The 72,089-nt window shown below is 36.8% G+C and overlaps 3 protein-coding genes across 3 annotated transcripts; 2 read left to right on the top strand and 1 right to left on the bottom strand.

Annotated features, from left to right (window-relative positions):
- Positions 1–26,092: 26,092 nt before the first annotated feature.
- On the top strand, positions 26,093–31,845 carry LOC105036656 (uncharacterized). The gene is made up of 2 exons (XM_073242398.1): positions 26,093–26,527; positions 30,257–31,845. Exons 1-2 carry the CDS (start codon positions 26,256–26,258, stop codon positions 31,659–31,661), a joined length of 1,677 nt encoding a protein of 558 aa, XP_073098499.1. The 5' UTR covers positions 26,093–26,255; the 3' UTR covers positions 31,662–31,845.
- A 9,811-nt stretch (positions 31,846–41,656) lies between these two features.
- LOC105036822 (uncharacterized) lies at positions 41,657–45,275 on the top strand. Its single transcript, XM_073242697.1, has 2 exons — positions 41,657–41,914; positions 45,028–45,275. Exons 1-2 carry the CDS (start codon positions 41,762–41,764, stop codon positions 45,094–45,096), a joined length of 222 nt encoding a protein of 73 aa, XP_073098798.1. The 5' UTR covers positions 41,657–41,761; the 3' UTR covers positions 45,097–45,275.
- Positions 45,276–47,632: 2,357 nt separating this feature from the next.
- On the bottom strand, positions 47,633–67,807 carry LOC105049640 (zinc finger CCCH domain-containing protein ZFN-like). The gene is given in 9 exon segments (XM_010929358.4): positions 47,633–48,198; positions 48,602–48,948; positions 54,253–54,579; positions 56,480–56,773; positions 56,891–57,010; positions 59,587–59,649; positions 66,313–66,470; positions 67,457–67,675; positions 67,678–67,807. Coding segments are annotated over 8 exon segments (1,635 nt in total). The 5' UTR covers positions 67,793–67,807; the 3' UTR covers positions 47,633–48,198; positions 48,602–48,609.
- Between the last annotated feature and the right edge of the window lie 4,282 nt (positions 67,808–72,089).

Below are 72,089 nucleotides of genomic sequence, written 5' to 3'. Positions count from 1 at the left end.
TTATTTCATCAAATAATTTTTAGTAATTGATTTAGCCTCAAGTAACTTTTCAGTTGAATTTGATCTTCTCTGCAAGTCCTGGTAGGTCCAACCATTAACATGATCATACTTAGGAATCTAATTACTAAATGATCAGGTCCGACTTTGGCCGACTAACTTGACCACTTGCTGAAAAGACTCGACTGAGTCATCATATTATGAATAATAATTTCAATAGTAGATAAGCATCAGGCCTTTGGGCCTTCAATGATCATCATGCTAATGGATCCATTATCATCCAACTTAATGGGAGGCTATGATTTAGTTATCACCATAACTATCTCATTTTAGAGATCTAAAGATTTAGAGGATTTAATTTATGAACTAAGAGAAGAGAAGAGATCAACTAATAAACCAGTAAACCAGTAAATCAAGATAAATTTTTAATCAAGAAAATCAAGAAACTCTTTCTTGATTTAATCTAAATCATAAAATAAGTATCCAGCCATTGGAGCCCATTGAATCAAATTCAATTAGGTTCAAATCAAGTGTAGAAATTGGCTAATGCTTATCATGTAAGCAAACTAACTATAAGAGGAATTGGGTTCATTCAGGTGCTAGCAAAGTTAACATGAACCCAATAGAATTTTTCTAAATCCATATAAATTGATACTTCATAAGTCTAATTTAATCAATCCATATCTTCTCCCTTTAAAATGTGACCTCATAAGTTCAATTCTGTTTGATAGTGAGACATACCATGATCTCTATCATAAGTATTACTGAAACTCTTTTCTGTGGGTCAGAATAGTTTTACTCTAACTCGACAAGAATCATTAATCCAAAATGATCCTATTGAGCTTTCATAATCTATTAGTAACATCTAGCAATATATAGTGGCAACCCAATAAAATCGAAGAAGAACCTCTAAGTATAGTTAATGTGTGATATAGTCTCTCTATCGTGAGTCCTGACTAAATGACAGGTCATAGATAAATCGTCAAACCTCATCATCTGTCATATGATAGATCTGATCAGCTCAAATCTAATAGTGATTCCAAATAAATTTTTTTTTTCATCAATCACACTACTATGGCCATAGACTTATGAACTTAGCTTCTCAAATCTTATAAGACTTTTTCTCTCTATCAAGATCGATAGATCCCATCTAGATGTATACTCTGCTCCTACAGTTCAACAAACTACAGCCAACATCCACTATAAAGATTCATAAATGAGTCAATACTTATAGTCAAACTATAATAGCCTTACTACGAATAGTTGTGACACCATAGGTCGAAGGACCAATCATATAACTACAGTATCGAGATAATTACTGATGATTGAATAGAAATTCATGTGATCTCTCATGTGGTCACGCTCAGTACTAGTTATTCTCTAATAATTATCCGTACTTACCGCTCAATGTCTCTACACTATAGACTAGAGACTCTACTTCAAAGGAAGTGAACAGTGTATCGATCTATCCAGATTGATCACCATCTCCATGACTATCCTATGATCGGGAGTAATTTAAAAATCGATTACACATACCTCTAATTCTCAATAGTTGAGAATATGTATCATAACATCAATTTTAAGGATGATTCAAAGACATATAATACTTGAATGAAAAAAATTATCTTTTATTGATTATATCAATAGTTTAAGTATAAATTTATGTCATAGAGTAAAAATATGTCAGTCAATAATTGACTTCTAGGACATACATCTAACACCCCTGCCCTCGGCATCGCGGCTCCCTGCACGTCGTGCCCCCTTTGGGCAACCCCTCTAGTGCTGCGACACTGCCCCCCTTGCTTTCTCTGTGGTCTCCCCCCTAACCACCATAGGCACCGCGGCTCCTCTGTGCACCGCCCCCCCGGGCATCGGGCTCCTCTACGTGTCACGTCCCCTATCATAGCTCCTCGATGCATCGCCCCACCCTTGTGTAGCCCGTGACTTCTCCATGGCCCCCCACCCCCCTCCATAGGCACTGCATCTCCTCTACACACCATGCCCTCCACCCCAAACCATGCCGGGCACCCCCGCGGCTTCCCTACCACACCCCCCTTGGGTGCTGGTGGCTTCTGTGCCCCTCCCTCCCCGCACAATCCACCCCACCCCTCCTCTATCACCGATTGCTTCTGCACCCCACCATGGTTCCCACCCCACCCCCCCTCTGTCACCGATTGCTTCTGCACCTCACCATGGTTCCCACCCCAACCCCCCTCTGGCATCTGCAGCTTTTATGCCACCCCACCGCCCCCCTACCCCCCCCCCCCCGACACCCCTTCAGTGCCCGAGGCTTCTGTGCCACCCCCCCTCCACCACCCCAGCCCCCCCTTTAAGGGCACCTATAGATCTTCCACCCTCAGTCTCTCCGCCCCACCCCGCATGCTCGTAATTTTCCCACCACACATGCCCCTTGCCACCCCCCATCCCCAGTGCTGGTGGCTTCTGTGCCCACCCCTCTGTAGTCCACAGCTTCTCCATGCCGCCGTCACCCCACCCCCGATGCCCATGCTCCTCCGCCTCCCTAACCCCCTGGGATCCAGGAAGAAATGAAGATTTTTTTTAAAAAATAATTTAATAGTGGTATGAAATAATCCTGACCTTTGATTTATTTACCACAGCCATGCACATTGGTACTCCGCTAAGCTAAAATCTGAGTGGTCTATATTTAATCCAATGGTCAGAAATGGATAAAAAGTAAAAGAATTAAAAAGTCCTTAGGAGCACCATAGCGAAACCCTAATAAAAACTATTTTAAATTTTAAAATTTAAAACATGAAAGTTGTTGGTAGCTTTTTATTGGTGGTTATTTTGGATGGTTGTCAAATAGTTCTATGTAGAAGTTCATAACCATTGGTCTGGTTTTGCCAAAAGATCTTGTTTGAGCACATCAATTTTACTTCGATCGAGAATCCCATAGTAATAGACCAACTTTGTTGTCCTGGCATGTATTGCAAAAAAAAGAAATCAGTATAATGACTTACTTTTACTCATCAATTAACTTTTACCTCTCATATCATTGAGTTTTTTAAGCTATTGAGAAGACATAGTAGGGCATCGATGATGTTAACCAATCTATTTAAGACATAAGTAGATTGGCAAACAGATGATTAGACTTTGCTCTTCTATCACTCTACTTTTCCTTTCTTGGCCCTCTCCTAAACTCATTATTCTTTGTTCCTTTTTAATAAATTGGCAGAAACACTTTCCTTCTTTTCTCTTAAATCAAAAAGTTTGCCTCCTTGCACGCTAATTCCCTTTGCTCACCTTTTATACATTCTTTTCTTGTAACTTCTTTTGATGTAGATACTTCTCCACCAATAAATTTAGATGGCTTTCACCTCCCCTTCAATCAAGAGAGTGAGAGAGAGCAATTCTTAGAGAACATGAAGCTACTGAAACTATGGCCAATCTTGAAGTTCTTTGTAGCAAAGCCCAACCCTTTCACAAAGCCATGGATCCTAAATTGCTCAAAGCAAATCAAGGGACAAAAGAAATCTAGATGAATTAATAAAACAATATTTACCTTCTGTAGCTTCAAGGGAGGAGATCGCCATAACAGTATGGGAGGATGCTAAAATACTCCTCAGAGTGACATTGTGGGGAATACAGCCCTCCATATAGAGGCTAGCTAAGGACATTTAGAGTTTGTGAAGGAGATATATGTCACAGAGAGAGATCTATTTTAGAAGCATCAAACATGAAGCTCGACACTCCACTGCATCATGCTACAAGAACTAGGCATGACAAGATTACGTCACTAATCATCCGGTTTGTAAGGGAGGACTGGATTGAAGCAAGGAGAGTGCTGACAACAAGAAACATGGACAAGGCCAATGCTTTGCATGAGGCCACCAAACATAACCATGCAAGCATAGCCACCACAGTAATTGAGGAGGATGCCAAACTGGCATCCATGCTAAATGATGCCAAACTGGCATCCATGCTAGCATGTCTCCACTCTTTTTAGTCATCATGATAATATCTCTCAACGTAGCTAAAGCCTTGCTGCAATCTTCCTCCTAGGAGAGAGCTTCTCTAGCATCTTATGTAGGCCCTAATCAGAAAATGGTGTTGCATGCAATAGTCCTCCTGGTCCAAGTAATTGGAGCTCAAACTTATATATCAATCTTACTTTTTTTCTCCAACAATAGGTGACTAGATCACAACCATTTTACATGAAGTACGGAACCACCTTTTCATCTATGAATTGATCCAAATACAAGGAGAAATTGTAGAGACACCCTTTGAACTATGATCCATTTACACTTGAATCCTAAAAGAAAAAGTTTCAAATGGAACCCAAAAGTTTAAAAGTTGCAAAGATATCCAGCCACCTATCTCTGACCTAATAGCATTAATAGAAAAGAGAAAATGATTAAATATCTTAGTTCGTAGTTTTTTTTTTTGCAACTTTTTTTTTCTTTGTTCCATTGAATCCTTCTGGGCCTTCTAAGATTTTTTTTTTTTGGCAACATCTTTTTTTCTTTTCTTTCAAATCCTTCCAAGCCTTCTCGAACCCGTTCGGAGCCCTCACATATGCCACCTCCACTGCTACCTCCTGTGGATCTCCACCATCGCCTTCCCCCTCATAGACACCCATGTCCTCCCCGCTCTCCTCACTGCCACCTCCCACTGGTCTCCATTGTCGCCTTCCCAAGCCCTCATAGACGCCCACCTCTACTGTCATCTCCTACCGATCTCGACAGCTACCTTCTCTTTTGAGAATAATCACCTCCTCCCCACTCTCCTCACTGCCACCTCCTATTGATCTCTATCATAGCCTTCTCGAGCCCTTGCGGATGCCCACCTCCATGCCACCTTCCACCAGTCTCCGCTGTCACCTTACCTCTTGCGGACACCCACCTCCTCCCCACTCTCCTAGCTGCCACCTCCCACCTGTATCTGTTGTTACCTTTCATACCCCTTGCGGACACCCATTCCCCCCCCACTCTCCTCACTGTCACCTCCTACCAATCTCTACTGTCGCCTTCCTTCCAATCGTCACTGGTGTTGGCCTTCCCTCTCCAATCTCCCTCAGGTGCTTTTCTTCTCATAGATCTCCAAAAAAGAGAGATGCTAACCTCCTCCCTTCTCTCCTCGCCACCACCTCGCATCGGTCATTGTCATTGCCTTCCTCCCCATCATCATCGGCATCAACCTTCTCCCTCCAATCTCCCTCAATGCTTTCCTTCCCACAAATCTCTGAAAAAGTGAAAGAAATGAGAAGAAAAAATGGAAAAAGGAAAAATTTTGATCAATCTATATAGGAAAAAAGAAAATTTTGATCAATCAAATTTTTTCTTTTCCTTTTTCTATCCTTCCTTTATTTTTGTTGATTTTTTCTATGAGTTTTTAAGGTTTTTCCTCTATTTTTTTCATTCTTAGGAGTCTTAATTGGGCCACATGTCGAGCTCTAGTCACTCCAAAGTCAAGAATTTCTGGACAGGGTATTTATAATAATTCATAAAATTTAACCTCTTAGGTAATCCTCATATTATAATGTTGTTTAATAGAGATAGTCGGCTGAACCTCTTTACAATTTTTAAAATTTTGGGATCCATTTGAATTTTTTTTTCTTTTAGGGTCCAAATATAAATGGGTTAAAGAAGCAAGATAGGCTGAAACAAATAATAAAGCAAAATAAGACCCTTCATGAGCATAGGGGCCATCCACTATATGTTGGAAATGATCTCACATGAGTGCAGAATATGGATCTCCCGTCCAAGATGGCTAATCTATGTGATGATGTCGATACCACAATAGAAAGAAAGAAGAGATATAAAAAAGATACAATCAAATATATGGATCCGTCCAAAGCTTACCTCCATGGGGCATATAAGCTTCATTATGAAAGAAAGAACAAATACAGGATGTCTTCTCAACTCTCATACATCAATCTCTCTCTCTCAACAAGAAGCACTAAATATGGAGAAAATTCAGTGCAGGGGTAAAATGATAATTTTAATATTTTTTTAAAATTATGATTTTACGGTGGAAAGATATTAATTAATCTAATTAATTAACATGAATTTATCCTACACTAGGATCTAAATATGATATATAGCATGCATTCATTTAAATTTGAAATTCAAATTCGAACAGTAAACACTTTACTGTAATGTGTTCAGAACACAATACCTTTGTGCGGATAGTAGATCACCGCAATATGATTACCGTCGGGAGAGTCTGATCATCACGATATAGCCACACAGTGTGTCTGGCCTCTGCGGATCATCCATATGAAGCTCTCGGTCTGATCGACTCCTCACGAGTGCTAGCTCGTCCTTTTGACGGTGGATGCTGATCGAACTCCTTCGATCGATGTCTGTCGATTCTTTGGATACTCTGGATCATCAACAGACGTGCTTGAGAAGATGTTGAAGACCTCTCTGAGATTTTGTGGGCTCACGACACTCGTAGCTCACTTTCTCACTTCCTGAACCCCAGGTTAAAACTCTAGAAAACTCACCAGAAACCTTGCACCCACTTTTTTTTCTTTTCTTTCTTTTTCTCTTGGAAGGATATGGACTTCCTTCTCACGCACAAGACTTCTCACATCCCAAAATTTTTTTCCAAAAATCTTCTCTTGCATGCCCCACTCTTCTCCTCCTTTGATAACAACATCAAACGTCTTATCCAAAAGAAAGGATAAAGATGAGTAATTGCTCATTTGAATTCAAATCAAATTTGAATTCAAATGGACACCAACTCATTTCTTATCCACTAAAGGTGTGAGACGTGGCTTAAATTATGCATGGAGTATTTTTATGAGAAACTTTTTTCTCATGTAATAAATAGGACGTAAAAAAAGGGATAAGGTGCAAAGATTGATTGCCCATTCAAATTCAAACTTTATTTTGAATTTGAATGGCCAACCAATCATCCTTATCCATCCATTTGGCACATTAAAGTGGGGCATGGAGAGGGCTTGGCATGAGAAAAAAATTCATGAGAAGTTTTTTTTCAAGAATCCAAATGGGTGCAATGGAAGTGAGGTGGCGCATGGAGATTGGGTCAAGGTGGTTTAATTATTTAAACCAACCTAATTGAACCAAATAAGTTAGGTCCAATTAGACTAATTTAAATCTAACTTAATTAGGCTCAATAAAATCTTAAATAAATCAAAAATTGACTAAGTCCAACCCCTGATCAAATCAGGGACCAAACCATCTCGACGATTAGGTCAACTCTTAACCTAATCGGGTCAAACCCAACTGAATCCAATTCAATTGGACTTGATCCAATAATAATTACTCAATCAAATTGAGTTAATTAGTGATCAAATCACTAATTAAACCTCTCATAAATACTGAGTCCAAATTCGATGGGTAATCAGGCATCAGAATTCATCGATATGTAAACCTGATCGAAAAATCCCAACTAGTGAGACTCTTGACCCCGGTACCCATAATGTGTGAAACTCGTGATCAGAGAATCTTGATTCTCGATCACTGAGTTCCAAACATGTAGGATTCTACATCAGCCATCAGATCAGATAAGAACCTCAAATATGTGTGACTCCGCAGGTTCGAACCTAAGCCGATAGCACAGGAACCAATTCCTGTACTAATCGAAATGACCATCTAGCAATGGTACCCGACGATTGGATAGGTCGAATGATCGCAATCACAACACTCAAAACCTACGTGAATATGGTTACTGTATAATTCATCCTTTTGACCTCTGTGTTTAGGATGACTCAGGGTTAAACTGTCAACCCTGATCAGATCATCTGAATCGTGCTCAACTCAAACAGTCCTGTGACTCCTCACAAGGACTACCCTGGCCAAGGTTTTGCTAAATTGAAACACGACTGTACACAGCTCCTAAACTGGAGTGGTCAATCCCATCTTGACACACGCACCGACAAGTCAAGTACTTGACTACACCCAGCAGCCTTCCATCACTGAATTAAAAATTCAGGTAGTCCAGTGCCTAAGTGCTGTGAGTTGCTTGCAAGTCACCGTGGCGGTCTCAGGTCGGAAGGATATTTATACCCATATTTCATCAGAGCAAATCTTGACAGCAGAAATAGCTCCGGAGTCGGTCACGTTCAGTGCAGATGTACCCTTACATCTCATCTGTATGCCATACCAATGTCTCCACACTCATTGGTTAAGAGGACAACCAACCTATATGGCACACAACGACCTATGCTTGATAAACGTTGTTGTCCTTGGTAACAATGTATCATTTGGTCGCGAACAGATTTAAGGACTAAACGATAAATCCTCCTTTGTCGAGTCTAAATAGTCCTAAGGACTTCACCACAACATAGGAGTTCATTAGAAGATGAAACATTTTATGATGAAAAATGCCAAAATAATTTTTATTAATTCATAATTCATGTACAAATACAAAAAATGAGCACAACCGTTAACAGACTGACGATTGGCTTTGGGACACTATTCTCAATAATCTTCCACTTGGTCTAAAGCCAATTGACGCAGTATCTAATACCCATCTTTGACTTGTAGTCGTCGAACTCCTTCACCGCAATGGTTTTAGTGAATGGGTCGGCCAGGTTCTCCTTTTCATCTATCTATGTGTTGCTTGAAACTCTTCTAGCAGATAGCCCCACCATTAAGGATAAAAATAAATTCCGACACACTTTTGCTGTCATCATGATCAGACTGAAAATTAGAGTCTGTAAACCCTATAAGTCTCAAGTCCGATTCACCATAAACAAGCCACTGATCCTTAGTATTTCTTAAATACTTCAGGATAGTTTTAACAACCTTCCAGTGATTCTCCTCTGGATCAGACTGGTATGTACTCACTACCCCTAGTGAGTATGCCACATCTGGTCGTGTACATGTCATGGCGTACATGATAGATCCCACTATCGAAGCATATGGAATCCTACCCATACACTCTCTTTCTTGAGGTGTTGTCAAACAATCCCTCTTCGAGAGAGAAATTCCATGGCCTATCGGAAGATAGCCTTTCTTGAAATTCTCCATGCTGAACCTCTTCAGCATAGTATCAATGTACGTGGACTGAGATAAACCAAGCAATATTTTAGATTTATCCCTATAGATCCTCATCCCTAGGATGTAGGAAGCTTCTCCCAGATCCTTCATGGAGAACTGTGACGACAGCTAAATCTTTATTCCCTGTAATGCAGGGACATCATTCCCGATTAAGAGAATGTCATCCACATACAATACAAGAAATACTACTACTGGACTATTAGCCCACTTATAAATGCATGGCTCTTCTCCATTCTTAACGAAGCCATACGTCTTGATCGTCTTATCAAAACGTATGTTCCAACTCCGTGATGCCTGCTTAAGTCCATAAATGGACCTCTGTAGCCTGCACACCTTAAACTCATCTGTGGATGTAAATCCTTCAGGTTGTATGATATACACCTCTTCATCCAGCTCTCCATTTAGAAAAGCTGTCTTCACATCCATCTGCTAGATTTTATAGTCCAGATGGGCAGCTATCGCAAGCATAATCTGAATGGATTTGAGCATTGCCACAGAAGAAAACATCTCATCATAGTCTATACCATAACGTTGACAATATCTCTTGGCAACCAAACAAGCTTTATAGGTTTTCACCTTTCCGTCTGCGCCTCTCTTCCTCTTGAAGACCCACTTACACCCTATGAGTTTTACTCCTTCGGGTGGGTCAACCAATGTCCATACATCGTTGACCTTCATGGACTCCATTTCGGATTTCATGGCCTCCAGCCATTTCTCAGAGTCGGATCTCTGCATTGCATCCATGTAGGTGATCGGATCCTCATCATTTTCATCAAGTTCGATAGGATCACCGTCCCAAACCAAGAAATCATAGTATCTGTCCGGTTGTCGTGGTACTCTACCAGATCGCCTTAAGGGTGCTTGAACAATGAGCTCCAGATCTGATCTAACCAAATCCGGTTCAGGTTCAGCAACTTGTGTCGATTTTTCCACCTACCGAACTTCGTCAAGTTCGACCTTAGAGGCAACAGTCTCTTCACCAACAAACTCCTTTTCCAAAAAGATTGCCTTAAGGCTGACAAAAACTTTTTGCTCATCAGCTAGGTAGAAGTAATACCCTTTGGTCTCTTTAGGGTACCCTATAAAATTACACTTGTCAGACCTAGATCCAAGCTTGTCCGTAATTAAACGTTTAACATAAGTCGGACACCCCCAAACCCTAAGGTGCGAGAGTACTGGCTTACATCCTATCCATATCTCATATGGTGTTTTGGTTACAAACTTACTCGGAACCCTATTTAGAAGGTAACAAGCCGATTCGAGCGCATATCCCTAGAGAGAGATTGACAGACCAGCAAACCCCATCATGGATCGAATCATGTCCAACAAGGTCCGATTCCTCCTTTCAGATACACCATTATGTTGTGGTGTTCCAGGAGGAGTCCACTGAGAGAGAATCCCATTCTCTCCAAGATATGTCAGAAAATCATTGAAAAGATATTTGCCTCCTCGATCAGATCGAAGAGTTTTAATACACTTTCCAGTTTATTTTTCTACCTCATTTCGGAATAGTTTAAACATTTCAAACGACTCCAATTTATGCTTTATTAAATAGACATACCCATACCTCGATAGGTCGACTGTGAAGGTTATGAAGTAGAAATATCCACCTCTAGCACTTGAGCTCATGGATCCACATACATCAGAATGTACCAAACCCAAGAGTTCACTGGCTCGCTCACCTTTTTCAGTAAAAGATGATTTGGTCATTTTACCAAGAAGACAGGACTCACAGGTTGGAAGTAATTCACAATCACCTACTTCAAGAATTCCTTCTTGAGCCAACCTATTTATCCAGTTCTTATTGATATGACCTAGCCTACAATGCCAAAGATAGACTTCTGACATATTATCTATTCTAGGGTGTTTACCGGAGGTTTGAACCACATTAACAGGTTATGATAGAAAGTAAATTTCATTATTAAGTTGTCCAACAAACATTGTAACACCATTCAAAATGATATTGCAAATATTTCTTTTTATTAAAAATTAATAACCGTTCATGACCAAAAGGCCTACAGAAATAATATTTAATAAAAAACTTGGACAATAGTGACATTCACTCAGAATTACGTTTCGAGAATTGATTACAAGATTCATGATTCCTAATGCTAGAACTGGAATTTTGCTTCCATCTCCAATGTTCAGGAATCTCTCACCTTCATCAAATCTCCTACTGACCTGCATACCTTGCATCGAATTGCAAATATGATAAGGGCTTCCGGTATCCAATACCCAGGCAGTAGTATCACAAATAAAAAAGTTGCAAGGTGTTATCATATAAGTACCTTGCTTCTTCTTCGGCCTGTTCGGGTCCAGGGAAGCAATGTATAGAAGACAGTTCCTCTTCCAGTGCCCCTGCTTTTTGCAAAAGAAGCACTCCGCCTGGCTCTGGTCAGGCTTGCGCTTCTTGGTCTGACCCTGTACAGATGTCCCAGCATGCAGCTGCACCTTCTTATTCTTCTTCTTCTTGTTCTTTTTCTTTCCTTTCTTTAAGGGTCGACGATCAGAAGAAGACCCTCCCACAACATTCACCGACTCCTTATGGAGCTGGTGATCCTTCTCAAAATTCTGCAGCAACCCCAACAAATCGTGGTAGTTCACTGTAAGCTTTGTCATCCGAAAATGAGTAAGGAAGGGGAGGAAGGACTTGGGCAATGAATTAAGGATCGCATCCTTACCGAGCTGCTCGTACAGGGGAAAGCCCAGTTTAGTTAGGCGCTCAATCATTTCGATCATGTATAGTACATGATCAGTGATTGAGGCTCCATCCCTCATCCGAGCATTAAAAATGGCACAACTAGTTTTGTGCCTTTCAACGTCGTCAGGTGTACCAAAGGAGTCATTCAACATTTGAAGCATCTCCTGTGATTGGGCATTCTCGAACCTGCGGCTGAACTCATTATTCATTGCCGCCAGCATAATGCATCGAACGGTGGTGCGGTCGTTGAGCCACTTCTGATAAGTATCTCGAACCGTTCCTTTAACATTCGGGGCTGGCTCCTTAGGTGCCGAATCCATTACTACATAAAAGATCCACTCATGCTCAAGGATGATTTTTAATTTTTGATACCAGCTATCGAAATTAGGTCCCATGAGCTTGTCATTATCTAATAATGACCGGAGGGACAGGGTAGTGGCCATAGCTGCATAAAGAAAAACCAGACCTCTATTAGTACATAAATTATAAATACTAAAGATTTGGACTTTAGTCTAAAGTTTTTTCTAGTATTTTTATGAACTGGTAGCCTCAACCTCCAATTCGAAGAATTAGTTTAATTCTTTAATGGGTATTAGAATCCACACAGACTACACACGAGCCCAACTTTGGTTGGTCAACCTATGTGCATCTATGGGTAGGTTCATAACCAGTTGTTTCTCTAAACAACTTCTAGTAATTGATTTTGCCCCAGAACCTAATCAGTAGGCTTTGGCCTCCATTGAAAAGATTTGGTTAGGTCCAACTATTAACATGATTTGATTTGGTGAATCAGACCAATAAATGATCAGGCCCGACTTTGGCCGGCCAACCTGACCACCATCAGAAAGACTCAATCCAAATTATCATATTATGAATGATAATTCCGTTAGTCAATAAGCACCAGGCCTTTGGGCCTCCAATGATTATTAAACTAATGGACTCATTATCACTCACTTAATGAGAGGCTATGACTTAGTTATCAATATAACTTAATCATTTTTAGGGACCTAATCATTTTTGAGAATTTTATTAAAGGATAGATGAGAAAAAAATATCCAGTCAATTTCAATCCTCCCACTGACTTCACCAAGTCAGATTAAAAAAGATTTAATTAAAGCAGGCATTAGGAGCACCTAAATCAGTCAAACTGATTTACCTAATGACATGGGTGAGCCCTAATCACCAAGTGATCTAATCAAAACCTAATTCACCAGATTGGCCAGGTAAGTGAGATCAGTGGTGGGGATAAGCCATTAACTCGTCAGAGATCGAATCACTGCGAGTAGCTCCCGCTTAAAAACCACTGGTCAAAATATCAAACTTACTTTAGACACCAACCGGTTCATTAGTTTTAATTTGATCAACTTATTAAATAGGGTTCCACCGCATAGCCATGAAGTAAGTCCATCTTGGTCTAGTTAAAAACATGGATCCATTCAACTACAACTATTGGAGTTGAGTCTAGCGTATCCTTGACCTAATCTAATTCAACTTTTGATTAGATTTGATCAATTACTCTAATTTAGTCCATTTCTTTAAGCTAACCTTAGGTCTAACCCAATTATGGACCTAATCCATCTAACCCATTAACCCACAAGTTTATGCAATTGTCTTTGGTCTTAATTCACAATTCTAGACCTACTAGACAACACTTAATTCTTTTAATTAAGTATTTGGGCTGATGGATCAGGGTTTGGCATTTCAAAAATAATTTTTAAATTTGAAAGATTTTATTTTCTGTTCACCAAATATGTTGACTCATTTCACAAATAGATCAACACATTTCATAAATAGCAATCCTATTGCTAATTACATAACAGAAAATAACTCCATCAAAATAAATCATGAATATTCTTTTAGATCTAATCTAACACATTCATGATAAATTTCACAATTGAACCTTTACAATTAATTCCTTTCACTGCTTCATCTGCATGGGATATAATTGCAGCGGCACCCCTACCGCCATAAGAGACCCGATCGAATGGGAGGAAAGGGCCTTTAAACCCTACTTTTCTCCTATGATCGGACGGCCATGGCAACCAACCCAATTCGATTACTTGCTACTTGGATCAAGTATATCAAAATATACCAATTTTAAAATTTAAATTTTAAATTTTAAATTTTGAATTTTAAATTTCAAACAAATTTCAAATTTCAAATTTTTGAATTTCAAATTTTGAATTTTAAATTTTGAATTTCAAATTTAAAATTTCACCCAAATTTTAAATTTTAAATTTCAAATTTTGAATTTCAAATTTTTGAATTTTGAATTTCAAATTTCAAAATTCAAAATTTAAATTTTAAATTTTAAATTTTAAATTTAAACTTTTAGATTATAACTTAATCTATGCATGCAAATATATATATCATATCTAAGAACCTTGTTCTGATACCATTTGTGGGAAAAATTCAGTGCAGGGGTAAAATGGTAATTTTAAAATTTTTTTAAAATTATGATTTTACAGTGAAAAGATATTAATTAATATAATTAATTAATATAAATTTACCCTACACTAGGATCTAAATATGATATATAGCATGCATTTATTTAAATTTAAAATTCAAATTCGAATAGTAAACACTTTACTGTAATGTGTTCAGAACACAATACCTTTGTGCAGATAGTAGATTGTCGTAATCTGATCACCGTCGGGAGAGTCTGATCATCATGATACAGCCACACAGTGTGTCTGACCTCTACGGATAGTCCACACGAAGCTCTCAGTCTGATCGACTCCTCACGAGTACTAACTCGTTGTAGAGTCTTTTTGATGGTGGATGCTGATCGAACTCCTTCGATCGATGTCTGTCGATTCTTTAGATGCTCCAGATCATCAACAGATATGCTTGAGAGGATGTTGAAGATCTTCCTGAGATTTTGTGGGCTCACGACACTCGTAGCTCACTTTCTCACTTCTCGAACCCCAGGTTAAAACTCTAGGGAACTCACCAGAAACCTTGCACCCACTTTTCTTTCTTTTCTTTCTTTTTCTCTTGGAAGGATATGGACTTTCTTCTCACGCACAAGACTTCTCATGCCCCAAAATTTTTCTCCAAAAATCTTCTCTTGCATGCCCCACTCTTCTCCTCCTTTTATAACAATGTCAAACGTCTTATCCAAAAGAAAGGATAAAGATGAGTAATTGCTCATTTGAATTCAAATCAAATTTGAATTCAAATGGACACCAACTCATTCCTTATCCACTAAAGGCGTGAGGCATGGCTTAAATTGTACATGGAGTATTTTCATGAGAAACCTTTTTCTCATGTAATAAATAGGGCGTAAAAAAAGGGATAAGGTGCAAAGATTGATTGCCCACTCAAATTCAAACTTTATTTTAAATTTGAATGGCCAATCAATCATCCTTATCCATCCATTTGGCACATTAAAGTGGGGTGTAGAGAGGGCTTGGCGTGAGAAAAAAATTCATGAGAAGTTTCTTCTCATGAATCCAAATGGGTGCAATGGAAGTGAGGTGGCGCATGGAGATTGGGTCAAGGTGGTTTAATTATTTAAACCAACCTAATTAAACCAAATAAGTTAGGTCTAATTAGACTAATTTAAACCTAACCTAATTAGGCTTAATTGGGCTCAATAAAATCCTAATCAAATTAGAAATTGACTAAGTCCAACCCCTGATCAAATCATAGACCAAACCATCTCAATGATTAGGTCAACTCTTAACCTAATCAGGTCAAACCCAACTGAATCCAATTCAAATGGACTTGATCCAATAATAATTACTCAATCAAATTGAGTTAATTAATGATCAAATCACTAATTAAATCTCTCATAAATACTGAGTCCAAATCCGATGGGCAATCAGGCATCAGAATTCATCGATATGTAAACCTGATCGAAAAATTCCAACCAGTGGGACTCTTGACCCCGGTACCCATAATGTGTGGAACTCATGATCAGAGAATCTTGATTCTCGATCACTGAGTTTCAAACATGTAGAATTCTACATCAGCCATCAGATCAGATAAGAACCTCTAATGTGTGTGACCCCGCAGGTTCGAACCTAAGTCGGTAGCACAGGAACCAATTCCTGTACTAATCGAAGTGGCCATCGAGCAATGGTACCCGATGATTGGATAGGTCGAATGGTCGCAATCGCAACACTTAGAACCTACGTGAATATGGTTACTGTATAATTCATCTTTTTGACCTCTGTGTTTAGGACGACTCAAGGTTAAACTGTCAACCCTGATCAGATCATCCGAATCGTGCTCAACTCAAACAGTCCTGTGACTCCTCACAAGGACTACCCTGGTCAAGATTTTGCTAAATTGAAACACGACTGTACACAGCTCCTAAACTGGAGTGGTCAATCCCATCTTGACACACGCACCGACAAGTTAAGTACTTGACTACACCCAGTAGCCTTCCGTCACTGAATTAAAAATTCAGGTAGTCCAGTGCCTAAGTGCAGTGAGTTGCTTGCAAGTCACCGTGGTGGTCTCAGGTCGGAGGGATATTTATACCCATATTCCATCCGAGCAAATCTTGACAGTAGAAATAGCTCCAGAGTTAGTCACGTTCAGTGCAGATGTACCCTTACATCTCATCTGTATGCCATACCAGTGTCTCCACACTCATTGTTAAGAGAACAACCAACCTATATGGCACACAACGACCTATGCTTGATAAACGTTGTCATCCTTGGTAACAACGTACTATTTGGTCGCGAACAGATTTAAGGACTAAACGACAAATCCTCCTTTGTCGAGTCTAAATAGTCCTAAGGACTTCACCACAATATAGGAGTTCATTAGAAGATGAAATATTTTGTGATGAAAAATATCAAAATAATTTTTATTAATTCATAATTTATGTACAAATACAAAAAAATGAGCACAACCATCAACAGGCTGACGATTGGCTTTGGGACACTATTCCCAACACTAAAACCCTCACAATGCTCTCAAAAAACCCCAAGGAGACTCTTTGGCGACTGCTTTCCTCTCTGCTCATGCCAAGCCGCTCCCAACAGCTATAGCTCACCCACAGGCCATTAGGCCCCCTTAAAAAAGCCCTAAAATTGACACCTGATGGGACTCCAAATCCTTCTGACCACTTGATCACCGCTGCACGTGCCTGTGGCTGTCCGATCACGTCCACAAGTCTTCTTGGCCACCCGATCGCATAAAACAGTGCGTAGACTATGTGTGGACCGCATGAAGTGATCTCCTAGACCATGCAGTGTGTAGGAGTTGGTATGGTGCTCTGAAGCTTTGAAAAGTCACAGGAGGAGTCAGGGTGTTGGCTCTGGGAGACTAGGACAGGTGTGGTCCTAGGACTAGGACAGGAGTGGTCCTAGGATGGAGGCATTCATAGACTTCAGGTCAAGGTGTTAAGGATCTTGAGGGACTTGTTTGGTGCTCCGGAGACTTGAGGGCACAAGATGGAGCAAGGAACCAGAGTCAAAGCTGAAGACTACAGAAAAGAAGCAGTTTCCGGGGTTTGGATCAACTCAAACTGAGACTAAATCAATCATATCTCAAAAGAAGAGCAAAACAGAAAGACAGGTTTCAAAAACCTAAGACTGGCACAATAACTGAGCCAACTCAGTCATAGTAACTGAGTCAGCTCAGTTACGCAGGTAGAACTGTACAAATTTTTTATTTCGAACTGGGGTCGGGTTTGATCCTAGGGGTCTTAAAGCCTGGTTTGAGAGGTCTTAAGGGGCTAACCAAGGGTTTGGACGAGGATTAAGTCCGAGGGATGAGAGCATATGAGATATGGATGTACATGGGCTCAGTGGGTGCTTTCATGTATGGGTTAGCCTAAAAATTTTTTTGGACTTAGGTTATTTGACCCATCGTATTGGTATATATACAGGTTTTGTAATATCAAGGAATAGTGGAATCAAAAGAAGAGCTTTTTCTCGAGAAAATCCTAGCTGTCTCTTTCTCTCCTTCTCTCTCCTAGATTTTGCACGCCACCCCAAGGGCATCAAACTTGCCCCCTTCCCTAGAAGGGGGCATGTAGTATCAGAGATCAAGCTCAGATCTAGGGCTTGATGGTTGTTGTCCTTGAGAAGGATCCATCATAGGTTTCCTCAGGTCCATGAGGGTGAAGGCGGTCCTTCAATAGTTGGTATCAGAGTTAGGTGATGCCAGGGTGCTGTTGGTCCTAACATAATAGACCGCACATCCATCTTGGGCCACGAGCATTAGGCCATGCATGCTGGGGCCATGAGTGCTGCGGGTCGCATGCGCCTACAAAACGAGCCTGCGGGCCTCCGGGCTGTGCCTGTAGGCCTCCACGCCTACGTCTGTGGGTCTGATCCGTCGGGTTTCTCTGCTGTGGGTTGAATTCAAGGCGCCAAAATCCAACACTATATTTCCAGCAAAATAGATTTACATCACTTATAGAAAAATTAATAAAACAAAGAAGAGGAAAGCTTAATCACCTAGGAAACCCTTTGTTAGACTCAAAAGACCCAAACTGGGAATTTAGCAACTATTAACCACATTTGGTAGGATTAGACATGGCCAATGGCTATTAAGACATTGCCATCATGTGGATCAGCTTGGGCCCCTTCTTAGCTGGTGCCATGCCTACCCATTTAGGCTCGTCAATTGAGGTTCAATTGGCAACTTTCCTTGGTGATCACCATGTGTAACTTCCCCTATATCAAATCACAAACTTTGATTGTTCTTCTTTTAGCGTTATTGTGATGATTGACCATTCCACTATATATCTCAGCAGGTGCATAAAAAGCACAAAAAGTAGTTAAATAGCAGATACCCTGGCAAAGAAAGGTGTGCAAGGCCCAAGAACCTATCCATTGTGTGGTGATTGAGTTGAAACAGCAGACGATTTACTAGTGACTTTGCTCCTACACAACCTCGTTGCTACAGTGGATCAAAAAATACCAGCTTCCAATAGGGCTCCAAGATCTCTGGGGTGCTTGGAGGCAAGGTCTACCCAAAAATGCAGCAAACAAAACCCTCTACTCACTAATGGCTATAACCTGCCGGTGCATCTTTAACTTCGAAGCTCTCTAAGCACCACAGGTGGCAAAACAAGTTATCATCCTCTTTGAAAGCTGGAATATTGTTCTAAACCAAAAATAGTTGTTACACCTAACAAGGCAGCTTAGATAGCTTAACCAAACATTGTTGTAAGATGAGATGCCAATCATGGATGATATTGGGAGCTATTCCTAGCACGTCCCTCACACTGGGGCGTTTGTGGATGCAAAAGAGTGTGCTTTGCTATAGCCTTCTCACCAAATGCATGTATGGTCAAAGATCTATAGAACTCCCTTGGCCAACACATCACTCCCTGTACTCACCACTTCCCTTCAATTAAAGCCTAATAGTGACTCTATAAAAATCCTCTTCATATATATTAATAGACAAGGAGCTCATATGAGTGTATATTTAGTTCTACATCGATTATTCGTTGAAAAGATCTTGGATACTTATATGGGATCAAGAAATCCAAACAATACTTTCTGGCTAATTTTTTTCAATAAGGTTCTAGATTGTTACAAATAATATCAAAACCAATTTAGCCCATAGTCTATATGGACTAGAGGATACTACAGTATGGATTTATTAGGGCTGACTATGGGTTGATCTTGATGTTCATGAGTGGATGCATGGATTTGGATCCTTAGCCCAACAAAGATTATAGGGCTTAAGGTGGAGGAGTTTGTGAGGACCCACGCAAGTGTGTATTTGATCCCACATCGATTATACACAAGAAGATCTTAAATATTTATATAGGATTAATAAACCTAAAGAACATCTTTTAGCTGGTCTTTTTAAGTGAGGTGGTGAATTATTATAAATGGTATCAAAATTGACTTAGCCCATAGCTCATATGAACTAGGGGATACTGCAACATGGATTTATTGAGACTGACTATAAATCGATCATGGTGTTTATAAATGAATGCATAGATTTAAATCCTCAGTCTAGCGAAGATACTAGGCCTTAAACAAGGAGAGTATGTGAGGATCTATGTTAGTATGTATTTAGTCCTATATTGATTATTCGTTAGGAAGATCTTGGATACTTATATGGGACTAAAGAATCTAAATAATACTTTCCAGTTAGTCTTTTTGGATGAGATCCTAGGTTGTTACAAATAATATCAAAATATATAGACTAGAAGATATTATAGCATGAGTTCATTGGAACTGACCACAAGCTGATCGTGATGTTTATAAGTAGATGCATAAATTTAGATCTTTAGCCTAGTAAGGTCAAGAGGTTGGTTGCCTCCATAATGAATATATCTGTAGCCTCAAAATGGAGTTTAAACTTTGCTCTTGTATCACTCTACTTTTTCTATCCTGACCCTCTCCTAAGCCCTTTATTCTTTGTTTCTTTTTAATAAATTGAGGGAAGTACTTTCCTTCATTCAATTACATCAAAAGGATTCCCTCCTTATAGGCTAATTCCCTTTGCTTGCCATTTGTATATTCTTTTCTTGTAACTTCTTTTGATGTAAATACTTCTCTACCAATAAATTTAGATGGCTTTCACCTCCCCTTCAATCAAAAGAGTGAGAGAAGGCAGTCCTTCGAGAACATGATGTTACTAAAACCATGGCCAATCTTGAAGTTCTTTATAGCAAAGCCCAACCCTTTCACAAAGCCATGGATCCTAAATTGCTTGAAACAGTAATTGCAGGAGACAACTCAATAAGATCTTAAGACAGATAGTATCAAAGCTAACTCAGCCCATAGGCTAAGTGAACTAGGGATACTATAATAAAAGTTTATTGGGGCTAACTAGGGGCCAATCATGATGTTTATGAATGGATGCATTGATTTGGTCGGTTTAACGAGGATGCTAGGATTTAAATGGAGGGAGTACATGAGGTTCCATGTAGACATGTTTTTCGTCCCACATCGATTATATACTAGGAAGATCTTAGATACTTATACAGGATCAAAAAATTTAAATAATATCTTTCGACTAATTTTTTTTAAGTAAGATGCTGGATCATTACAAATGGTATTAAAGCTGACTCAACCCATAACCTATGTAAACTGGAGGATATTGCAGTATGGGTTTATAGAGACTTACCATGAACCCATCATGGTGTTTATGAATGAATACATAGATTTAGATCCTTAACTTAGCAAGGATGTCAAGCCTTAAATGGAGGGAGTATGTGAGGATCCGTGCTAGCGTGTATTTAGTTTCATAGTGATTATTTATTAGGAAGATCATGCATACCTATACAGGGCTAGGGAACTCGAGCAATATCTTCTAGCTAGTCTTTTTGGATGAAGTCCTAGATTTTTATAAATGGTATCAGAGTCGACAGTTCATAGCCTATGTAGATTAAGAGATACTGTAGCATGGATTTATTGGAGATTACCATAGATGGATCATGGTGTTTATAAATAGATGTATAATTTAGATCCTTAGCCTAGCAAGGATGCTAGGGCTTAAATAAGGAGAGTATGTGAGGATCCATGCGGATGTATATTTGGTCTCATATTGATTATTTACTAGAAAGATCTTTGATAATAACCTAGAAAGATCTTGGATAATAACCTAAAAAGATCTTGGGTACTTATATGCAAAGGAGCCCAAATAATACCTTCCGACTAATCTTTTAAAGTGAGGTCCTATATTGTTACATCATATGCTCTTTTTTATTTCAAAAAAAATATATAAAATAGATAATATTCCTCTGTTGATTAGATGAAGGATGACTTCAATTTAAAAGTTCTTGCATTTTCCTTTCACAACTTGTACCAACCCAACCTGAACTTTTTATCGATCCTCTTCAATCTCCGGGTACGTATATATTCCTAGAGGAAACAAATGGAGACCTATCTCTCTATTTAATTTATTTCTAAAGAACTCCCACAAGCGCTTAACATATCAGAAGGACGCATGGAAAAATATAGGTAGCTTCTTCTACTTCATGAACATAGGAACCAGCCAATATTTATTTAAGGAAAGCGCACTACAAGAAGCAAACATGCAAAAAGCCACCAAAGCTCAGGAAACCATAGAAATTCCTATTTGAAAATGTTGAGGAGTTTGTTTTCTAGATGGTGTTGTCCCTAATTGGGAAGAGGTGATTATGTTAGTTTAGCTTTGCTGAGGCTTCTAGCTCCAGCGTTCCAGATTGACCAAGAATGGTTCACTCAAGCTCTCATCCCTACCATAATTGTGACCTAATCTATACGAGAAATCTCAAAAAAAAAAAGACCTTTGAAGAATATGGCTGTAGAAATTTTAAGGCCAAATTGTTGAAGGTTATAATAGATTAGGCCCTCCCTTAGCATAGTTTGACTTTCCTTTCACCTATAATAGGAGGTAGTACTAATTTCTGAAACATGCAATGTAGCTAATTAAGTCATATTTTCTAGAGCCTTTATCTAGAGAATTTTGAGCAGTAAAATTTTTGCTACCAGAGCTTGTTATAAAAAGTTATTAGCTGTTTGATAACAATATTTTTGAAGTGCTATGAAACTTTAAATCTGTTATATACTCAAATCAAAAGTACTTTTAAGCATCAAATCATGACTTGCATAATACATTCAACTATTTAACTATTTATATGAACAAAAATTAATATTATAAAATATTTTAAATTTATAAATAATTTATTTTAGTTAATATATTAAATATAATTATAATTATGTAGCATTAACATAATAACATAAGAATATTATATTATAAGATTTTTTTACGTGTATACCCTCTTAAATATTCAAATTTACGTGAATACTCTTTCAAAATTAATATTTACATACATTCTCTGATTAAATATTTATTTTGTATGTATACCCTGCTTTTTTTTTTTTGCATATGTATCAACACTATCTAACATCGTTAAAAAATTAATGATTTAAATTAAAATGACTAAAATACCCTTATGGGTAAATGTGTAAAAAGAAAATATTATAAGGATATATATATATATATATAGTAATTTTAGGAGGGTATTCATAAAAATTTGAATGTTTGGAAGGATATACACACAAAAAATCTTAAACATGAATGCACCTCTCTTGATTTGTTAATTCTTTTCCTATTTTAATGAATATACTTAATTTATTGACTTATCTAGATAAAAAAAAATTTATTAAATGATAAATCAAAATTATTTTATCTAGAGAATAGATAGATTGCAACCATCTATGTTTCCTCTAATGTATAACAATATACTTATGAGAAAGGTATCTTAATCTGATATTAGTGGATTGCTTGTATATTTATATAGAATGGACATAGTTATGGGTTTGAAAATTACGTAATAATGATAATTTACAATCTTATTATATTTTATTTTAAATTTTTTTATCAAAAATACCTTTATGAAATGTATAAGGTTTATCATACCGTATGAAATATAAAATCAAGTCTACTATATATATTATATATAACATATGAAGAATTCTTGAGAGAACTCAGATCATGTCGATAGGATCGAGTCAGGCTTTTCTAAGTTTCTCTCGAGGTTTTATGAAGTCATTGCTAGGAATGACAGTCGGACAGCTTTTGAAGCCATTGTCAATAATGTTGAGCACCTTTCCTCGATTCCTTTCTTCATAGTTGGCATCTCTCTTCCCTTCACCAAAGATATCCTCACCGCCAGACTCAATCCCTCTCATCGCCACTTCCAAGAATGACTAGCTGGACTCTCTCTCTCTCTCTCTTTCCTTCATTAGAGATCTCCTTAGTGTCAAACTCATACTCCCTCTTATTGCCACTCTTAAGTATAACCAGCCGGAGTACTATCCCTCACTTTCCTTCATCGAAGATTTCCTCCACACCATACTCATACTTCTGCTCATCAGCATTTTGAAGGATGACCAACTAGATCCTTCTTCCATTAGATAATATCGAGCACATCACCATAGTTTTGCACATTGAGCCAAGCACTTTGCTAAGGTTTCCACTAGATACTTCGTCAAAGTTTTTCATGTTGAGCAGTTGTCAGAGTTTGCCCGTCGAGTGCTTTACTAGAGTTTATCTTGCTAGATCAAGGAAGATTAAGTGAGCCTCCTTCCTTGGCCTCTCCACTCTTCTTGAGTCTTTAGTTTTGATATTACAATAGTGTTGGAAGAGAGCAATAGACCAAGTAGGATATTACAATACATTCCTTACTCTGTAACATTTGGAAGGCATGAGAAACACCAATATTATCATTTTTTGATGCCAAGAAAGGATTATTGAAGGATGTGATTAAGGCTTGATAGTGGCATATATGAAGCTGGCTCTCTTTGAAAACTATGGAAAGTTTCATATGAGAAAACTATGCTGACTATTAATCTCTATTAATTCCCTTGCTATTAGTAGCCTAATTTTGGTTTACAATGATTTTTATGATTCTTTTCCCTATTTACTTACTTTCCCTCTTTTCTTTGTCTGAGGAATTTCTTATACTTATTTATTCAACGATCAAAGTTTTAATGAGCTGTCCCATGTTTATCTAAAGCTAAAATATAATCTATTATATAATATTATTATCATATTCTTAAAATATGTAATATGTTATTACATTGTAGAGTAAGAGTGGCTGAATCCATCTAGATGAAATAAATAAAAATTAAATTAGAACTTTTTGTATATATATCTTCCTAAACATTCAAATTTATATGAATATTCTTGCAAAATTGCTATTTACATATGTACCCTTATAATTTTTTTTATACATCTATCCATAAGAGTATTTTAATTGTTCTAATTTTAAATTATTAATTTTTTAATGATATTAGATGACATGGATACATATGCAAAAAATAAGAAAAAAGAAGGGTATACATACAAAACAAACATTTTATAAGGATCTATATATAAATATCAATTTTGAAAGAATATTCACATAAATTTAAATATTTAAAAAAATATATATGCAAAAAATTTTATATTATAATATTATAATAATATTATATTATAATATTATTATAATATTATATTATAATATTATATATGTTATGATTAAATTATTATATTATTGCAAAGTTTACAATAACTATAATGTAAAAAAATACTTATATAATTATGCAATCCGAAGTTGAATGACTTGAATCTCGACCCTAATTTTGATACTATCTCCATGGTGAGAAGTATCTATACGTTGCTGTCTCAGTGTAAAATCTATCAAGCATAAAAACTTCTAGCCCAAAATCAAGAGATCAGATAATCATAGGATCATGCACTAAGTATTAAGAAAAGATCAACCTCTTGTTTGTTAGTTTAACTTCAATATAATGAACACCTTCGATGGTGCTACAAGGATATATTATTTCTAAAATATCATATTCGTCAGTATATACTATATGATTAGGTGATACATATTTATGGACTTTCTATTATATACTATAAGTTTTTTTATACAAACTTAATAGTAATCCAATACATATTTATAGATAAATTGAAATATAGTTACCAAAATATGCTTTTTATCTGAATATGCATATCGTATAACTATTGGGTGTATAATAAAAAAATTTACAGTATATGTCAATAAGCTAATTAGTATGTATCATCTGATCATATAATGTATATTGGGGAATATGATATTTCAAGAACTATATATTAATTTGTTTGAAGATATATATTGGATTGCTAAGATAACTAATTTTTTAAATACGTATTACTTGATTATATACTATAAATTGATAGATCTCATAATTTAAAAATTATGCATAAATTTATTTAAAAATATATATTAATTTATTTGATGATTAATTTAATTAGTACGTATTATATGATCATATAATATATACTAATAAATAGATAATATATATTGATAAAAATATATTTTAAAAATAAAAAAAGAATAATATATTTTTTTTAATCATATAATATAATTCTATTAGTAAAAATATTTTATTTTTAATTTTTTTTAAGAATAGAGATTAAAAAATATAATAAAATAAAAAATTCGTTTCATATTTTATTCTCCGGAGTTAGACTCACATGATTTTTATTCACCACGGGACCAGGGAATTCCAAGAATTCGTACGGATTTCTCCGATCAATAAAATCCAGCCATGCCTTCCATTGTTGCATGTCAAGTTGGCAACCATGGCTCGGGCCGACATCCAGCAAAGTGAACCCTTCGCATCATCTACTCAGTTTTAGTACAAATCATCCTCCTCTTGGAACTTGTAGCCTCTGTAGGAGCACAAATCTCATATAAAATCTCCCGAAGTCCCAATGGTTTTTCCCCTCACACTTTTCATGCACTTCTCGTCTTCACCACCTCTCCTACCTTCTTCTCCCTTCAATTTACTCTTCCCTGATCCACCTCTATCTCAGTACTATTCAAATAGAAAGCACCTCCAAAGTTAAGAGTGCATTTATTGAACAAAAAGAAGAGTTTATTTATCACTTTTATACGTTGGAGGAGTAAAAATTTGTGCCTATTTGGGACAAGCCCCCTCCATTCCCGGGGTGGGAGAGCGTCCGCCTGGAGAGTAGTAGATCACCTCCGTAACGTCTCGAACATGCCCCGAAACCTCTCGCTACAAGCTGAGCTCCGCCAATACGCGACCTTAGGGTCCTCGCCGCCGCCCGGATCGGAGAAGCTCTCGAGATAGAAGAGCAGAGGAGAGGAGATGGGGGTTTTTGGAGAGAGGTCGCGGTGGTGCTTCTGCTCGAGGGGAGGGAGGTCGGAGAGGGTCAAAGATAGCATCTTTGCCACCAAAGGCCCCGCCTTTGCCGCCATCTCCACCGGCGGCGGCGGAGCCGGTTGTGGGGGGACCGGCTTCCTCATCCACCGCAACCTCCTGCTCACCACCCATGCCAACCTCCCTTCTGTCGCCGCTGCGGAGGCCGCCGAAGTCCGCCTCTGCCACGGCCGCCTCTCCGCCCGCCTCGTCCCCCATAGGTGCATCATTAACCCTTGTTCTCCGACCAATCTTTCTTGTTTTGTGTTTCTAGTTTGCATTTCAGTTGCTGATCGTCGCAATATGTTGCTCAAAACTTAGATTTTGATCAATTATAGTCTCCAGTTTCCCTGGATTTGTGCTCAAAATATCAGTTTTATTAAAGGCTGGGACTTGGAATAAAGATGGTGGTGTTGATTTCTTAGAGTGGAAATGGGGGAAACATGTTACTGTGGCTGTGGGACCTGGCATTTTTTTTTTGTTCGAGATCTGATGATCTTCTGCCTCATTATGAGTCATTAAGATGTTAAGAGCCATATCGTTGTCATTGATGGTGTACTTTTCTTTCCAGCTTGAGTTTAAGTTGTTTAGGAATTGGAATTCTCTTTAAGATCATCAAAGTGGTTGGTAACACTTCCTTGTCAGGTTAAGAACAGATGGTATGTTTGTCAAAGTTCTCGCCTGGAATCCTACTAAGTGTAGGTTGGATGCATTCATCATACTTCTTGTTAAAGCAAACAAGATGTTAAATGCCGGGGAAGTTGATGGTATATTGATGGCATCATTTAAGGGGTGATTCGGGCATGCCCACCTACTTATGTTTGTTAAGTTTATAGAAAAAGTAAGTTTATGATCCTCAGCCTTATACACGGGATATCTTTGAATCAATCCTTTCCTCTGACTTGAGATGGTTGAGCACTAGCTCTAATGAGTTTCTTTGTGAGCATGAGCATTTGCTTTATGTGGTCTCATATTTGATCTTATCACAAGTCTAATGCATTGAAAGTTGTCAACTTCCATTACTTTTCTTTTGGTGATTATGCCATAGTAACTTGAACCATGCTTATTTACACTGATGTCGACGTGTCAAATTTATCATGTTATGCATGGCTTAATGTGGTGATCATTTCCATGGAGGTCCTTCTGGAGAAAGATATGATCTAATGACAATAAACTACCATGGACATATCATTTGCAATATTTTTTCAGTAGGGTGTGGTCTTCTCGACGATGCCCTTTTTCTTCTCTAGGTACCAGGTTTTCCCTAGAAATTCAAGCAACCGATTTCTCTTCTTGGTGGATATACTTTGTTTGAGCTATCTTGTATGAATAGTTATCTTCAGTTTCAATAATTGGTGCATTTTTGATAGAGAAGAGCATAGTGAGCTTGAAGTACATGTAGTGTTCTATTTATTCAAGTTTGTCATTCATATGCTATCATCTTAAATATATATATTCTGATATAATTTTTATTGTCTTATGTACCTGTAGAAGTGACATCATTAAGATGGGTTATTTTCATTTGGTTCATCTGAGTTCCTCATAGAATCATCACCATATGAACTAGAATGAAGTTTGTGCAAACTTTTCTATCCTGATGGTTGACTATTGTTAACTCCAGAAGTATAATTTGCTGACCGGTCATTTTGGCCTACTATATCTCAAGATTGTCATCACATGGTTATGTGGAAGCCTTGGTCATGAGTTTTGCTTGACTAACAATCACAGTTCCATAGCGGTCACCTCTATGATAGGGAACACAGGCAATTATAACAAACACTAAAGGGTAATAATGATGCAAGATCTTGATGAATCTGCATAAACCTTGTTAGCATTGGACTAAGTTGGAAAGAAACTTGGTAACTTGATGCTTATTTTCATTGGCTTTTTTCTTGCTCAGTTGTAGCACAGAGCCAAGACTGGTACAAAGTTATTTTTTTCCTAAATTCTTCTTTGGAGTATTATGGTACTCATCTTGGATAGTATCTATCTATTACAATCTCAAAATTATTTTTGTACAAGTCATGAATTTGCAAGATATTTTTGACCAGAGGAAGAGGATGCTTGTCAAATAGTTCTACTTCCTTTATGAAGTCTAATTACACCACATTTGTACTAATTGCTAGCCCTATAGATTTCTGCAGCTACATCATTATCGCATTAGGTTTCTCGGATCAACTTGTCATATTTGCTTTCTGGTTTTTTGGAAGATTATAAAAACACTTTAAATTCCCTTCTGCATTTAGGAGTACATTGACTAACTGTTAAGGTCAAAAAAAATGACTCAATGGAAAAGAAATCAGACACAAACTCACAGAGCATTTCTTACCAACTGCAGATGGTGATAGAGATCAGATTGGATGATGATCCTTACAAATTTAAGTGTGCACTAATAATTGTGGCTTAAGATATCACATGTATGTGCTGGAACTCCACATACAATGAGCTGCAGATAAACAGCTTGAATGGTTGCAAATCATACGACATCATTGATTAGCAAGCATGTGCACAATTTCATTTTAAATTTGATGATGTTCACGTATATGTGCTATAGAGTACATTTGGTAAATGGAGACGGGTGGATTCCCACATTCTTCTCAAAAAAATAAAATAAAAGGACATATAATACACACCTCTTTGTGCTTGTGCATTGATAAGAGAGGCATCATCAATCATAATCACTGGAGGTTGTTGCACACTGTGAGGGTGAAATGAATTTTTTAGGGAATAGAAGTCAGCATTTAGACCTTGAGTTTCTTATCTTGTTCTTCTTTACTTGGAGGGAAATGAGTGGGAAAAAAATCAATTGCTCTCACCTTCTTTTGGACTGGGGTTTTGGAGCCATATTCACATCTAGGATATGAGATGGTTGAAATAATCAAGATCTGGTTTGATGTCCTTCAGAAGGGAAAATTTCAGATTGAAACAGATCTCCTTCAACTCGGGAGATTTTTTTTTTAAAGAAAATCAGGAGTCCCTGTTGACTGGCCATCCAGTCTTCACTGATATCCTTCTTTCTCAAAATTGCCTGGGCTCGAAATCCTGCACCAGTTTACAAGCAGCCATGAAATTCTCGAACTTTATTGGATAATGCATCATCAAATAAAGCCAACCGGTATATATGGCATAAGATTAAGCTTAATGTAAGTTGGGCTGACATCACCAAAAGACTAAAATTCCCTTTTACTGGTGGTCAACCACTGAAATTTTGTTACATCATGTGACTGGCTGGTGATATTGACTTAAATAACTATTAATTAAAACAGAACTCACATGTGACTAACATATTACTCGCTTTTATGCAGCAATTCACCATAAAACTATCTCCTTAACTTATGTTGGTTCATTGTATGGATTTATGTTTATAAAGTAGAATGCTTAAATCCTGAAAAATGTTTCCATTTTTTCTGTTTGCTGCAGCCTCATGTACATTTTTTAATCCATTAGTTACATGATTTTGTCATGGGTCACTACTCATAATCTCTTTTGTCATTTCACTATCAAAGATCGGTCACGCTTTGCAGTTATTCACCTAGTTAATTACTATTGAACAAAAAATGGATCTTTATGTTCCTGATAATAAGTGCTATCTCTGATAAAATCATAATTTTGGTTCATGATATGAAATGCCCACTAAATTTATTTTTTGGGACAAATTAATCTTTTGTCCTCTAGTTTTAACTTGGCCTAAGCTATATTGATGGCTTCATGTACAGTTCTAGTTTTTTGAATTTAATCTGGGTTCTATTGCATTATTCCTCTGAAAATGCATGTATCCATCGTTAGAACATATACATTTTGTTCATGACAAAAGAGGGTGCATTGGCATAACTACATTTACGATCAGGGTGTATAATCTTCATGCCTCTATTTGTTTTTTTTTTTCTTTTTTGGGCTACTTAAGCTGATGGAACACTTATCCTAACTTCTATTTGTCATTCTTTGTCCAGATTTTTCATTACCAGTTCTGTTCTTGATCTCACAATTGTGGGGCTTGATACTGTGGATGCTGACTCAACTTCACAGGGGCAGCATCCTAATTGCTTGAAGACCTGCTGCAACCCGAGCCTGGATCTGGGCAGCGTGGTTTACCTTCTAGGGCGCATAGATAAAAAGGAGCTGATTGTTGGTGAGGGAAAAGTCGCAATAGCCACTGACAATCTCATAAAACTCTCGACAGATGGCATGACATGGTGCCCTGGATCTGCTGGTTTTGACGTCCAAGGAAATCTTGCTTTCATGATCTGTGATCCCATGAAACTTTCCTCATCTCCTACTGCAAGATCATCTTCTGCATCTTCTTCTTCATCTCTGTCATGGAAGAAGGATTTACCTATGCAATTCGGGATCCCAATGCCTATCATCTGTGATTGGTTGCATCAGCACTGGGAGGGCAGCTTGGATGAGGTCAGCAAGCCCAAGTTGCCTCTCATTCGACTGGTGTCCTCTGGACAGAAGAGTGAGCATTCTTGTGCTTCTTTCACCATGCGTCAGGTATTCAAGTCTACCAAGGAGGAGAATGATGTCCCATCATCCTCACAGATAGCTTCAAAATCTATATATCAGACTGGATCAAGTAGTATAACTAATGCAAAAGTTCCCCAAAGGGAAGACCCGCCTGTTGATTTACGTGCAGCCCATGAGCTGGGAATTCCAACTCCTGACATCTTTGAATCCCCAGAGCTGACATCTGAGCCAGTTAGGAAGAAGGAACATGCCCCAGCCCAGCTCTTGGATATTAATTTCCCCCAAAGAGCTCCAAGATCTATTGTTTTACCGCTCCCTCTTAAACAATTGTTCTCTAATGAAAATAATGTTGAAGAACCTAAACATGGAAATCCATCCAGAGAAAATGGTAGTCCAACATGGGAGGTGCCACGAGCCAATTCTGAAGCAGATCATCAGGTTCTCCTAGTTGGTCGATGCCAAGAGGATTGCTGCAGTGAGGTGCAGTCCAGTTCATCTCCATTGGAGGTTTCTAAACTTCGAAATGAGGGGGACGTGTCTAGTAGTGGGGAGGAAACTATGTACTCGGCTGAAACTATGGAGAGTAGAAACTTCCCAAGTCCCAAAGAGAACAAGTTTCAGCATGGTGGCAGGAGCCAAAGCTGCAAGAACTACAGCAGATGGAATTCTACTCAGAGGAACTCAGCAGCACGTAATGGTACCTTACAGAAGCAGCGCACTATAATCCCTGTGAGAAAAACACGCTCGCAAGCTGCGGCTTTGCCGCAAAGGAGTCATGATTATTTCAGCCCGACCGTCTCCTCGAGCAAGAAGAAGAGGAATAGCTCAGAGCAGCTAATAAGGCCCCGCCAGAGTGTTGTTCAAGTGTCTTCAAGATGGATGTTCTGATCAATTGTTTGTCAGTGAAAAAGACAGAGAACAACAGATTCCTTATGTCTGCTTATTGCGTTAAATTCTACCACAAGTTGTTTTCTGATGACACAGCAACTACTTCTTTTTCTTTTTTATTTTATGTATGTGCAGAATGTTGTTACATGAATAAATGGATCTACTCAGAAGGGTTCAGATCTGATGGATGGGAATGTTTTATTATTGGTGAAGGCCTTTGGATGCACTCAAAAGACTTTGCTGTAGCAACATTTCTCAAAAAGCAAGCATATTCATTAGTTTTGATGTCATCTTAGCTGCCTGGAGTGGCGGTTCAGGATTTTCATCTCAATGATTTAGCTTAAATTTGTTTTCTCAGTATGCTTATGGATGCTTATTATATTTTCGTCGTTAGATTGGATGCTAGAGTGTAAATATTTTAACATGTCTGAAGTTGTACCTGCATAGTATTTGGATCTCTATCCCCTCTTGGCTTTTAGGCCTCTCAAATTGACCTAAAGCGAAAGGTTGATTAATTACCATAAAGTGGATGATTTATTTTTATAACATGACAAATGTTTATGATGTGTTGTTTGTTTTAGCTTATGTTTGAAAACATATGGTGTGTGGATAATGAATGGCATGAATTTTTTACATTCAGGTGACCAAGGAAACATTTTGGCACTTATTATGAACATATTGCGAGTTCCATGGTTGACATGATCATGACACGGCATTGCAACATGTGGTGACCAAGCTAAAAAAATGGGAGAAAATCAAAGCATAAAATCATGACTTAAGAATTAAAATGTTCTACATTTTTTGAAATAAAATGTTTTGGAGGTTTTTTCTTATTCTCAAACACAATAAGTAATAATTGCGCAATTTTCTACAACAATACAACTAGCTAAGCAACTAAGGCAACTGAATTTTAGTTTATGTATGTTTAGGATGTGTGTAGATCGTGGCCAATGTGTAGAACATGCTCAAATTCATGGCTTTTAACTAGGTAATTTCAAACAATAATTTTCAGAGATAATATTAAGGGAAGTTAGCTAAAAAGTATGTCTTTTTTTTTTTTTTTCCTAATTTGCAAAATTGGGTCACCTTTGATCTCTTCTTCTTAGAATGCTTTCATCCGAGGGTGGCACATATTTGAAAGTTATATAATGGTGACCGAGATAGTCGTGCATTCGAAACGAACCAAAAACGAAAGGGTTTTAAATAAGGTGGATTTTAAGAAAGCTTTTGATAATATATCATGGAAATTCTTACTAAATGTGATGAAACACCATGGCTTTGGTACAAGATGGGTCTCTTGGATTGAATCCATACTCCACAACTCAAGCTCAGCTCTCATCATATACTCAAGCTCAGCTCTCATCATAAATGGTAAGGTGGGGAAATGGTTCTCTAACAGAAAATTAGGTATTCGGCAAAGAAATCCACTATCCCCACTACTCTTCATTCTGGTGGCTAATGTATTAGATAGAATACATTAGAAGGCTGCCATGGAAAATATGATTGGGGGAGTGGGCTCACTAAATTGCACAGCAGACACGCAATGTGTTTAGTTTGCAGATGACACATTGATCTTTTGCAGTCGAGACATGCGCTACGTTCAAAATCTTAAGCTCATTCTTTACTTCTTCAGACTATTATTCGGATTGGAAGTGAAACTTCTCTAAAACTCATGTCATAGGGTTAACTCTGTTGGATAAAGGAACTGACAATGCAGCGAAACTTCTGAGGTGTAAGGTAGGTTCTTTTTCCATAACTTATCTGAGACTCCCCCTACACCACAAAGCATTAAGGGTTTCGGAGTGGAGGTCTCTAACTGACAAAGTTGAGAAGAAACTGGCAGGATGGAAGAAAGGTGTCCTTTCGATAGCTAGTCGTTTAGTGCTGGTGAACTCCATTATCAGAGCGTTGTCACTCTACTGGATGTCTGTGTTATAGTTGCCAGAGGCCATTATTAAAAAGATCAACTGTTTATGTCGTGCTTTCCTTTGGAATAGCAACAATGGTAGAGGCAGTGTTAAGTATTTGGTCAATTGGTCAGGCATTTGTGGGCCAAAAGTGTTTGGAGGCTTGAGTCTCATTAATCTATCTTTGTTCAACAAAGCTCTATTGCTAAAATGGTGTTTCAAATTCTTTAACAATGATGAGCGGCCTTGGCATTCTCTGATTCAGAAGATATATTACGTCAAGAGAGCACCAACAGATCCTGCTTCGACCCAAGTCAGAAAGGCTTCATATTTCTGAAAAAATATTTGTAAGCTTTTGGATTTGTTCCAACTCTTCTCTATTTTCCAGGTTAAAGATGATAGTTTGACATCTTTCTAGCATGACGCCCGGGCATCAGACATTGCTCTCTTCAAACAACTACCCAACCTATATTTGTTTAGTAACAAAATAATGGGATCTATCGCCAAGCATTTGGTGTCCGAACAGTGGGAGCTTCAATTCAGACACCCTCTCAGTTGCATGGTGGCAAGCAAACTCTTGGTCTTGAGGCATTTCATTAATAATTTGAACCTGCAATCCAGGGAGGACTACAGAAAATGGAAATGACATTCATCCCAAATTTACACTGCCAAATGTGGTTATTATTTCCTCACTAATAGGGGTATAACTTTATTTTTCAGCAAAATCATATGAAAGTGTCCAATCCCAGAGAAAGTGAAGATCTTTAATTGGTTATGTTAGGCCCAGACATATCCTGGACCAAACAGGATCTTAATACTAGAATAATTCCCTCAAGGATGCTAGTATGTCCTCATTGTAATTTTATGGAGGTGCCCTGCATCCAGAATGGAGGTCAATGAGATTCCTCAAGACCCTCCAAAGAGGCCATCTATGACATCACAAAGTGCAATAAAGGCTGTGGGGTGAGGAAGGCTTTTGAACAGCCCAAACAACCATGTTCATGAGATCCCACATGCATCAAGACAGCATGTCTCCTAGGAAAATCTTGTGATGCTGACAAAGATTGCAATTTCATTGGACCCTGTTCATCTCTGCCTTTAACCTCTTTGGAAGATGTTACTCTTTGTCAACCAAAGCCTTTGAGGACTGAAAGCACAAGGCTTGCACCTTTTGTAGTTGACCTCTCTTCTTTCCTGCTTTCACATAACCACAATAATTCCATGCTCAAACAAGGAGAAGTAAACAAATAATCATCAAAATAGGCCACTTCATTACTATTTCTGGTTGGTGCTACAGCCCATTTCAGTTTCTCCACAGTGAGAAGTTCACAACATAGTCCAACCATGTTTTTTGTACACCTGCTACACAATTCAATAATGATTTATATCAATCTCAAAACCCATAAAATAATCCCATAGAAAAAGAAACAAACCCATCTTTTTGGTCTGCAGTCACTCGTAACAATATCAAAGCCAATATTCTATTTTTACCAAAAAAAAAAAAGCCAATATTCTATGATCCCTTTAGCTGGCAGGCACACCATCCTTCTGTGTCTCTATCTAGAGAATATTTTATAAAGAGATTAAACAAGAGGGTGCATATGTTAAAGTAACATAAATGCATGTATCAGTGTCTATCTGTAATTCCACAAGCACCACACCAGCCTTGAGTCCAGAAGTAAACCTAAGCTATGAACACCAGAACACTACTCCCAACCTAGAGGGTTGGTCGATATAATGATCAGGCCCCTACAAACAGGTCCACTTCCTATGATAATGCTACTGTCAATGAAGTACTCTTGCACCACCGCGAACAGAAAAGCAATGCCATTAAACTACAGGGAGGGGAAACAGTCATTCAGTCTTAATCCTCAGTTACACTCCCAATGTAAAAACTAAGCAAATAGAGATCAAAAATACAAACAAGATTAACACAGCTCGAAGCACAGAAAAGACAAATCTGAAGCACCGTTCGGGCTTTTGAATAACTCGAGAAGAAAAGCAAACGCCGAAGCTATAAAAACCTCTAAGATAATTGAGAGTATGAAAAATGATTCAATTCATTAATGTCAATGACCTCAAGGAGATAATTTATAGGCATAATGACTTGTGCTTGAAGAAAAGGAAATGACAAATAAGGAAACTCTTAGCTAGTTTTTCTTGCAAAAAAAATCTAAATATAGAAATTAAATATTAGCCAAATAATTTGATAAATCCCTAATTGACATCTTTCATATATAAAAAATGTTGTATCACATTGACATCTTTTATATATAAAAGATCAGATAGGTATCGTCCATATACAAAAAATCCTGCATCAGATCCCTTCTATTTGAATGCAACTCATCCTCGAGTTAGCACTTATCATCAAAGCTTGGGAAGATTCATAAAACTTGAAGAGATCTTGCACATTAAATGTCTTGGAGATTCTCATGGAGTCCGATAACTGCTCCTGAAAATACTAGGGCAATCTTCTCCATCCTCTAGCTTGAGTTGAAGATCTTTGACAACTAAAAAGACTTCTCCTCTACTTTAAAAGCTCTGGATTGGTCCTTCTTTACTGGAGCCCGAGTGCTTGTCATCTTTATAGAAAATGAATAGGTTGTCTCTGCCATTGTGAGCTGAATTTACATCACATTGCCAAAGTCTTCCAAGTAATAGATGGCACATGTCCATATCAATGACATCACAAAGAATCACATCCTTATAAGACCATCCTATAAAAATAGAAATTAAGCATTATTGTATCATTTTTTTTTACTCTTTTCTCTTGATCCATCTGAGAGAATAAGGAGATGGATGCTTCATGATTTTTAGTTGGAACTTGTGAACCATATATTATGAAACTAGATTTTTTATACTATTGCTATCAATAATAACATTGCATACCCTTGGCAAGTAAATCTAGTCTTGAATTGTATGGTGCTTTTGGGAGTTCTCTTGCTTTTCGTTCAAGAAAATCTTTCGGATGACAAGGCTTTCACCGATATCTCCATAGTGGACCTCCTAATTTACATCTTTATCATATACTTCATCTTTATAGTGTTGCTCAACTTGAACTTCGTCCTCCATGGTGATGGCAATGTTGGCTTGATGATTCACCTTTGATTGTGGACACTGGTTTGATCTATATCCTGCCTATCTGCATCTATAATAGACATCTGGTATAGGTCGCACATAAGGATTTGGAACAGCTGGCTTAGCCTTGCTTGTTTTCTTATCTCTATCTCCTTTGAATTTGGTCAAAATAAATGACTCCAAGGGATACCCACTTCACTATGAAGGCTCTAGTGGTAATACGAGATAGTTGCTCCTCGATATACCTAGCAACACAGATAGCATCATGCATCCTAACAATAGGTTGCAGTTGCACCCGATCTTAGATATATTGTTAGAGTCTAGTAATACAAATGAGTGACCTTCTGGGATTCGGTCTCATGTGGTTGATTGGGGGCACAAAATTGTTGAAACTCTGAAGCATACTCACCCACAGAATGACTTTGCTGGTGATAATTATGATATTGTTGACATAGAAACTTATCATAATCTGATGGAAGGAACTCAACCTCGATCATCCTTTTGCATCTTTGCTCAAGTTGTAGCTGGTGGTTTGAGCAAGTGATGCCGAGTGTGACGAATTTCTTCCCACCAGGCTGCTGCACCGTCCGAACCTTCTATACAACAAGTCTCACTTTTTGCTCCTCAGATATGCCGACATACTCAAAAAAAAATTTTCACCTCATAAAGCCATTGCAATACTTTCTTAATAGAGATATAGCCACTAAATGGAGGAATCTCGTTCTTCATATAGCTCTCTCCAAATAAGTTCCTACAACTATGCTGGGATATTTTTTTTAGCAGATTGTCTTCATCGCTACTTTCTATCATATCCATAGGAGGTGGGCGACATGTACCTTGGATCTGGATATGATCATTCACTCCTCCATATAGACTTCGATGATCTATCTTGGATTCAGATTTTGATGGCCCTGACCCCTAAGATAGAGATCAACACCCTAATGTTGGTTGGTGTAGGTCTTCTTTTGGTGGTGGGGGCAACCCGCCATTTGATGCAGATTTCATACTTCTGCTCCACTCTTTTTAGACACTAGTTGATCACATCAACCTTATTTGATAGGTCTTGAAGTGCCGCCATCACATCTGCCAAAGAGCGGGCCTTGAGGTGATTGCCCATGAGGTTGTTTCTACTTGTAGCATCACCAGAGGCCATGAATCAAACATCGAGGAAGATTCAAGCTCTGATACCATTTAACGTAGCTCGAAGTATGGAAAAGACAAACTCGAAGCACTATTCAGGGCTCTCGAATAACTCAAGAACAAAAACAAATGCTGAAGATATGAAAACCTTTAAGATAATTGAGGGTAGAAAAAGTGATTCAATTCATTGATGCTAAAGATCCTGAAAAGTTACAATTTATAGGCACAATGACTTGTGCTTGGAGAAAAAGAAATGACAAATAAGGAAACTATTAGGTAGCTTTTCTTGCACAAAAAAAAATCTAAATACAAAATTAAATATTGGCCAAATAATTTGATCAATCTCTAATTGACATCTTCCATATATATAAGATCCAGTATTAGGTGGACATCTTCTATATATAAAAGATCAAGTGGGTATCTTCTGTATATAAAAGATCCTACATCAAAGATGGAAGACATATAGATCAGAGATAGCATCCAAAGCAGTTGCAACCCCTGGGTGCAAAGGAGCAAAAGCCAAAGGGTCTATTTGGAATGTGGCAGTTGATGGCATAGCAGCAGGGAGAAGGGAGACAATTCCTTTGGGGCCTCTGCAGTAGGTGTAGAGAGCACATATCTGGAAGCTCCCAAGCCGCCTCCTGATCTCATTCAGCACCGAAGTCCTAAGCACAGCCACAGGCTTCATCACTGCTGACTCATTCGACAGAGCCTGCTGAAATGGCACAAATCCATAGGAAATCAAGTGAAGTAGAGCTCACATAAATGCCAAGTAAGCAAAGATGGAAAAGTTACATGACCTGAGCTTCGCCCATTAGAGAGAAAAGTTATGAACATGGGGAAAAGGATGTAGTGAGAGAGAACTCCCGGTTTGGTAGTCATCTCTCCTCTCTCTAAAGGGAGCTTGAGAGGAAGAGCATACTTTTCTTTTGTGGTTAAAAAGAGGGGAGAAGCTAGGAGCCTTAGAGGGGATTTTAGTGCACTACTAGCTAGTGTGGTGTGCAAGAGGCTTCAATTTTTTTGTTGGTGAAGTGAGAGGAGATGGAGGTGGGAATATGGAAAAGGTTGAGGGCAAGTGAGTTGGAGCCTTGGAGGGTAGGGAAACTGTTGTGGGGGAATGAGGCTGAAAGGCTTTTTGAGTCTGGGAAGAAATGAAGATCTGCAGGATTATGCTTTTTATTTTCATCTCTCGTCTCTTCCATTTGTCGGACTGGAATTCTTGTCCAAATGCATGTAGGGCCAAAAAGATGGTCGCTATGCATGCTAGAAGCAACAAAGCAAAAAGATTTAAAATGTGACAGCATTGCTAGGGCCGATCACATGAATGTGCATGCTTGGGTTACAGGGACTTGTGGGCCTATGCTTTATCTTTACTTCATCTCTATTTTTGAGGAGAAATTCTTTGTGCATCACCTCTCGGTGGAGAAAAAGCACACTGTCCAATTTCATTGAAACACGTAGTATAATTAATAATAAAACAGATATTTAATGCTGCTCACTTTTTTCTCAATTTTTTTCTGACAAAAATACCCTTTTCCTCTGTAGAACAAAGAAAGAATAATATTATTACTTTCTGATGCCTTATATGACTTTCTATGAATATATTTAATATTCTAAATAATATATATTACTTTCTATATTTTTATATGATATTATATTACTATTATAATTTTTGATATCTTATATGACTTTTTGTGAATACATATGACATCTTAAACAATATATTGGCTTCTCTGATGCCTTATGTGACTTCTTATGAATATATATGACATTCTGAACAATATATATGACTTTTTGTGAATATACATGACATCCTGAACAATATATATATAGCTTTCTGATGTCTTATATGATTTTTTTATGAATATATATGACATTCTGAATAATATATATGACTTCTTGTGAATATATATAACATCCTGAATAATATATATGACTTTTTATGTCTTTATACGATTTTTTGTTAGTTATAATAACCAACAGGATATCATATAAAGGTATAGAAAATCATATATATTGTTCAAAATTCATATATATATTCATAGGAAGTTATATATATTGCTTTGAAATCATATAAGACATAAAAAGTTAAATAACTAACAAAATATCATATAAAGATACAAAATATATATATATATAATATATATATATATATATATATATAGACACATACACATATACATATACATATATATATGTATGTATATATATGTATATGTATATATATATGTGTGTGTGTGTAGACCACATACATACATATACATATATATAATACATATAATATAATAATATATATATATATATATATATATATATATATAATATATATATATATATATATATATATATACACACATAATACATACATATATCTTTTTTTGTCACTAGCTGCTCACACCACTTAACTCCATTGCAAGATCATCTCCTCCAAATTTCTATTGCACCTCGTGGTCCACATAAGCATGATAGATTTTATCATCTTCGTCATTGCTATGACTAGATTGGAACTCTATTATAACTATCACTTATGGCGTAGTCATCATCTTCTATTGAGTCATCATCATCCACATTTACTTGAGTATTCATCCTTATAATTACTTTTTCCCCGTCATCATGATGTTGATGTTTCTTTCCTATATTATCCTTGTTGCTCCACACCCTCGTCCCTCACACTCTCTACTTGATATACATCCACTTCATTGTCATCTATCACAAAAGTAATAGGAGTGTATTTTACTACATCATTGTTTGGAGGATTAGAGGATTCTTTTTACCTTCTTCAATCATTCCAATCTTTTTTAAAAAATACTTTAATAATTTTCAATATAGATTCCCATCTTTCTACTATAGAGATCTTGGGAGCACATATTGACGGCATCCCTATCTATTTTCAAAGCCACTAAATCATTGTCTAAATCTTTGCTAGAAATTCCAAACCAATAATCATTAACCCTTGCTCTCTTAATTATTCTACTATGTCATCTATATCTGGCAAAGACAATTCATCAGGGTTCTTGTAATCTTAGCAATCATGCATACGATCTACTTATTTTTTTTCTTGGTTTATCCACAAAATAGCCACCATGATGAATATTGTAAAATAATCGTAACCAGGAAGGAAGGCCATTCGAGAATTGATTCTGAGCAATGAGAGGGATGGGCACAGTTGTCGAGGGAGACGGCGAGAACACTGTCGTCGGAGAAGGAGATGATAGGAAATTGGTCGAGTGCATCAATGAGAGCAGCACAGGCTAGAGCCGAGCGCGGGGAACGAAAATGAGCAGTGGCACTGGAGGATCAAACGGAAGAGGAGGTGGCAACGGGAGGGTGCAGGTGGTAGCCGTGCTACTGTTGGATCTCTGGCAATATAGAGGCAACCCCACATGCTTCTGCCACTTATCCACATGTTTCGGTAGTTTTTGATCTCATTGTCCATCCTCCCCAGTAACTACAAAACCAAAGGCATTCATCTATGAGCAGCAGCAAAGAATAGTTGGTGGAAGGAAGTGAAGATGTTTAAGAGAAAAGATAAAGAAGTAGGAGGAGCAGTTACTTGAGAGGAGGAAAAGTTACTTGCCACATAAGCTCGTTTTGTCACATACCTCTGTCACGTGAGCACATCCGATTTTTTCAACCAAATGGAATGCATGGCAACATCCAAATTTAATTTTTTTAAAATTTGATAATTGATTATATTAAATTAAAATAAAAAATAAAATTAAAAAATTTTCAATAGTTCATAATTTTTTTCATAATTAATTTTTTTTTAATGGTGATCAATTTTTGTTTTTTATTTTAAACAATCTATATATATATATATATATATATATATATATATATATATATATATATCCCTCTTTTGTATGATAACTAATCAATGGGCAAAGCCGGGCGACTTACCGGAGGCTCGGAATCTCTCAATTAGAAGCGACTTTCTTCTCGTGGAAGCCCGGGAAGTGATCCGATAGGGCGGCGATGCCAAGGCGCGGTGGTGGCGGCCGCCCTGTCCGGCGGGAGTCGCTGCTTACGAGGGTGATAGGCGCAGTGTTCGCCTTCGTCCGCCTGGCCGAGTTCGAGATCCTCTTCTTTCTCTTCTTCTTCATCGCGTTCCTCATTTTTAAAGATCTGGTGAGTCCTGAATTGTGATCGCAGGAAGAAAAAGGAAGTAGCTTAAAATAAAGGAATTTTTATGAAATTAATTTGAACCTTTAATCCTTTTATCGAGATCTCCTGAAAGTTAGAGAGCTTTATGGGAATTCAGAAGAATCAAAATTCGGTATTAGGTTTTGGGATTTCTCTCCCAATTTAAAGGAAAATTTACCCCAAGTTACAAACTCGAGATGCTGATCTTGTATTTAGCTGTCAACTGGGAATCTAGGATTTTTCTTTCTGATGTTCTTATTTCTTTGTCATTTTCGCTAAGATTGAATGTGGCCAGAGTTTTTCATACACTTAAGGAAATTTATGTTCTCAGTTGTGGGTGATTTGGGTTGTGGATTTTGGATGGACATTCATTTCATGAGATGAATTATTTGACCTGCGTACAAGGGGTTTCCTATTCAGGTATTTGTTAAAAGAATATTTCTTTAAATGACTGGTCTTGGTTTAGTTTTAATACTAATATGTTCCTGATAGAAAAGTTTAAATTAATCGATCTTTATTTTTGTGTTTTCTTTAAGTGCTCTTGATTCTTCTATGAGAAAATTTTGGAATGTTTCATTGGAGTTGGTCAAGAGTTTGTTGAGGATTTGTGATGAAGTTTTGGTCTGCCTGAGGTTCCATTTGGAGGTTTTAGATCAAAAATCATGATTTCAATTTTTCATGATCTGAAATGCTTGGATTTTGTAAAGTTTAGAATATTTAGGTGGTGTTTAGTTTTTGGGTAATACAAACTTCAAATATGGCAATATTTGAAGATAAGTAAGAGAAGAAACATGATTTTGAATATTTCTACTCAAATTAGCAATTTTTAATTTCATGATTATAGGATATTTTTGAAATTTTGTCCCACAGGCAAGCATTCCACATAATGAAACCATGATTATCTAATTTCAGAACCCTAAAATATCATGATTTTCAAGGATATTTAAACAGGCCATCCTTAGAGACGATATGTTTCAACCATCTATGTGAATTCACATGTAGATATGTGAATGCATTTTTAGAGATTGATTATAAATAAGAAACAAAGAATTAGTGGCCCAAAGATACGTGGTTTGATTGTTAATTTTCTTGGATCGAACATATCAATCTTTGAGATATCGGGGGAGAGTGGATGAAGTGGGATGCCCAAGGGGACTTCTTGTCATCTTTTCTCTCATACCACAGACGATGTAGTAAGACAATAATAAGGCACCTAATATTGTAGGGCTTATATTGTTGGATAGCAAAAAGGGCTCATGTATACATGATAGGCATTCAAACCATATTGTTGAGGTGGATATGTCATGAGCAAGAATCATAGAAAAAATGGTTGCACTTAAGGAATTGTAGAAAGTGCAAGAATTATAAAATTGCATCTAATATTTGAGGGAGGGGCTCAAAATCATTCTAAAATGCTTGAAAGACAACTTGTAAAAGATGATTTCAAATGCTTGCATTTGTTGAGGATGGAGGACTGAATGTGTGAAAGGATTTATAATCCAGGCCACAAAGTATTCGTAAGTCTTGTTATTGTTATTATGGACCAATTGCAATTGAAAATGGAGGTTTCTATTAGAAATAACAATCTTCATCTGTCCATGCTTGTGATTGTCTGTTTCAAACCTAATATTATAATGTGAAGGTTGGCTTCTCTTAAATTAGATTTTGAGGCTATTTATGGTGGTGTTGTGGATGGGTATCTCATGTGTGTGCATGGACGGTGGCTATCATGGTACAATGCCATTTGGAGTAAACATTGATTGTGGTGATGTAGAAAGAGGACATATTCTGCGGCTCATGATCAAGAGAGTCGTGCATTTATAGATGGAGCAATTGTTGGAAAGGTTTTTAGCATGCAATACAAAACCTCTTATGGGGGCAAGGTCTTGACATGTATTGTTGTAGGCTGGAAGTCAGGAAAGAGTAGTGTCCTAGACAAATGTTGGATGATGCTGATGGACAACCAAAGATTTAAAACATGTCTCTTTTCCAATAAGTTCAGCTGTTTATATCTACACCTAAACTAGATGGTCTTCATGAACCATTAGCTGTTAAATGGTAATGGCAAAGATGAAGGTGCATCAAGAATTGATAAAACTAACAGAGATCCTTGAAAAGGGAGTTCTAGCCTGATATAATGGAAAAATTGAATCCTACATAGGTTGGACTTAAAGTTGAGAATTAACCACTAGTGCTTACAGTTTCTGGTTGGGATTAGGAAGATTTTGTGTGGAAACTATTTTGACATATAGTGATTGAGGAATGACATCTGCTGCTTGCATTTATCTATGAAATCTTGTTCTCCTTTGTCAGTGAAAGTTTAGTTGGACCACGTGCAGGAACCGAGTTTTTAATGGAACTTATTAAATGTTTCTATGCAATGTCAAAGAGGAGATATCAATGATGACTTGCATCTTATTTTATGCATTAGCACTGCCCTGCATCATTAAATTGCAGGAAACACAACCAACCAATAGTTGCAATGGTTGGTTGGCTGACTCTTTTCTTAAAGGTTGTGATTTCAAACCCCTCCAACCAACCCCTGCAACTGTTGGTTGGGTTTTAAAGTAAAACATCAGATTTATATTATTTTGAAAATATCTAACAATGGTCTATACTTGGAGCTTGCAGATATTAGCAGGATCTGCTTTTTTTTTTAAGCTTTATATGGTAGTTGACTCGTGCTTATGTAGGGACCTTGGATGAAAGTGGTTTGAAGTACACTTACTATCAGCATAGCTTATACAGAGCTACGATCACTCTTTAATTGTTAATGAGAAGGGTACTCTTGCATATCTTGTTGGTGCTTTTCTTTTGAATGGATTGATGACATAGTTCATGCTTGAAATAGAAATGAAGTTTGAAAGGCAGCTAATCAGTTCTTGGTTATCTTCTTCTGCTGGATGTATTACGGATGATAAAATTTTTCAAGGGGAGATCACTGCATGGGCATACCATCCCATCCTGGCATTTATACTTGATGTTAATATTATATGTTTGTAGTTTAACCTCTCTGTAAATTATTTCATCTGGTTTTCTTTGATGTTTGTTCCAAAATCACCAATGAATAATTTACTGACAGTCAAGTTCTTCTGCAGACATCACGGCCTGAGTACAATCAGATCTTGGTGAAAAAGCCGGGTAATGATGACTCCTGGCCTTATTAGGAGGACAGCTACTGCTACAGGTTGATGATCAGAACAGACCGAGATTCTGACACCAATACATAGTTTCATCATATGATGCTGCCTTAAATTAGTGTTTTCTTTTGAGATTTCTGATTACTTCTATTCGAAATTTTGTTACATTAATTTCATTTTTAGAGAACATTTTCCTCTTTATTTCATACCATTCTTTTGTTGTTGGTCAAGGATATTCTAACATGAGGCTACATCGGGACTCTGACAGAACTCTCATGGCCTTCCAATATTATATCCTGAAGCTAATTTTTTTGACTGAGGTCCCCCAGTCCTTTCTCTGTACATGTTAGCTAGCCTAAAACATTTTCCGTAATGTGTTCATTTTCTGCTGTCTCCACTTGGTAGAATTAGTCTTTGTGCCATTCACCATCTGCAGTACATTAGTGGACACACTTGGAATCCAGCAAAACTATGATTTATCCCATCCAGGATTCTGATCAGAGGATCAGCTCATAGGCTGTCTGATAAGAAACATAGAAACAACCTTTGCAATTTCCTTGGTCTTGCAGGATGTGCAGCCACATAGTGTAGGGCATCAAATTCCTCTAAATGCCCTGAAACTTGTTAAAAAGTATGCAACTATTCCAAGATGGAACATCTTCAAGGCAAAGTACATCAGTAGCTTGAACCTGAAAAGAAGAGAGAGAGAGAGAGAGAGAGAGAGAGAGAGAGAAGAGAATCTCAAGAGACCAAAGATGAAAAAGGGAACTTAAATAAACAGTTTGTCTGTTTGTCTGGTAACTCCGGTGGTTCTTACTGGCTTTTAGAAATATAGCATGCCCTGTAGAGGCCAGTACAACCTTGATTATCTTATAACGGTTTAGCATTTTATTATTGACTCTTTTATCTTACTTTATTTTTAAATTTAATGACATGCATCATTGAGCCTTGTGGATTTTGTTTAAAAAAAAAAAAAGAACGTTAACGATTGATTTTGCAAGAGTATGTTGAATTTGTTTATTTATTTATTTGTTTTCACAGTGCCATACATAATTAGGGGTTGCCTCTCGCATCCAGCTAAATATGTGATAGGGAATAGTCTAAACAATATGTATAGGATATCCAAAATCATTCGAAATATATGTATTGGATGATCTGAGGGTTGTCTTAGTGGTCATATTACTCCGTTTGTAAATGGTGGGTCCAGGATGTGAGTACCGTGTTATCACAGTGGGAACTTCCTCATGGTTGTACACAGGTGGGACTCCTAGATCAAACTCCTTTTTTTTTTTAAAAAAAAAAGGAAAGGATATATACATCGTGCATTCAAAAAAATATTTGTCAGGCTTATTATTAAACTTGTGTATCGCTCGCCTTATATTTAGACCCAAGGGAAAAATTATCTGAAGACCGTAAAACATGTAATATTTGAACAAAATAAAATAAGTAAGATCCCTGTCAAATTACCCAAATCAATAATGAAGTGGATTTTATGCAAAAATCCACTTTAATTTTTGGGTTCAGTTATGTTCCCGGGAGAGGTGTTGGGTTTCAGGCCTAGGTATAGCAATTTATGATCTGACCTGCCAATGACTTGCTTTAAGAAGGTTTGTGTTTGGTATAAACGGGTTTATGCCATATTACGTTAGCCCGTGTTTTCTTAGACCAAATCTATGGGGGTAACTATGGAATGTACTTATGGACTCAAGGTGGACTCTATCAAAAGAGAACATCTATCTCTTAGCTAGTCGGAAGGAAAGCAATCGTTCTACCCCATGAATACTGTGGGGTTAGGGACCAATGACTCAATCTTCAACATTGGCAGAGTGGAGCGAGGAGGACTACTTAGAAATGTTTAATTGGAATCCTTGATCCAGTTTAAATAATTTTGATTGAATATAAGAATAAACACATGCACAAACGAGTCCCTGTGTGCTCTATATTGATTGAGAGCATGACCTTCTTATTGGAAGGTGAATTACTTCAATTCCACCCATGAAATTGGCTGTGGCTCAGAAAGGTTGTCAATATTCAACTTGAGAGGCTTCTCTGCACAACAGCCTCCAACAATTTTTTTTTCTCCCTTTTTGAATCCACTGTGATAGCTAAATCAGAAGCACATAATTTGTTTCAACTGATTGGGTAAGTCGCTTCACATCCAACGGTTAGAAGAACTTTCTATTCAATACACAATGCTTGAGGTTTATCCTGTATCAATCAATGCGCAAATGTCGATACTGGGAAAAAAGAAAGAAGGCAACAAAAAAAAAAACCAACACTGCCAATTGCTATGCATAAAAGAATTACCACAAAAGATAACAGATCCGATACCTTTAATATTTTCTTTAGGCAAGGACCAGACAACAATTTACACCAAATGACAAATGATAATCCTAGTCTTCAATTTCCTATTTCCAATACACAAGTGACTTGAAATAAGGTTCAAACATTAGTCAGCATTACAAGGTACTGTAAGACTAATTCAGCTAATCACTGAAGAAATGTACATACTTCCTAATAATTAGTAACATAACTGCTTTGGGAACTGCTTTGTGAGGAGAGCTTCCAAAAAGCAAATTTAAAGTTGACTTATATTCAACATTTCACTTGGATCCACAACGAACACTAAGGACCATCGCATTGGAGGAGCCTTTAGTCAGATACAATTTATTCAAAGAACAGCAATTTATAAGTTTTATGTACTTTCATAGTACTCATAACAATACCTTGTGAAGTACAATAATGCAAGAGTGATTCAGCTGCAGCAGGGTATTCTAATTGTCGAATCCATCTGTTTCCACAATCCTGGCTGAAAAATTAGAAGCTTAATGTTGCAAAGCTTGTGATGGAGACCAAGCAATCCTATGGACAATGGAGAACAGCAGATTTCTAGAGCTCTAACAATGATGTATTTGAGCTTATGCAATGGCACTAGCGAGATGGTCTTTGCAAGTGCACTTTGAAAATAGAAATTTCTGAGGTTGCTTCCTTTACATGAAGCTGGAAACTTCCAATGTCTTCAACATCTAGAGCACAATGTCAGCAGCCAAGATGGAGAATTATGTATCACAACGGATATGTACAACAGAAAAGACCAATTGGGAATAACGAACAAGAGTCCCCATAAACCTACGAAATTTGGAATATCAAAACCAGGTTGAACAAAAGCATAGAGAGGTACAGCTATAATGGTGGGTTAAGACCTGATGTGCAAACATGACAAGGAAGAAGTGGTGCATCATGACCAATGTGCTACAGGTAATTACTGGATTAGAGATCTAGACAACTGATACAGTAAGAAGCAATACCTTAGACCATCACGAAAGGTGATCTTTGTAAAGGAATAATGGGAAAAAAAAAAAAACTTCTTTTTCTCTTTTAAAAACTTTGATTCAAAATAAAACAGCGTGCAGATCTAACAACGTGAATGAGATTTCTGTCAAATAAACATATCTTAAGATGAACAGCTTCAACTCTTCTTGAAAAACTGTACATCTAGCATCAGGAACTCAATTTACAGGGATTCTTTTACCTCAAGGGTTAGGAAAAAGAAGAAACTGGCCCAATGCTCGTTGTGGCATGTGATCCCTCTGCCTCAACATCTTCATCACCAGAAGCCATTTGCCGAGACTCTGACATGGAAAGTCGTCTGGAATTTCCAGTGCTAGCTTCGACAGGATGTTCTGATGACAATGAAAGTGCAGGAGGTCCTGATGAGGATGCCAATAAACGCCGAACTACTGGGGCATCAGCTGACAAAGATGTAGAAAGACTGTATGCAAAGATTCCCATGGGAGTTGCCATGGGATGGTCAAATTTGCAATTTGGACCAAACTTGCAGATACCATAACGAGAATAAAATACACATAAGGGTTCTCCCTGTCAAGGGGGCAAAAAAGAAACCACAAAGTAAGCACCACCATCACCCAAAAATCAGGAAAATGCACTCAGCAGCAAAATTGCTGCTTTCAGGAAAATATTTACAATGAAACATTTGAAACTTTTTAAAATACAGTTCAATTCATACAATATTTTGTGGTTTCCATTGAGCTAATTCCACGAAGCCTATACAGTAAGTTAAACATTGTAGAACCTATAATTTGAAAAATGAAATCCAAAGACCAGCGCACTGAAAAATAATAGCCATTATAATGGTGGGGGAGAGTTCTATTTCTCCCTCCTTTTATCCTTAAGAAGAGTTTAAAAAAAAACCCAAGCCCATTTAGCCCTCCTAAAAAGCCTATCTTTTCCACCTTTTTTAACCTCTCCCCTCCCTATATTGTGATCATAGACTTAAAGGAAGAAAGGATGCCAAAGTCTATCCAAACACAGTTCATGGTTTTTACAAAGAGGCAAATGAATGTCTTAGTCCTTTTTAAAATACAGGAAAAAAGAAATAAACACTTTTTTTTGTCTCATTACCAAACCACAAATCTATGTAAGCATGGGCGGATTCATGAAATTAAGTCAACCACAAATTGGAATTCCAACTCTAGCAACAAAACAAAATACCTACTTATTTCTCACCCAAATCATGACAAATGCAGAGCAGCCCATATTTCCAACAAGTTTATCTATTCAAGTTTATTTGGATGTCATACATTAAAGGCTATTCTATATATCTGCTAAAACTATGGTCGACCCAGACCCTGGTAATGGGCAAGATTTGAACCTGTCTCTGGTACAACCACCAATTCACTTGGACTAGCTTGCTAAGTTGGCATTTTCATTAATATATCAAAAAACTAAAAACAAAATGATAAGTATCGTATTTTCTGGCTAGCTATAAATTATGTTTTTAACAAGTTATTTGGCAAGGTAATTGGATGTAAAACCTTAGTTACTAGTAACAGAAAATAGAAAAAAAAAATTAAAAACTATAAAATGTACATGCAAGCATTGTTTTTGATCTTTCTATTAATTTTTTATCAGAATACGAAGCTCATGTTATGATAAATAAATCCTAAATTTGGCTAACATGAATAGTTTGATATAACTAACTAGAACACCACGATTATTTTTTCAAACAAAATTATTGCCTGTTTTTAGCAGAATAATTGCACTGAACATGATCAACAAAGAGCAGATTGCTATATTCATTTTTTTTTTTTAGTAGGAATTTGCTGCAGACAACATTGAAGGACTGCATAGAACAGGAAAAGGGACATTTGAGGATGTCCTAGACTTTTATATTTTAAAATGCTGAGATATATCTGGAGTGATTACACCAGAGGTGAACAAACTCTTCCCACCTAAAAGGAGCATCCAGACATTCATCTGGCACATCCAAAGCTACACAAGCATCTTGAATGACTAATGACATAACTATGCAATGGTCATTAAGATGAGCAAAGTGTCGCAAGGGTTAAAATTAAGAGGCTATGAACCTACCATAGCAAAGTTGCTGTCCACTATCTCATGTGCCCATATCAAACTGTTGATCCTTTGACAATTTAAATTATAAAATCTACCAACAAGACCAATATAGATTCAGTAATTGATGAGTACCTCCTCATCACTCAGTTTGCATCCCACAGCAATCTGCTACGAGATCTTCACATTATGCAAAAGTATGTTGATACTAATGACTGCAATAGTAGGAAATGCTGGATGGATATGTACTAATCTTTTATCTTGATCATGTATTATATAATTGCATAATATTTTTTGTAAAAGTGAAGAAAATTCATGGCTAGATGTTTTAATTATGCATCTTTCAGTAGCCAAGTGTCTCTTATATTGTTGGTTAATTGTTACTTGTTAGCAATGTCCAGAATTAAAGAGGTAACTCAAGGCTTCATCCAAGATAAAACACCACACAATCAATGCCTTAGATCAATTGATACCCCTATCGAAAAGTGCAAGTTCTTTAAGCAAAATCAACAAGGACTATCTGCTAAGGGGTGCCAAAACAGGATGTTACACCAATAATTGTCTAGTTTGAGGCAACCCAATCAGGACACTTGATTTCAAAATAAAAAGGAGAAAGAAAGCAGTGGAGAGGCACACACTATTCATTTAGCCTAATCATGAGGGAGGAGCATGGGCAAAGAAAGAGAGGGAGGGGAGAGAGAAAGGAAGAGAAGAGAGAGAGAGGAAAGGAGACTATAAAGGAGGGAAGGAGGGCAGATCTAACCTTGCCATCAGAAACATCCTCAAAAATATACCAATATCTATTCAAATACTTTTAGGATAAAAACTAAAAAGAAATTGAACAAGCCAAAAAAATAATAAAAAGTTAACACCTCGGTACGGTACTGGGATGCTAGACCATCCCAAGTGTTGGGATGGTACCGATGCTGTCCGGACTCAGGACAAAACTAGTACATGGCTCGATACTAGCATTTGAGAGTTTAAACCTTAGTTTCAAAACTAAGCTAGTTAAGTTATCCCAAACAATTAAACCACTCAGTAATGTTGGCACTATCGTGTCAGGTTTGGATCTTATAAGCCTGGACCCAAACCTATTGCAGTTTCAATATGTGGTCCATTAAGGATTGGGTCTATTCCATGTTCCAATAATAAAAATATCAGAAAATCTGTCAGGTCTTGAAGTTCAATCTGGGTTCTTATGAGGTATAACCATATATCTTGAACAATTAAACAAACTAAGTGTGTCCAACTGTCCATTCTTTGGGAATTTTATCTATAAAACATCCAATTACATGCTCCAAAAATTCAATCATGACCAACAAGCACTTGATAGTTAGCCACGTAATAATGACTGACAAAAATATTAAAATGACACATCTAAATTAAAGTCAAATATAAATACTAAACATGTTCTAAAATATGATTATTTTTATGCTTTCTACCCAATTAAGTTATAAGGCAATTTCATACGGCAAGAGTTTAGAATTTGAAGGTATACAAATAAAACTAATATTATATAACTAAACAAATCAGGTAAAAGTTGAGACCTGGTCGGGTCTGGTCTGGTCTAAAAATCTAAAATCTAGATGCAGACAAACTTTCAACGCCTATAACTTGGCCCATACCCAACCAATTGAGTGACAAGTTGGGATTAGGTCAGGTCCGGTTGGATACCAGCTTTGTAGGTTGGAGTGACAGCCCTAAGTAACCATGCAACAGTTCTCGAATTTTCAAATTAAACAAGAACCACCAACAATTTATTTATAAAAAAGTCATAAATGTATTTATTATTCATAACATACCTAAAGATAATTGACTAATAACATTATTTTCCGCTGTTGTTATTGTTATTTTTTGTTACCTTTGTCATGCATGTTATTGCATGTATGATTCTAGCAAACAGACTAAATGATGCTGCAAATTGTCATTCTAAGGTAATGGCATTACTTGTCCATTTTAGTTTGCAGGTTTGCTTATCCACTGGGCATTTAATGATGACTAATATATCTAAATCAGTGTTTAGAGACCCAGGCAGGTCAACCAGTACAACCCACCCAACTACTCACCTGACAGCCATTATGGATCAGGTCAAACAAAAACTGATTTTTCTTTGAAAAAAACAAAAACCATCTGACTCATTGACTGGGATGGTTCATCCGCTCAAATCATCCAAGTAAAACTAGAAAAACTAGAGCCTGTCTATCCAGGTTGAATGGTGGGCGAGCCTTAAAAACTCCTCAATTTTCCCATGCCTTTCTCTCCAATTGGTACTGTACTGTTACACTATCATCCTGGCTGTCATGCCATCATCGGCCTCATCACCACTAGTTTCCTCAACCACTACAGCACATCAGACGCCAACCAAATCTGACATAAGGAAGCCCAAATCTTTTTTCTTAAATCTGATTTGTTTTTTTCTTTCCTTTTTTCTTCTTCTTCATCTATGACAATTTTGGTGGTGCTACCAGCCAAATGTGAACTCTGAATTGACCTGTTCTTCCTTTCCTTCTTCTTCTTCCTAGGTCGAGCCTGCTCTGAGTCTTGGGAATGCAGGACAAGTTCTCTTCCTCCTTTTCTTTGTCTTCTTCTCTTCTTGGGATGGGGCTAGATGTGAGACTTGAGGAAGCAGCTCGAGGCAAAGGGAAGTGGGAGATGCAAAGATAGGATTGATAGGTAGGAGAAGACATAAGCGATCCAGGGAACACATTGGAGGATGGTCCAACTGTGAGATAATCATGGTCAAACCAAGGACACGTGACCCAGCCATCATAAAGGATTGGACTGGGTTGCTGGGTCCCAAACATTTATCTAAACTGGACTGGTGCGTAGGTTCTTATAACACTGCTATACCGTATGCAATCATGTATGCACATATACATAGGTGTAAACATATTACATAATAGAATAACATATGTATAGATAGAAAGGCTGCACTCACAATCAATCATGAATGTCCTAAAGTAAAAATCCACATCATAGATAAGCATCTATGACATCTAAAATTCCTACAATCCAAAGATTATGTTTTCAACGAATGTTATCAATGCAACAAATAGATATAATATATATATATATGTACATATATATATATGTACATATATATATATATGTACATATATATATATGTACATATATATATATATACAGTCATACATTTCCTTTTCAATTTCCCTGTATTATTCCTTAAATTTTGAGAATCTTTTACATTTTCAACTCAAAATTTTCCCTTTAACCAAAATACCAAACTTATGAAAAATGTTTCAGATATGCTCAAAGTGATACTAGCTAATGTCAACTATTGCAGACTTCACGAAAGAGCCACCACAACCTCACTAAAAGCAGATCAACTGCTTCTAGGGTTAAGCACATAGATCTTTAAAAAATTGACATAATTCAACCTAATCTTGCTACTAATTAATAAAGGTTGCTCCTACGTGTTAATTATAATACACCATAAACAATCCATGCAGTCCCAGATTCTTATTGCCAATCAAGAAATGTTCACAGTTGCATCTTACCAATTTGTACAAGTACCATTTCAAATCAGCTATATGAATGGAAACCTGCAACTAGTATGCACACAACATATTGATCTCAAAGAAGATAAGCAATCAAAATTATATAAAAGACAATGTCAATAGGACAACATAGTTCTGCACGGTAACATCACAAAATGAAACAAAAGAACATGAACATGATCTCATTACATCTCCAGCAACTGACTACGAAACACTACAGAAGTTACTCAGCATGGATTATGGGTCTCAATCAAGGTATTAGGGAAATGTGAAGGTTGACCATATAACTTACCGGGCGCAGCGGAAGGCCTAATGGACTCAACACACAGTTAGGAGCAGGTACCAATCTCTCTTTTGGATGATGGAACTTGCAGGCTGCACCAAACTTGCAGTCTCCAGTCTTCATGTAAAATTGACATTCAGGTTGATCCGGCCTCTCAGGAAACACATTATCTCTCTGCAATGCATACTGGCCCATAGGAGTAGAACTGGATCGATATGATGACATTGTCCCTTGAACTCCCACACTTGTTTCGCTTGGGCGAGAAGATCCGTACATTTGAACAGTCCCTGGTGTTTGTTGCTGGCTCTCAGAAGATGAAACAGACCCCAAATGTCCCTGAAGAGAAAACATAGAACATAACAATAAAGCCACTTTTAATAAATTCTGTAAATAATTTAATATCAGATATAAGTAATCATAGAGTCAGGAAGAAAACTGAAACTGATGAAGATGGCTGGACACTGAAGTAATATATGGTTCTAAGGATACTAGACAAGTAATTTAGGATAAACCAAAAAGGATACATAAACTTTAATAGGAAGCAGAATCATTCACAATATATACTTGTGAAAATGGTTGCCTGCATTATACAGGGGTTGACTGACAAAGCAAACTAATCACAACATCAGAAATCACGATGGGCAATGGCTCATATTTGGCTTTCAAACTTCAGCAGGCAACAACTTGTTTGTTGTAATACCAATAAACTGGAGAACCAACATAATGCTGGAGTAAAGTGAGAATGCAATATCAATTGCAGCAAAGCAGTAGAGCTTAAGAACAAAGTAAAGATCCAACCAAAGTCTTATACAGGCTTAACGTGCACTAATTGAAGAAAGAGGCATGAACAACAGGCAAAAATTCTTTAAAAGAAAAGTGTGAATAAAAAGGCAAAAAATAAAGCTAAGAGGGTAAAGCTGAGATTGGCAGTAAAAACATGATTGTTTCCCTGATTTTGCAGTTTCTGTGCCTACCTCTTAGATAATAATTTTGCTTTAGAATACTTCCTGCATATGTTAGAAGATTTTGCCAACTCCAGCTTCATGAATGAAGAAAGACAGACAAGAAAGTTTGAGATTTGCCCACCATACTTCTTGGTGGGAGGTCCAACAGAAGGAAAATATGGCTGTGAGGGAGCCACGAAACAAATTTCTTAATTAGAGCTCTTTTGCTAGAGTGGCATTCAGAAATCTAGGCAGGAAGGAACACATTTTACCAGAATATTATCTCCAAGCTTTGTTTCTGATTATATTGATTCTCATTACCCTCAACCATTGTAACACTACATATCTGTATCTTTTAACAGAAGTTGTCTGATTGCCAATGGCAATAGAAAAGGAAATGATAATATTGCAAGCAAAGCCGCCTCAAATAAAATATATTGGCTCCCATAGCCCAAAAATTTCTGTATCACAGAAACAAGAAGTTGGCACCTAATATGCTGAGTGCTGACCAGTAAAAAATAGTAGTATTTGCTGGATGGTCTTGATCTCAACAAGCAGTGACATGTTATGTTAGAACTTTTGCCATGAGGAGGTATACTTTTGATGGTGAACCTGAATGACTAACTTCCATATTATGCTAATGCACTATGATTGTAATCAAGGTTTTAAGTACCAATACCAGTACCTGTACCAGCGACCAACCAGTATGGCATACTGAGTGTTGGGACAGCATGGCAGTCTAGTACGTAGTGAAGGTATAGGGTGTGTACCGAGAAGTAATTCCCTACCATTCCAATACAGTATGCTTGGTAGGTAAGACCTGGTACTAAAACCTTGCTTGTAACTCTCTTACCAAATATGAGGAGAGTGCAACTGCAGAAGAAAAGAGTTTTATTTTTATGGAGTCAAGGCTTAGTGTTTGAATTGTAACAAGCAAAAGAAAGAGAAAAATGAGAAGAGCATGTTAGTCACCCTAATATTTGCACACTCAAAAAGTAACAGAATATGTTTATAAGTAGTTGTCTAGTAGGCACAAAGTACAAGAAAAAAAACACAAAAAAAGAAAATCAAAAACAGCACCCTACACACATGCATGCACGCACGCACAAACATGGATATAAGCATGATGGACCAACACAATAGAATATTTACAGTATCAAGAAAATCAACAAATTCTAGACATTAACCAGGGGTCAGATGCATTTTACATTGGATAATTGAGAGAATTTGTATGCTTTTATACAAATGAAGGGTATTCAAGAACCTAAAGTAAGTGCATAAACTGAACTCACAGGGTACGCATTCCAGCTAGGTACTTGAACCAACCCTTGAGGAAGAATCAATTGAGCATAGCTAGAAGGACCCTGCCATCGAGGGCTTGGAATGAAAGAGGTGCTTGATAAGGGCCAGCTTGTCAAACCACCAGGATAAGACTGCTGACCAGGAGAGGCAGGCGATACAGGAGGATAAACAGGAGAACCACGTAAGGAAACCATTGCATTAGAAGGCTGCGGATGGTGAAATTTACAAGTGTTCCCAAATTTACACTGTCCAGTTCTTAAATAATATGCACACTCCTTCTCATTCTACAACCAAAAAAAATACGCTTAATTATTATGCAAACACAACTGGAATGCAAGAATGGTGATTAAAGGTCTTAAGCAAACAAAACAATATAACATAAGCAAATAGCAATCACAAACCGGACGAATTGGATATCCTAAATTATTAAGTGGAGCTCGCCCAAAAATTCCAGCCTTATCTTTGGGGTGATGAAACTTGCACGTAGCTCCAAATTTGCATGTTCCAGTCTTAAGATAATACTAGCAAGGGTAAACAGAAAGAAAATTAGATTTATCACTCATCATTAAAGACTAAATAAATACAGAATTAAAGTTCAAACATTTATTAGGTGGTAAGGAAGACAGTGCCATTAGACTACGCAAAACAGAATAAAAATAACAAACCGAAGCAAATGTTATTGACTGGAATGCATATTAATATGACCTGGACAACATGTATCCTAAAAAATTGCTTTCAAACAAAACAAATGTCGACACAGAAAACACTTCAGGATGTGCATCAGATGCTATCAAATCTGTAACCTCCTTTGACCTCACTGTGGACTGCTTACAGACATCAGATCAGAACACCATGTGCAGAATAAAGAGAAGCTGAATAAAAGTAGGAAGAAAATGAGAAAGAAAGTTTATAATGCTTCTTAAAACAAGGAGGGAATGAGGAAGAACAAGGAATGCTTTTTATATCAATCATAGGGAATGGAGATAGGAAGAGGCAGTTGTACTTGTACCACCTTCTTCCTTTCTCCCCCTTTTTCTTTTGCCTAAGCCATGAGCCAAGCAATTCAGCATATGGTATTGAATTTTGAACGAGCACTCAGTTCAAGAGAATCTCATAAATGTGGCAGTTACAATTGAGAAGTCTGTTCAAAATTTGCCCTCAGGCAGGATTCTATAAATGGAAGAAGATTTCTACCACTTATTACAAGTTGCCACTTAGATGTGCAACACATCACGACCAGGCAGCACTTAATCTTTTTTTTCTTCCCCTTCTCGTCATTTTTATGTCATGATTCCTACATCATTTAAAATTTTGTCCCTTTTCAAGCCGTCTTACTTGAACTTATATGGGAGTTGCAAGCCCATGTCCTGGGCTTCTTCAAAAGAAGACACTTCATCTAATTAAGGAATCCTCCATACAAATTATATTGAGATTATTTTTTTTATTACCTTCTTGCCTTCCTAAGTTATAGATGTTTTAAAACAGGAATGCAGTTTTTTTAGCTATGAAATTTCTTTCTTATTTGCAGAAGACATTATCAATAATCATGGAATTTGGTTCTAGATGAATCCAAATAGAAGCTTAATGCCCAAATAGGTCAGGCTTTGACGAGCCCCTCTTCTTGGATGTACCTTGCTGGCCTAATTATATGAATTCCTGGCATCATCATTAGCTTCAAACAACACGTACCACCAGTACTGGGCATATGCAATGCATGAGATATAAAATATGGATGGCCATGATTCCCCTGATTAAAAATAAATTTTCCATTAACTGTGTAACTTGATGTAAAACTCTTTTTTCCTCCCTTGGTGTGAGGTGCATCCAGTACAAGATGGCAGGGTTGTTGAGGATGGACAGTACTCGCATCACAGGCTTACAAACAAGCAGGTCAAAGCAGTTTGCATTATGATATATAAATAAGTAAAGCAATAACAGAGAATCATTTAAGCAACCATGCCACTTAACATTAGCTGCACAGCAATTGTATTTGTGACTTGGCTTCATCACATCCTCTATTTAAAAACAGAAAAGGGATGCTTGCAAGAAACAAATGAATATAGCATACAAAAAGGAATATATAGAAGTGCATTCTAAGGTGACAACTTGTTATCAAATTAAAAGCATAATTCTAGCCAAAAATCTTTAAGCATGGTCTTACAAAGAATCAGCATCATACAGGAGCCCTATAGGTCCAAAAAACAGAAGCCAAGAAGACTTGAGATTTTATAGTCCTAATATTTGCTCGCCAACCATCCCTTGCTACTCAATGCTTGAGCTCTCAACACGAGCATATATCTCCCAAAAGAATAAACACATAATTTTCTCAGGTTAATGTTCCATATAGAGATCCAAATTCCATAACGACAAAAATCTTGAGTAGAGATATATCAAATAACAAGCTGTCAGCAGATCAATTCTCTTATAAAGAGTGGCACAACCAATAAACCCAGGTTTGAAACATCTGAGCAGATGCCTAGGAACAAGTCGACTTTCTCCAATGTACGAAAAATATGGTTCATATTGCATCAGCTGTAGAGATATCAATCAACACAATAGTGACGTATCGGCCAAGATTTTTCAATATTTTCTGTTGAGTTTGCAAAATGGGATTTTTATTCACTAAATATTAAATCATCCTAAAACAGTGGTTATACTTTTTCTTCCATATTAGCAGATATTTCAAATCTCAGCCATTAGATGTTGGCAGAGATCTTGGGATATCTGGTCTATTTTCTTTTGAATTTCTCTAGTGTTTCATCTCAGTTGAGATAGACCACTATCTTGGTACATCTTGGTATCAATCACCCACCAAGATGGCCAAGATATGGGCCTTTAAAAACTATTTATGCACAGCGGCACCATGTGTTGATTCTTGACCAAAAGCAACTAAAGCATAATGCGTGGCACTTTCACTTCAGGGGTTTCTTCTTTTTTTTCCTTTTTCTTCCTTTCTTTAGGAGGTTGCAACATCCAACTTGGCCATCCAGCAATCAATCAAAAAGTATTTACTACCAACAAACCTTTAAAAGCAGGGAAAGTTTGAAAAGAAATAAACAGAACTTGGTTTAAGGAGAAACTGATAATGTAAGGTTACCTGACATTCAGGTTGACCTACTCTTTCAGGATATCCACCCCTAATTCTTGCAGCAGCAATAGCCTGACATTTAACAGGACCTGATCAAGACCATCAATTCTGATAGAATTCTCTTATATAAGTGCACATAAAAAAAATTTAAAAAATAAAAAGTCAACACAATCAAAACCACATACTAGAAAAGCATTTACATATATGGTAAAAGACTTCTAAGTTATCTAACATCATTGATCATGAAGAATTCTTGACAATTTAATATGTCTGGGTAGAAATTCTTCTATTGCATATGACAATTTGATTAACATGCAAAATATGGAACCGAATTTAGCTAACAATCATGGGAAGATAGTAAGCATTCTGCCCCCAATCATCTTTATACTGCATGCTTTTTATTAGATAACTTAAATTCAAATAACAAATCATCATATCAATGAATCTGTGTATTGTGTAATGATTACACTTTACATAGAACACAAGACATCATGGTGTTCAATTAACTAGCAAGAATAGGAGTAAATTATAGACATGAGTTACAAACCTTATCCCATTATTTCAGGATTTGCCACAGAGGTTGCACTTCACTACTGTTTATCAGATTTACACTCCATTACTTACAGAAGACACTTTGCCGACATTGTAGGTGTCCAGACCATCTCAAAAAAATTCCTCAATTTATCATACATTGCTGAAACACCATGTCTTCATGTAGCCTGCAAATCTATGTCTTGTTCTCCGCACTTGCAATGCAAATGATTTAATCGAGAAGGGGCACATGGTGGATGGTTGTGATCCCTTTAACAGAGATTACTTACATCAATCTTGTGATAAAAGATGCCCCATTTTTTTATTCACTAATCAGAGAATGAATGTGGAGGCATATTTATTATACCAAGACTTCTTATAATTGAATTTTTGGAAAATTGGCAAATGAGATGGGCCTCACAGGCCTCATGACAACTAGAAGCGGCTTACAATACTAATAGTGCAGACAGGAATCATATGTGTGGATGGATGGCTTGTACACAGCTTAGAAAGAGAAATCCCAAGAGCTTCATAGATGGATGGCTGGATTTTTTTTTCTTACTATCATATGCATAGACACGATGCCAAAAACCTAATGAGCTTCACAAACAGATGGCTCAAAGGAGTTTCTACTACAACGAGGTCTGGTCGCTCCTAGCTTTAATATATCCACCTCAAAATCCCAGCACGACTAGCTTATCTTTTGCTTGTGTGCCCTCTTTGCTATCCAACTGTCTTATGCACATGATAATTATAGCCTTAGACATGTTTTATCAAGTTCCCTTAAAAAGCCTCATCTTAGAGCACCAAAATCCCACACAAGGCATATAATAGCTATAGCCTTAGACATGTGTTATCAAGTTTCTACAAAATACTTGTCCAACAACAGTATTCGGCATAAAAGAAGCTTATGGAGTTCTTCCACTACATGTCAATACAAAATAGCCTGTAATCATTAAGATTATAAAAAAACTAAACAAGATCTTTAAGATCTTGTAGAATAGGAGTGTGGGTCCTCTATGTCCAACGCTACATGCCCTGTCACATCCTGCATGCAGGATTTGTCTGGGCCCAAGGTTCGTGTGCTGCATCAGAGACTCCATGAGGGCCCCACAAATACAGTGCACAAGCCCTGATTTGTGGATCAAATCAGCAGAAGCAAAACTAGCACTATCCAATATACTAATAAACTTGTACAAACCTTTTTCCAAGGCATTTGTTGGCTGTCGGGATTTATTAAATGCTTACGAATAATTATTTTCTCTTTAGAAGAAATGATAACTCAAATGCAAAGATCTCAAACAAGTAAAACTATGCAACATAAGCTACCAGTTATGCTCCAATGCTATGTGCAAGAAGATATGGGATGGAACCATATGCTGCCAAGATTAAGGTTAAAAAAAAAATGTAGCAAGAGATGTGTAACAATTGTCAAACCTTATTGAATAGTAAAGCTTGAAAACTGTACAGTATATGATATTATGATGTGGAATTAGATGTTAGACCAAGCCTTTTTTTCTGAAGAATCTGAAGGTAAGCAGCATCAACAATAATATACTTCGCAGAGAGATTTGAGGTTAAAATGCATTTCAAGTAAAAATAGCAAGGAATAAATGGCATCAACTTTGAAGATGAGAAGTTATCTATGAAGTAGCTTTTTTGCAAGAGTACAAAAAAGAGGCAGATCACATTACATACAGTAGGACAGAACAATGTATTTCTTGCTCAAGGAACAAGGGCCTGTTTGGTACTGTTGCTGTTTTTGTGTTTTTGTTTCCCTACAAATTAGTGAAACACATGGAAATTGATGCTAGAGGCAGCATTTGCATCGAACTTCTGCCATTCCTTGCTTTACTTTTCACTTTTTTATAAGTATTAAATCTTGCTGCCAAAAGCTCTTAAGGTTTTACAGACAATCTGAAAAAACAAGAGGGTATAATGATACATATTTGTTCAGTCTACTGTAATTTTCTTCCTGGACATTAGAAAAAAAGCATTACCAAACAGGCCCTAAGGGTTGTAATATTTTTTGTAACAGTTAGCAAGTGAATATTCTGGAGGAAAATCAAAACCATAACCAAGTAGGATATATGAATACCAATCTGTTAACATAACAAAGTAGAGATGAAGTTGAAAGGATTAAAAGAGTAAGAGAGAGTGCAATATCTTATGAAATTTTGCTGTTCAAGTGAGAGAAATTAGGTTGATTTGGTGAGCCAGTTTAGCCAATGAGAACTCCAAAATATGAAAAATTTCATGTGATGAAAGAAGTATAATACTACCTGCTTATAGGCAAGCCATCAATGTACTTGGCCAGACCAAGCAGCCTAAAGAATCTGATCTAAACTAACTATGCACAAGCTTTTATATTAGACCCCAAGGCCCGCTTGGCTCGAAACACAGGAAGCCCGAAAATATTTCACAATGGATCCAGGCTTAGAAAGTAGTGTAGAATGAAGGGGGGCTGAATCTGGGACCAACTTGGCCTAAGAATATACTTGTATTTAGGTCAGGCTCAAGCCTGGATTGGCTGGGCTAGGATCCAGCTTAAGTAATTTAGATCACTGCTGATGTTGGACCTAGGTGCAACAGGTCAAGACAGCCCATTGACACCCATATACGAAATCATGGTTACAGAAGAATATGCATGTAACATATAGAACAACAATTGTTGGAGTTAACTTATGAGCTGCACTACTGAGCTTGAGAAAAAATGATGAAACAAGAATTAAGGGGAAAAAATCACATTACTGCTATAACATATTTGAATTTACAAATCAAAGGTAGATCACAAAGGCTATTTGCTTGATTAGACAATTGATGGAAGGGAACTTAAATTAACTGACTTGAAGAAAGCAAATGCTCATATACCACAAATTATAATCTCACTGATGTTGAAATAAACAAGTGCTAAAACAGAATTTTAAAAGTTTTAAGAATATCAATGATAAGAATATAATCAAATGCTAGAAGTATTTGTGAAGTTTTCAAATGGGGAAGCAAAGTCCATAACTCTTTGAATGGTTGATCAAGTTATGCTTGACATTAAAGAGAAATGGCATGGTATCCTTACTTTGCTGATGTTTTAAAGTCAATCATAAGATGACAATGAGGCAAACAGAAGTTCAAATTATGAAGACGGAAAGCAAGGGTCTAAATGTAAGATATACAAAACATATAAATGGAATGGGATTTTCGTATAAGCGTACACAAAATATTAAAGAAAGAACTTAATCAAAGTCAATGGTCAGGCCTCAGCACAATACCTTATTCACTATATTAGGTCAATCATACAAGAGAACAAAAGGGTGGGCACAACTTTCGACATAGTGTAAGGTGGATGATGTGGAGAGGTGCATTTTAGCTGTGGTACTGCCATACATTATATGACTTAAGAATTCCATAAATCATAACAGAAAAATCCTGCCCACAATATTCTCTGGGTTGGGAGATTGGTTGGCAAAGAAGTAGGTTCAAGCACAAAAACTGAGCATTGTGGATGTTAGATTATATATGTCACAAAACTAGGAATAACGACACAAAAAGAAAGAACACTAAGATGCAAGAGAGTTGTACCATATAAGGATAAAGTAACAGAAAGCCAACAAAAATGGTGGGAGAAAAACTAAGCTCCTAATAAACAAAGTGTTTTCGAGGGATGCGCAGTGGGGGGGTGTTCAACAAATCAAAGACAAATACATAATATTGATCCAAGTAGATGCAATAAGGACTCTTAAACATCATTAATGTCTAAGGATTAATTTTCCATTTTAGGAAGAGGTACCAAACAATTTTTCAAACCATTTTGGCATTCTTGATTGTCTTCAGCAAACATAAAATAGTTTTCTAGGCTAACCTACAACTTTTATCTTGTTACATGTGGAGTCTCTTCCATTCTAAAACATAAAATATTTAGATGATTTTTTTTTAAACTTTGTAAATGTCTTTCAGTAAATTTATACATAATAGCACATAGTGGTTGCCAACCTCAACCATCAACTAGCTGAGTCTAATAGATCAGCTCATCCTGGTTTTTAATATTTTGAATATAGTCAAAAGCATGCAATATAGAGAGCTATACATTGATCAGATTTATCAACCTGCAAATATTTCAAAAAATGAAAATAACATGAGTTGGTCACTACCATAAATGTTGGTAAATTATGTAGATAGATAAGAGGTTTCATACTATTCAAAGAACAGGTATACCTCAAGATTTGAACTAAATTACAAAGTGCAAGCATGACCATAACCTTAACCTTAGTCACAAGCTTGTCCAATCTAATAACAACTCAGCTTTCTAAGAACAATGGATGATCCATCAAAGTCAACAAAAGTTCTACAACCAATTCTCCATCTGACATAAATCCTTTGCTTGATACAAAACTTGTAGCAAAGAATCTTTTAAAGAAAGAGAGAGGCCAATAGTGGAACCTAAAACATCTATTTGATAATGCTAGATACGTGATCCAAGTAGGGATTTCTGAACCGTGACAAACCAACTGGTTTGAAGCATACTAAACCCAATCGGTCAGTTACCGGCATAGTTCAGACATTTGGTTTGGAATATAACCTCCCTTTCTCCTGTTTGGTTCAATTCATTTGCCCCTCCCCCATTTCAAAACCCTAATCGCAATCTGTCCTCATTGATTCGACATTGCCACCATATAATGATGACGATGATGATGCTGGTGAGGTAAGACTCTCTCCTCCCCTCTCTCTCCCTCTCTCTCGCTGGATCCGAGCATCTCTCTCCCCTCCCTCTCCATTCCTCCCTCTCTCTCTCATCAACTCTGAGCCTCTATCTCTCTCACTCTCACAGGATCCCAGCCTCTCTCTCTCTCTCTCTCACCAGATCTAAGCCTCTCTCTCCCCCTCTATCTCCCTCTCTCCTTCACTTCCTCTCCCTCTTCGTCCCTCTCACAGCCCAAAGTGGCATGCTACAAACTCGAACCATACTAAACCAATTGCTGGTTGATACACCTCCGGTATTGGTTTTGTGAACCTTAGATCCAAGGTTTTTAAAAACAAAAGAAGCCCTTAAAAGGGCAGGATCCCTATATTGCCTACGGTACTAGATGACAAAAAGGTGCTTTCCTAAAGAAAGCAAAGTGCTAATCTAAAAAAGGTTCAGTTGACATATTAGAAATTAACACTATAGGCATCTGAAAACAATACAAGCATTATAAAATTAGTTGTTCATGTTTCACCATCTAAAATCATAATTGTCTCGTATATCAGATACTATGTTTCACATCTTTCAAAACATGACATCAATACCACTTCTCATATCATGTTTTTAAGAATAAACCACCAGAGATCCTTTGGTAGCTTTAAAATTCAAACATGAAAGCAAAACATCACTTCCTAGAAGGTGTTTGATGTTTCTAAACAAAACATAACATTAAAAAGTAAATCATTGGACATCTTAAAGCAGCCTTATTTACAAGGACTCCAATGAACCAAGATAACCCTCAAAGTAAAGCCAATAAAGCTCTAAAAGAATTGACAGAAAAGGTGAAGGAAGAATTGCCGGACATTAGAGAGGTGCTTGCCCAAACCCCTCTTGCTTTGTCCCAAGTCCTCGCTTATGCATTGTGCTCGCAGTCTCAGCATGCTTGGGTGTTGTTGAGGCACTTAGGGGCTTCCTCACCTCACCTGACCATCTAGGTGAGCACCCGGAAGCCCCTTTGACAACAATGAGAGAGCAACTTTTTAAGGTTCCCCTAGACTTGAGAAGAGCAAGAACCAATAGGTAGAGAAGAAGGTGAGGTTGAAACCAAGAGAGCGGAGACAGTTATAAGAAAAGCAATAGATTGAAATATCTAAATGGAAGTGCCAGGTACATGCATGCGTTTTGCAGACCAATAATTAGATCTTACAGCCGGACTATGACCCAGATTATCCACATCTCATTTCAATCAGCCTCAATCAATATGCTGGAATAAATGGAGTGTAAAAAAGGGTCTTTATGGAAAGATAATAACTAGCCGAAAGCACATTGGCAATTAGAAGCATACAGCTTGATAAAGGCACTCACCAATAAATATCAGCACTCAGTAAGAAACATCATATATGATGAAAAAAGAAAAAAAAAAACAAAAGAGATACTGACAGAAAGACTGTGTTTCTGTAATTGCAAAATGATCAAATAGATACAGTTCCAGACAGGTGGAGCATAAACAATAAAACAATCACATTTACCAGCTTTCTATCGGGAGGATGATTGTATCTGCAAGTCAACCCATATCTACATAGGCCAGTTCTGAGGTAATAAGCACAGTCTGGCTCTCCTGGACGCTCAGGGTACAGTCCAGATTCCACAGATTCACTTCCTCTCTTGTTCATCTGCCACATTGTCTCTGCAGTAGCACCAGAAGCATAGATTCAATACACATCCCACATGCGTCCACAGGAAACTTGACATAGTTACGCACTAAAAAGTGACCATTTCAGGATGAAAAGCAATTTAAACAAGAATAGCAAATTAAAATAATAATAATAATAATAATAATATAACAACAACAACAACAATAATAATAATAATAATAAACATTGCCAATATTGTTCAAGAAAAAGAGACTAATATATTGACGAATTGCCAATATTGCGTAAGGGAATAAATGTTGAGACTCAGATAGAGGAAAATCCATATACATGCAGAGAAAAAGTACATTTCTCATTTCCACAACAAAACAACAATTCATCTCAATTATATAGAATTTTCTGCTGACTGCACTAGCAATTTCAACGCAAGCAGTTGCTTGACAAAGAAATCTTGAATCATCCAAATTTTGCAATTCGACATAAATCATGAACCGAAACGCATCAAGGAAAGCTGCACCTCATTGCAACATTCTTTTTCTGAAGCCAACTGAAAGGTAGAAAATCAAAAGGAATTCTAGCAGATGGGATCACGAAATCAAATGAGAAAGATAGAACCTCAGCAATAATATAGATATAGAAAGACATCAACGAAGCAGACAAATCTTACCAATGACGAAAAGGTAGCAAACGATCAACACACCGAAACAGAATAAAAACACCTTCAAGAGGGAAAAAAGAAAAAAAAAACTTCCTTTTACATTTCATAAAAGCAGTCCGATTTCCACACTAAGGCATTTCAAGAGAAGATTTCAGCAACGTCTAAATTTCAATCCAAGTAAATACATAATCAGGAACCGAATTCCACCAACGGGAACCCCAGATTCACCAGAAAGAACCCGACTTTCCACTTCCCTTCCAAAAAAAATCCCCAAAAACACGAATTTTGGCGATATTTCCGCGACCAAATGAACGAGAGCAACAAGGGAAAAGGGGAGTGGCGTCGAGAAAACCTAACCCTCACCTTCATCAAGGGCAGGGGCGAGCGAGGACGACGATGCCTCCGTCACGGCCGCGGCAGCGGCTCTGGCGCCACGCGTCTGGATCCCGGCGCCGTCGTAGTCCATGGGCGGGCCTCCCCCATCACCGGATCGCAAAGGACGGAGCTCCTCCCATGCCGGGCGGTCGTTGGGGGCGTCGATCAGAGGGCGAGAGAGAGGAAGAGAGGAGAGGAGGAGAAGAGAGAGGAGAGAAGAGAGGGGGAAAAGAGGAGGTGGGATAAAAAAAGGGACGAGGGGAGGAGGAGGAGGAAGAGCTCTCCTCTCCACAAAGTGTGAGGAGAGGAATAAAAACCAGCCATCCGCTCTCAGACAGCCAGTCGTTAGTGGCCTTTTCACCCGCGCGAGCGAAACAAGGGAGGGGTGGCAAAAAAAGAATAACGCAACAGTAATACCAATAACTCAACAAAAAAGATCAAAATAAAATTACTTTAATATATCTTATATTAAAATGTCAAATTCTAGTAAACTTTTAAAGGTATTAGGTTGATTTTGATAACTTTTTTCTTTATATATGCTTGACATGTACTCCCGATCAACATGTTAGGAAATCACTATTTTCAATTTTTATGTATTAAATTGCAAGGGGTTTTTGCTAAAAGCTGTAATTTGGGCCAGCTTTCTTGGTACAAAAATATTTTGTTATCCTCTTAAATTTTAAAATACTGCATATAAAAATATTTTTTTTCGATTGGATTAAATAAGGAATTTGATTTGTTAGTATCAGTAAAAATGATTATTTGTAAAAGGTTATTGAAATAACCACTCTATGCTCACCTATTGCCATATTTATATTACAAGCAGAGCTTTATCCAATATTTTTTATAAAGCTATATATAGTGAAGCAGAATGGAGTATGCTGCTAAAGCTTACTTTGGCCAATCTAATATGAACTAGCTTTCTTAATATAAAAATATTTGGTTATCTTTTCAGATTTTAAATATTAAATATAAAAAAATTATGTTTAGTCAGATGAAACAGGGAATTCATGTTTAGTATTTGGTTTGTTAATAGTAATAAAAATAATTATTTATAAAGGGTCATTGAAAGAGCCACTTCATGCTCACCTATTATATTGCAAGTAAAATTGTGCTTTAATTAATGTTATCAGAGGGCTATATCCAGTGAAGTATGCTAATAAGATACAGTTAAATGGATCTAATCTAACTTAATTTTCTTGATACAAAAATATCCGATTAACTTTTTATATTTGAAATTATTAAGGATGAATGTATTTTCTTCAATTGGATTAAATAACGAATTCATGTTAAATATTTGATTTATTAATAGCCATAAAAAATGATTCTTTATAAAAAATTGTGGAAGCGGCCACTTCATTCCCACTCCCTTTGCACTGAAAGTGGAGTTATGAATTAATTAATATTTTTATATGGCTGTATATGATAGAGTGTAGTATGCTACGTGAAAGTTGATGTGTAAAGTATGGCTTTTCTTCGATGGAGTCTTATAGAATATCCATAAAATATGAATATAAATTTGGAATTAGATAGAAAAATTTGTTATCTTTTCATATTATAAATTATTAAATATAAGGCTATTAATAAGGAATCTATAGTAAATATTTGATTTGTTAATAGTAGCAAACATAATTATTACAAAAGGTCATTGAAACGCCCACTTCATGCCTACCTAATATCAAACTTTTTGTATTAATATTTTCAGATAGCTATATATAGCCGAACATAGTGGAGCATGCCATGTGGAATTTGATGCATAAAGTATGGATTTTTTTTTATGAAGTCATATAGAATATTCATAAAATATGAATTTGAGCTTGGAATTAGATGCAAAGCCAAGGAAACCTATATCACATTCTTTTTTTACTTTATTATTTCATATAAGGCAAATGTTGATGATACAAGCAATAAAGTCATCGTTAGTTACGATTGGTTTTAAATTTAACTAAGATTCTCATAAAAAATGAAAGTTGCAACTATATATAGCACAAAATTTGAAATCATGTAGGGAGACATATTGGAGCATCGAGTACATAATACCTTGGTTGGTGATGGTACATAAGAGCTCCACATGATATGCAAAAATATATAGTAGATAATATGAGATATGTGCATATGGAATGCCATTTTCTTGTTTTATGGTGTAAAAATTAAATAAAAAGAAAAAGACTCATGTAATTTATAATAGAATAATATTGCTTACTTTTAAATTTTAGAGCTTAAGATACTGAGAAATAAATTTATAATCAATTCAATGATTTAAATAAATTAACTGGCACATGCACATAAAAAGTTCAAATTATTTTAAAATTAGTCAAGAACTAAAAATTAATTTGAAGAATGACTACCAAGCTTTTTTATCTTTACAAAGTTTAGTTGTTTGTACATACAACTATCTTTTCAATAGATATGAAAGAAGGAATTAGCATGTACAATCATGGCAAAAAGACAATCCAATCAAGTAAATAGGAAGTTGAGATCAAGGAAAACATAAATGGGCCACCCATAAAACACATCTTTAAAAATATAATTATTCATCCATCTGCTTCAAATAGCAGCTAAAATTTAGCTAAGACATATCAATTTGTTGCTTCTTAATTAACACAAATTGAAATATAAGAGTTACATGAAATTAGAATACAAACCAAAAACAAACAATTCTCATGCATGGCTCCAAAATTAGCTCACAGGCATATAGTAAATTGTAGTTCATGTCACATGATTTAATGATTCTTTTGACAATCAAGAATTGAAGTTATTTGTATTGTATTCTTTTGTTTTTCTTTTCCTAAGGATTCATGTCATATTTTCAAATTTAATAACGGCAAAAACCTCTTTCTACTAAACATTTCTTGATCAAAATGTATCCACATATATATAGCTCTAGTAAGAGACCATAAACATGATAGGTTAGAAGGAGAGGGAGAGACGAGGTGCACAATGGCTGAGTGAAGGGGTGTTGTTGAAGGAGATAAGAGAGAAAAAGCTAATGGTCTGTGCGTGCATATGTGTGTGTGTAAGTGACTCTGTGCGTGTGTGTGTGAGAGAGAGAGAGAGAGAGATGGCCAAGATAGGTCCAAGGTAGGGGAGGGTCAAAAAGATAGAGATTAGAATGGGGCATAATTACTAATAACATTATTCAACAAACTATATATGTAAGAATGAAGAAATTTAGTTCTATGGCTGCAGGCTTGAGCTAATCAAGATATAACATGACCATTCTTACATATAGAACCTATTAAAAGTTAATATTAAGGATAGATTTATTTTCTTGGATGCAAGAATACATATATTTAGATTTAAACTAGTCCTAATTATATTACAAGAGAAAACGGGTCTTAACTAGATTTGTCAATGAATCCGTCAAGTAAGATGCAACCTACGTGGGAGGATAGAATTTTTAATCCTACATCGATAGTGAGTCAAGAGGAAGTATGACTTATATAAACTGGAATATTCTCTTCCATATGAAGTACTTTTTAAAGGACAAAACCATGAGGCTCGAAATGACTAAGGGCCCCTAAAGTCCAAAGATAGTCAAAGCCAAAGCGGACCATACCTCACATATACAAGCACGGAGTCAATCCAGCCATCCGACTCTTTGATCTTTGACCACAATATTGACGCCGTCTATAGAAAAAGATGATTTTAAAATGACAAAATCATGAAGCTCAAAATGATCAAGATCTACTGAAGCCCAAAGATGGTCAAAGCCCAAACGGATAATGCCTCATGTATACGAACGCGAAGTCAACCCAGTCATTCAAGCCATCTGACCTCTTGACCTTTGACTACAATACAACCAATATCCAAATTCTAACCTAACAAGATGATCAAGTTACAAATGTATTTTGAAAATTTTTTATCAAATTTAATTTAAATTAAATTTCACGATCGAGTATAACCACCTATAGAAATAGAATCAATTTATTCTCTATAATTTGTTAAGGAGTTTAAATGATTTTTTTATATCTGATAAATACTAATACATAACGAGAGAATTGGTATAACTTTGTGGGAATGAGTGCATAGATATTTGTTTATCATTCGATGCTCCATTTGTTAAAATATTTTTTTATTCATCCTATCTTACTCTATAAACTTTCTAATTAATCTATCTAAAAGATAAAATAAAATAATAAAAAAAGATGAAGATAATAAATCCATTGTTATTTTTTTCATATTAAATTGAAGTACAGTATTTAACTTTTTTTTTTCTTTAATTTAATGCCCATTAGTGTTCCGAAAGTACCTTTTCAGAAAATCTCATATAAACAAGTTTTTTTGAGTGATTTTTCCATGGATTATATGGATTATATGTATATGTATGTATTAGCATGTTTTGTGGATAAAAAGCCTACCATCCAAAAATTGTACTAAAGAAACTTGCATAAAAGCAACCATCACCCATCTCATGCATGAATAGTAAAGAATACATTTTTAGAGAAAAGTAAAGAAATACATAATAAAATCCATAAAAATAATTGCAAGTTGTTCATATTTGCTGGGACATAGTATAAGCTCGTATAGGGAAGCGAAAAACAAAACTAATAAAATTATTGGTTGGTGATGCCATTGATTCTGCAGGTCATGCTGGTTTGTTATCTCTTTCATAAAGCTA

The sequence above is a fragment of the Elaeis guineensis genome, chromosome 8 (assembly GCF_000442705.2).
Source record: "Elaeis guineensis isolate ETL-2024a chromosome 8, EG11, whole genome shotgun sequence".
NCBI lineage: Eukaryota > Viridiplantae > Streptophyta > Magnoliopsida > Arecales > Arecaceae > Elaeis > Elaeis guineensis.
This window is presented reverse-complemented; position numbering and strand designations above follow the sequence as displayed.

Excerpts from the sequence above, each read along its gene's own strand:
- LOC105036656 (XM_073242398.1), top strand. The coding sequence starts at position 26,256 with ATGGGGGTTTTTGGAGAGAGGTCGCGGTGGTGCTTCTGCTCGAGGGGA. Across the intron at positions 26,528-30,256 it reads GCCCGCCTCGTCCCCCATAG|ATTTTTCATTACCAGTTCTG; the intron begins GTGCATCATTAA and ends TTCTTTGTCCAG.
- LOC105036822 (XM_073242697.1), top strand. The coding sequence starts at position 41,762 with ATGCCAAGGCGCGGTGGTGGCGGCCGCCCTGTCCGGCGGGAGTCGCTG. Across the intron at positions 41,915-45,027 it reads TCCTCATTTTTAAAGATCTG|ACATCACGGCCTGAGTACAA; the intron begins GTGAGTCCTGAA and ends GTTCTTCTGCAG.